General features: G+C 33.4%; 6 protein-coding genes across 9 annotated transcripts; 4 read left to right on the top strand and 2 right to left on the bottom strand.

The window, feature by feature from the left end:
* Window positions 1–10,877: 10,877 nt before the first annotated feature.
* Window positions 10,878–16,581, top strand: LOC109179122 (CCR4-NOT transcription complex subunit 11-like). The gene is made up of 12 exons (XM_019328695.1): window positions 10,878–11,218; window positions 11,918–12,025; window positions 12,861–12,938; window positions 13,330–13,383; window positions 13,526–13,671; window positions 13,958–14,108; window positions 14,216–14,353; window positions 14,596–14,667; window positions 14,735–14,808; window positions 14,998–15,139; window positions 15,573–15,651; window positions 16,230–16,581. Exons 1-12 carry the CDS (start codon window positions 11,063–11,065, stop codon window positions 16,346–16,348), a joined length of 1,317 nt encoding a protein of 438 aa, XP_019184240.1. The 5' UTR covers window positions 10,878–11,062; the 3' UTR covers window positions 16,349–16,581.
* A 1,858-nt stretch (window positions 16,582–18,439) lies between these two features.
* On the top strand, window positions 18,440–21,310 carry LOC109179047 (protein FAR1-RELATED SEQUENCE 5-like). Its single transcript, XM_019328617.1, has 6 exons — window positions 18,440–18,449; window positions 18,547–18,561; window positions 19,007–19,217; window positions 19,368–19,541; window positions 19,739–19,825; window positions 19,978–21,310. The coding sequence occupies exons 1-6, from the start codon at window positions 18,440–18,442 to the stop codon at window positions 21,308–21,310; spliced, it is 1,830 nt and encodes a 609-aa protein (XP_019184162.1).
* Window positions 21,311–28,019: 6,709 nt separating this feature from the next.
* LOC109179045 (protein FAR1-RELATED SEQUENCE 5-like) lies at window positions 28,020–28,985 on the bottom strand. The gene has a single exon (XM_019328616.1). It carries the CDS (start codon window positions 28,983–28,985, stop codon window positions 28,020–28,022), a length of 966 nt encoding a protein of 321 aa, XP_019184161.1.
* A 15-nt stretch (window positions 28,986–29,000) lies between these two features.
* Window positions 29,001–30,677, bottom strand: LOC109179044 (protein FAR1-RELATED SEQUENCE 5-like). Its single transcript, XM_019328615.1, has 5 exons — window positions 30,654–30,677; window positions 30,536–30,563; window positions 29,701–30,350; window positions 29,507–29,514; window positions 29,001–29,352 (listed from the first exon to the last, which is right to left on the bottom strand). Exons 1-5 carry the CDS (start codon window positions 30,675–30,677, stop codon window positions 29,001–29,003), a joined length of 1,062 nt encoding a protein of 353 aa, XP_019184160.1.
* A 2,943-nt stretch (window positions 30,678–33,620) lies between these two features.
* On the top strand, window positions 33,621–34,634 carry LOC109179043 (protein BPS1, chloroplastic-like). Its single transcript, XM_019328614.1, has one exon. It carries the CDS (start codon window positions 33,621–33,623, stop codon window positions 34,632–34,634), a length of 1,014 nt encoding a protein of 337 aa, XP_019184159.1.
* An 11,832-nt stretch (window positions 34,635–46,466) lies between these two features.
* LOC109179027 lies at window positions 46,467–49,204 on the top strand. Of its 4 annotated transcripts, XM_019328596.1 has the most exons (5): window positions 46,467–46,640; window positions 47,299–47,784; window positions 47,865–48,096; window positions 48,216–48,308; window positions 48,449–49,204. In XM_019328596.1, exons 2-5 carry the CDS (start codon window positions 47,314–47,316, stop codon window positions 48,502–48,504), a joined length of 852 nt encoding a protein of 283 aa, XP_019184141.1. In that variant the 5' UTR covers window positions 46,467–46,640; window positions 47,299–47,313; the 3' UTR covers window positions 48,505–49,204. The 4 variants fall into 4 exon arrangements, with proteins under 4 accessions (XP_019184141.1, XP_019184139.1, XP_019184140.1 ...); XM_019328594.1 differs by having other exon boundaries at window positions 46,467–46,639; window positions 47,286–47,784; window positions 48,216–49,204; XM_019328595.1 differs by having other exon boundaries at window positions 47,312–47,784; window positions 48,216–49,204.
* The last annotated feature ends 22,885 nt before the right edge of the window (window positions 49,205–72,089 follow it).

The following is a 72,089-nucleotide window of genomic DNA, read 5'->3' as shown; positions in this document are numbered from 1 at the left end:
CCCTCAGCTAACAGGGACACACTCACTATTTGGTACTCAAACACTTGCAATACACCAATTCGTTACTCTTATAATATTATTATCTCCGATAACATATTTACCGTCAATAGGTTTTTTGGACATCTATTTACTATTTATGATAACAAACAAAAGTTTAAAATATCACTAAAGTAGATTCTGAAACAAAACTCGGATATTAATTTTGGAAAAAAGGATTATATGATATTTATCTATATCTAATTATCTATATAATAACATAATTATTATCAATGTCTCTTTTTATCCATTTATGTAGACATACATTATATTTATTGTATTTTATACAATATGATAATATATACACTTTTTTTTTATATAAAATTGTGATTACTGGTATAATTATACACGTTAATTACTACCGTGATTACTCATTAAGAAAATTTATTTTAAATTTGTCTAAACTCATAATATTAATTAAAAATTCAAAAATATTTAGAAATATGTCTAAATATGTAATATAGTTAGGGACTACATTAATCCATACAAATTAAAACATTAAATTATTTTAATTTGTAAATGCAATTTCTTTAATTATAATTAATAAAATATAAAATATAATTAAGGAAATGAAATTATAAAATTAAAAAAATGTGTGTTCATAAATATTTATAATTTCATTCAAAAAAAATATTTATAATTTTTTTAAATACATGCATACATATATTGATGCACTATATTAATCATACAAAATTAAAATGCTAATTGTTTTCTAAATTTCTAAATGTAATTATTTTAATTATAAATATATCAATATAAATTATAAGTATGGAAATTATATTATAGAATTTGCATATATACATATTAGTAAATTTATTTGTATATACAATGATATAAGAAAATGCGTCCAACTGGAGTTTAAATTTACTCATACAAAATTTTAATTTTAATTTTGTATGCTATGAAAATATATACTTGACCAAATATATCAAAGTTCAACTATATTATTATATTGTATATTTTAATATAATTTCATGTTTTTTCTAACTTTTTTTATTTTTGAAAGTTACTGGCTCTATTACATTGTAATATCTGTTCATATACTTTCTCAACCTACTGGCTCTAACTTTTTTTTATTTAATTTCATAATAACAAAAAAAAAATGCATCACACAGGTAAAACACTAGTAAATTTAAAGAATAGAAAATTCACCAAAAAAAAAAAAAAAGAAGAAGAAGAAGAAGAAAAGGAAAATACAGAAATGGGAGCTATTAAGTTAAGTGGGGAAACATAATAATTCTATTGGCAAAATCCCCTAGCTTTATTAGCATAAGAGATTTTATTATTATTATTATTATTATTATTATTATTATTATTATTATTATTATTATTATTATTATTGTTGTTGTTGTTGTTGTTGTTATTGTTGTTATTATTGTTATTATTATTATTATTATTATTATTATTATTATTATTATTATTATTATTATTATTATTATTATTATTATATAAGGGTTAGTTAACAAGGGCAAAGTTAAAATATTTTAAGATAATCTTAGATTACATAAGAAAATTGAGGTAATTAGATTACCTTGAAAAATTACTGCCACGACAACACACCAGCTTTGTGGTAATATAACATTATTAGGTAATTTCATAACTTGAATCAAACAAGGTAAGATAACATTGTTATACTCACATTACCTATGTAATGTTATATTCCTTCAACCAAACGCCCCCCATATGGTTCATTTTTTAAACTTTATGGTTTAGTTTTTTGACTTTTTCTATTTGGTTAAAAGGTTTACTGTTTACTCGTTAGGAGTTTAAATTTTATGGTTTAGGTTTGGATTTAGTTTTTTGGATTTATCAACAAATGCACTTTGCAGTTTTATTTACTTACACTTTATATTGTTAAAAGTTATACTCTATACTCTATAGTAGGGGTGTGCAAACCCGACCCAACCCGACATACCCGACCAACTCGACGCCCGAAAACACCCCTTCCGACCCGTCCGTGGTCCGATTAGCTTAATCCGAACCGAAGGCAAAACGACGTCGGATAAAGCAGGTCGGATAGGATTTGGTTTTTTTCCATCCGACCCGTCCGACTACCCGATCTAACCTAGGGTTAGGTTTTTGTGTATGCTAGACGACGTCGTATGAGGTAAGTATATATGTATGTTGAAGCCTTTGTGTAGCCAGATGCGCAGCCCTACTCTTCTGATTCTTCTCTCAGTTCTCTCAATCTCTCATCTCTGAGACTCTCTCACTCTCAGAGGCTCAGAGCTCTTCTCTCGTTCTCTGCTCTCTACTCCTCTCAATCTCATCCTCTCAATCTCTCATTCCTTTGAGTCTCTCACAGTCGTCTCACCTCTCTGAGACTGAGAGTCTGACTGTATGAGACTCTGAGTCTCTGTGGACTGTCCGATTGTCCAGTGTGCGGTGGTCGACTGGTGGAAGCCCTTCTTGAGTTGGTGGTGGAACGTGGACTGGTGATTAGAGGCCCTTGTTCTCCGGGGAATAATAAGGGGAAACCAAGTAAATCAGAAACCCTAGTTTTAGTTTTTGTGATATGTTGATTCTTTCCTCTTTGTATGTTCATATGCTCGTATATTTGTGTTAGATTATGCTATGTTGTGTTCTATTCTCTGATCTAGTATGGTGGAAGCAGAAACCCTAGTTTTTGTTTGTCTGATCTGTTGATTCTTTCCTCTCTGTATGTTCATATGCTCGTATATTTGTGTTAGATTATGCTATGTTGCTATGTTGTGTTCTATTCTCTGATCTAGTATGGTGGAAGCAGAAAGTCAGAAACCCTAGTTTTTGTTTGTCTGATCTGTTGATTCTTTCCTCTCTGTATGTTCATATGCTCGTATATAAGTATATTTGTCTTAGATTATGCTATGTTGTGTTCTATTCTCTGATCTAGTATGGTGGAAGCAGAAACCCTAGTTTTTGTTTGTCTGATCTGTTGATTCTTTCCTCTCTGTATGTTCATATGCTCATATATTTGTGTTAGATTATACTATGTTGCTATGTTGTGTTCTATTCTCTGATCTAGTATGGTGGAAGCAGAAACCCTAGTTATTGTTAGATTATGCTATGTTGTGTTCTATTCTTTAAAGGTGGAAGCAGAAACCCTAGTTTTGTACCTGTGAATCTGTGATTTGTGTGGACTATGATATTGTAATCTGTTAAAGGCTTGAATGTGAAATTATCAAGTTTCAAACTTGAAATTTCCATTTATTGGTGGAAGCCATTAACATGAAATCCAGATAATGATGAATTGGATACAATTCCTGAATCTGGATTTCTTTCATTATTTGAGTATGTTTATGGATGTATTACCCTTAATTGAATATTTGAATGTAAATATGTAAATATGTAAATATGAAATTGTGAAATCTTGATACATGATGACACAAAAAAGTGTCTGAATCCAGATTTCTTTGTATGTTTATGTGAATCAGTGAATGTGATTGTTGGCTTGTTGCCTTTGCTGAGTAATTGATGCCCATCATTTTAGATGGAAAGCATCAATGTTCCTGACTCTGGACCTCAACCCTCAACTCAAGAGGGACATGGAGGACAAGCCCAAGGCACTGAGAATCCTGCTCAGCAGCCTCAGGTTGCTCCTGCTGTTCCTGCAAAAAAGAGGAGGGTGGTAGAGTCTAGGTCTCCAGTCTGGGATCACTTTGAAAAGATAAAGAACTCTGAAAATATAGTGGTTCAAGGCAAGTGCATTTACTGCCTGAAAGTGTTTTTCTGTGAGTCAAAGAAACATGGCACATCATCACTGAAAAATCATATGATGGCATGCCTAAAAAATCCTGTCTCAAAGGATATGAGGCAGTCCCTTCTCACATTCAATACTGTTGCAACTTCTGCAACAGAGGCTCCTGTGGGGGTTTTGGGGACTTGGGTCTTTAATCAAGAAGCCATTAGAAGGGCATTATGTGAGATGATCATAATAGATGAACTCCCTTTTAGGTTTGTTGAGGGTCAGGGGTTCAAGAAGTTTATTCTTGTAGCTTGTCCAAGGTTTCAGATTCCTTCTAGGTGGACTATTTCTAGGGATATCTACCAAATCTTCCTAGATGAGAGGTTGAGTCTTAAGAAGTTGTTTAGGGTGGGCACCCAAAGGGTCAGTTTAACCACTGATACTTGGACTTCTGTCCAAAGGATTAATTATATGTGCATTACTGCACATTTTATTGATGACCAGTGGAGGCTTCAGAAAAAAATCATTTCCTTTGTCCCTGTTTCTTCTCATAGGGGGGAGTATATTGCTAAAGCCTTAGAGAGTTGTCTGTTGGAGTGGGGGATTAAAAATGTGTTCACTGTGACAGTGGACAATACTTCTTCTAATGATACAGCTATGGGATTCTTTAAAAGCAAGTTGTTGTCTTGGGGGGGGTTCTTCTGTTAGGTTGCAGTATATGCACATGAGGTGTATAGCCCATATTTTAAATTTAGTGGTTCAAGATGGCTTGAGGTTTGCAGATGAGTCAGTTAAAAGGGTGAGGGATGCAGTGAGATGGGTTAGGAACTCACCTGCTAGGTTGAATAAGTTCAGAGAACTTGCTGAACTCATTGGGGTAGAAGCCAAATCAGCTTTGCAGCTTGATGTCCCTACAAGGTGGAACAGCACCTACCTTATGCTCAACACTGCAATTCAATATCAAAGTGTCTTTGACTCATATCATCAAAATGATCCTTCTTTTTCTGCTGACTTGGGTTCTGCACCTTTTTTCCTTGATTGGGAGACTGTTGAAAGCTTAATGAAGCTTTTGAAAACTTTCTATGAAATGACTGTGAGAATATCTGGTTCTCTTTATGTCACTTCTAACACATTCTTCTCTGAGATCTCTGATCTCAGTTGTATGCTGGAAGATATGACTAAAGCTGACAGAACTGAAAAGGTAAAAAACTTGTACAATTTATTTGTGTAATTCTGTATATGAGTATATCTTGTAAGTTGTTTACTTGTTTGTGTTTTTAAATGCTTATGCTTTCTGAGTTTTTGTATTTATTAGGCAATGGGGACAAAAATGAAAGAGAAGTTTGATAAGTACTAGGGAGATCCAGAAAAAATGAACCATATCATTTTCTTTGCCAATATTCTGGACCCTAGAGATAAAGAGGAGTACATGCCTCACCAGTTTGTCCAGTTGTATGGAGAGGCCAAAGGCAAAGAATGTTCTGCCAAGGTCCAAAATTCAATGGTTGCATTGTACAATGACTATGCAGCTACATACTCTGACAGTTCATCATCTAACCAACCTGTCCAGTCTCAGCCTCCTACTTGTACAGTTGGTAGGCCTGTCTCAAGGATGAAGAGTGAACTTAAAAAAAAAAGATTGGAGAGTGGTGGTGGAAGCAGTAAGCAGACAGAGCTACAAATTTACTTGAGTGAAAATCTGGTTGAGGATGATGAATCTGTGAGTTTTGATGTTCTAAAGTGGTGGAAGAATCATAGTGAGAGATTTCCTATTCTCTCCAAAATGGCTAGAGATGTACTTGCAGTTCCTATTTCCACAGTTGCATCTGAGAGTGCATTTAGTACAAGTGGGAGGGTGCTTGATGCATTTAGGAGTTCCTTGACTCCTAAAATTGTGGAAGCTTTACTGTGTACCCAAGATTGATTGAGGTTACATAATCAGCCAATCACAGTTGAGGAAAATTTAGATGAGGTTGAGAGATTGGAGAAAGGTAAATTATATATATATATATATATATATATATATATATATATATATATATTTCTTACATCATTTCTTTTGTACTTTTGTAATTTGTAAGTCTATAACTAACTACTAATTCTTAACTGTTTTGCAGAGTTACCCACTGGAGCTGGAACTACTCTACCATCAATGCTGCCATCCATTCCTGTAATGTTTTCAGTAATTATTTATCTTTATATGTTATGATGTTGTACTGTTGTTTGCTGATGGCCTTCAAAAGATGAAACTGTGAGAATATCTGCAGTCTAAGTGGCTTGGCAACTTTCTATAAGTATATTATAGAAATGTTGCCCCACTTAGAGTTGCCATACTCCCATAACACCCATTACATCCATTCTGGATCTCTGGTATTTCTCTCATCCTCTTAACTGATCTCTGTTCAGTTTTAATGCATTATTATTTATTCTTACTTGTTTTTTTGGCAATGATGATGCTTCCACCACTGTCTGAACAAATGGTATAGTGTTGCTATGTTGCTCATGTGCTATAATAACACATTTGAGCAATTTGCCACTATCCTAGCTTGAAATGGAAAATTGCAATCTGAGCCTATAAGGCTATTAGCCTAATGCCCCTACTTAGTTAGTTGTTGACTACATAGGTTGTCTAATAATCTAATATTCTGTTAAGTTTTCATATTAACAGGAAGAAGTGTAGTCGTGTAGAAATGGTGAATGGTGATTGATGATTTGATGAAAAGGCCTAGACTGGATTACTTGAATGATTGCTGACTTGCTGTTTTGCTGAAGTTCTGTTTAAGTGATTAACTTCAAATTTGTAATGTTTTGGAAGTTAAACACTTAAACTTATATTCTTTATGTATTCGTTTACTTTTTGCACTTTGGTTTGTAAACTTGAATTATTTTGCTCTCCAAACTGTCCATTATTAAGTTGTTGCATCACTTGCATGTTTTAGTTTGTTAATTTATTAGTTATTACTTATTTTGTTAATCATATTATCATTATTATGTTTTTTCAGTTTTTTATTTTCAATTATCAATGAACTTTTCCAAATCCGAATTAGGTCCGACATCCGATCCGAGTAGTCCGAAATCCGACATAGCATATCCGATAGGGTTTTAGTTTCAAAACGGACGGATAGGACTTCAAAATTTCAATCCGCAATCCGATCGGATGAACGGAAAACCAGTCCGATCCGATCCGATCCGTCCGTTGCACAGCCCTACTCTATAGTGCTATTAATTCCACTTTAAAGTTTAATTTATTTATAAAAGTATCACTGTATTTTTCTTTAATTGCTTATGATCCGTTATAAATTTTCATATGGACAATTATGATTTGTTCCTAATTCGCGCATGGGGGGCAATTTTCATAAAAATATGCCCATATATATACACACACATACACACATATACTGATATGCATATTTATTTGTTTACTAGTTTTTTTTTACGCGCATTGCGCGAATGGGATAATGCCTAATAATTATTTTTAAATAAGTACTTCAAAGTATATCAATGCAATATTATATAGGAGATGTTCTTGTATATAAAGTATTTTTAAATAAGTACTTCAAATTGAATGTTGAATTTGTTTAAAGTATATAAATGTAAGATAATATATGAGAGAATGATTATAATTGTCACTAAAATAAATGTTTGCAACTTTGTAATAACGCTAGTCTAAATACTTAGTCTAAAAGCGATAGTCTAAATAAATACTACTTTTGGTTTAAATTTCTCTAAGTCTTCTTAATTCTCTTTTGCGTAGCATTGTCATTGTCTTCATCCTCAGTACATGTCATGTCTTTTTTTTTTTTTTTTTTTTTTTTTTTTTTTTTTTTTTTATTGATAGTATGTTATGTGTAATTGGGTTACTCGTGGTAGCATAGAGGGCATCATCATACAAATAGATTATGGTGTTGGAAGTTTTAGATTTTCCTTGTTGTGTATATGACTGAGATCTTTGATGTACTATGAACTCTTTATCTTACAAGTGCATATTGATATTTGGTAGTGATTGTTTTTTCATACATATGTTTCATGTGTTGTGAGATGTGTGTCATAGATTATCATGTAAAAGTATTGAACAAAATATTAATATTTATTATATTTCTATAAAATACTTAGTAAATAAATATATAACATATTTGTTATTATAACTTTGATATTTAATTATAAGATAATGTAAAAAAGAAGACAATGTGCAATGTAGTGAATATAATTAATTAATGAATTTAAATTGAAGGTAATGAATCTTTGAATTGTAGAAAATAAATATTTTTTTTGAAGGTTGTAGAAAATAAATATAATATAACTAATGAAATTATATCTTTTTTAAAATTTTTATAATATATATATATATATATATATATATATATATATATGTATGTATGTATGTATGTATGTATGTATGTATGTATGTATGTATGTATGTATGTATGTATGTATGTATGTATGTATGTATGTATATATTTGAATAATGACATTATAGACATCTAATTCTAAACTAATTAAATGCATATGTATTATTTTTTGTTATAGCTACCAATTTATTTAATTTAATAAGAGTAATAAAGTGGTGTAAATGTTTTTCATCAACAACATTAAAGTCATTGATTTTTTAATTTACATTCGTTATTGAGACAAATTATTTTGGAAGTTTGTCAATGAAAATTGCTACATTTACTGTCAATAGATGATGATAATAAATAATTCAAAATATATTGTTACAATAGATATTGTTATAATGATATAATAAAAATTAACTTACAAATTTTTTTAGAAACTTTCATACATTGATAAAATTCTAAGAATGATGTGTACCACTTCTCGATTTGTGCGTGTCATCCTTGCACAGGGGCCATGCTAAGAATGATGTGTAAACTTGTTCAATTTGAGCCAGTGGGATGTAACATTGTCAATTCTTTGGAAAATTATCCTATCGTTTTAGAGTCCATGTGTAATTGTATTTCTGATCAAACAACTTTGTAATTAGGTCGTGCATGTCTGACAATGATGTAAGAACAATTTTGTCTGATAAAAAAATAATAGTATAATATTTGTAAAGTAATGTACAATTGTACCATTATAAAAAGACATACAAAAAAATATTAAAACCATAATGACCTAAATCATTCCAATAATGCAAAAAAGCATAATTGAAATATTGAGTTTTGTTCTAAATAATCAAAAGAAGATTAATTAAACGAAAAAAAAACCTAAACCTAAATTTGTTTTTTTTTTTTTTAATGCAAGAAAATGATTTTCAAAGTTCATGATTTATAATCTTTGATGCTCAACTTTGAATGTTTTGTATTTAGTCGGGCTAATTATTTGACCAAAGTTTATGTTAAATTTTATATTGTATTTATTTTTTTAACACTCCGTATATTTTAATATCTTCGTAGTATATATTTAACAATTATGTCAACTTTGATTGGGATGAGGTTCGAACCTTTAACAATTATGCCAACTTTGATTGAGATGAGGTTCGGACCTAAGACCTTTCTTATAGAAACTAATGAGTAAGTTAAGAATAATAAATAGTTAACGGAATATTCCGTTACCAAAGTTTATACTGACGGAATCCAGGGTTATTTAAGGGAAGGAAATAATATTATAGAGGGTAAATAAGGAAAATCATAAAAATACTAAAATTAAAATAATATTAACCATTCATTTCAAGAAACAATTATACCTGATAGATACCCCAAAATAGCCGCTTGGACGGGAAGGTCTGTCAAGGCAGCTGGGTCCGGGTCAAGGCATGGCTCTAGGGGTGACCACGGTTCTGGTTCCAGTTCGGTTCCGGTTCCGGTTCCGTGGATGGCGAAACCGGAACCGGAACCTTATAGTAAGGTTCCGGTTCCGGTTCAGAACCGGTGGTTCCGGTTGGAACCGCCGGTTCTAACCGGAATTATTAAAAAAAAAAACACTATAATATTTAATTTTTTTCGGTTTGGAACCGGAACCGCCGGTTCCGGTTCCGGTTCCAAGATTTTACAAAACCTTAACCGGAACCTTATAGGTTCCGGTTAAGAACCGGAACTGAAACCGTACGGACGGTTTCGGTTTGCACAGTCACGGTTCCGGTTCGAGCCTACGGTTCAAACCGAACCATGTTCATCTCTACATGGCTCGATTCTTAGCAGGTGGGGAATCTCCAGGGCCCCTCCCAGCCATCGTACAAGGTGTTTTGCGACGACAGTTGTTCATCCTTTAGCAACCAACCTCAGCAGCCGGTGCGTCCCCGAATGGGCTCTCGGATGAGACTTGGCTGGGCAACCAGACTCGGTGGGCGGTGTGTCTCCGGCTGAATGCTCTTCGGGATTCAGATGGATGACCAGGCTACGCGGGCGGTGTGTCCCCGACCGTGCGCTGCTCCGAACCCGACTGCGCGACTAGGTTTCGCAGGCGGAGTGTCCTCGCCTGGATACGTTGGCCCCAGTAGATACTCCCATGACGGCCGGGGCATTCCTGACCGGGTGCGTATCCAGAAACGGATATCAGAGGATTTTACGGAAGCAATCTCTGCTAATTTAAGAAGCTTCCTTAATTAGTCTATACGATTTATGGTAGTAAGTAGGCGGCTGCATCGGCCCTACGTCAGCTCTATCTCCTCTTTAGGCTTGGCCTTACGTCAACCCTACTTACCTTGTACGAACCCCATACTCATGTATAAATATCCCCACGGGATCATCATGTATCAGATCGGCACTTTTGAGGGCAAAAACCCTAGAGAAATAATACCACATTATTCTCTCTCTTTAATACTTTATCTCTTGTTTTCATAATCTCCCAAGCACATCTTTTCGATGGTGTTGGCCTGCCGAACGACCATCGAAGTTGTGAAAACCAACAATACTGACATTTTTTTTGTTCCAGTTAAGGACCTAACATTATTGACTCTTGGTAGATTAGTAGATTTATTATTTTGAATATGGATACTTTGATTTTTTGACTATATAATTCATTTTTATTTATTAACCAACTAAAAATACAACTAATATAACTCCATAATCCAACTAAAGAATGTAATAGTGTCTATATTATATATTATATTCTTTCTTTATTTTATTTGTTTAGAAATCTTATTTTTATACTTATTTTTTCTTTTTATTTTCGTAAACCAAACGCCACATAGGTGGTGGAGACGTGTCAGGGAGCCATTGGGTAACTACTGTACAGACGCAATCACAGGAGTGCCCCCTTTCATTCCTCTCCGGTATCCTGCACACGGCAAGTGCACTCGCACTCGCAGCTCCCTCACTGCATTTTCACCCCTTCTGCTTTCTGCTCTTCTTTCACTTTCCAAAAAAAAAAAAAAAGAAAAAAAGAAATTGAAGAAGCCTCTGAGTAGACTCCGAGAGACCGGAGATGATCGGAAGAGAAGAATCGAGCACGCTGTTAATGTTGCTCAAATCCGGAGAAGATCAAGGCAGACTGTTGGAAGATATTGTTGGAGAGTTCAAATCGAAGTTCCCTCCACCTCGCTATTTCAATGCCTGTGTGTCTCTCGCTTTAATCCTCGAGGTAGAAACCCAGTTTTCTTTGTTCCTCTATACGAGCAATGTTCTTCAGTACCTCTCTCTCTTTCTATGGTTATACATAGACATAAGCGCTTGTGTATTTGCTTGTATATGTTATGCTCCAAAAGGTAGGGTTTTCACTTCTACTTTGTGGACCTTATCTGACGTTTATTGTCTGGAAGCATGCCTATGCGAATTGTCCTCTCAGTTCAAGTCCCAGGGCTCTGTTTCAATTCGGGAATAAGAATTGAAGTTGAGAAGGAAATATTTGTATTAAATTTAGTGGCTTTATTTAATTTATTTTTCCATTTCCTTTTTATTATTATTATTTTATTTAATTTCTGTCTGTTTTCTTTGCTCAACCTTATTCTTCTTCAAAAGAAAAATGAGACAAGAATCATATTTCATTAATAAAGGTGACCTCAGATGTTCCAAAATCACCAACATATTTAACAATGTGCCTGTAACATTGGTTTAGTTTTAAATATTTCAAAAGATGGCTTTGGTCCAGAAATGGCTAATTAAAATCAAATACAATGTCTAGCTTAAGTTGAGTTTTGAGTTTTTGGGGCTTTAAATGTAGTTTTAATCACTGCAAATCATTAAAGATCTGTCTAAAGGTACTGACAATCGGCTAGGTTTTTTGAATACAAGTTAACGACTATATGATGCTTTCAGTAGATAACACAAATTTTCTTTGTAGGGTAAATTTCTTAAACCCTCTCAGCGGTTGGTTGCATTTGCAATTCTTCATCAAGTGTATTCTTCCCAAGAGCCTTCTTCAAATCCCTTCAGCTCTTTGCTTGTAAATGTAAGTTTTCCATCAGAATGCAATTATTGTGCTGCCAAAGGTGTGTGATGAGTAATTGCTTTTGTGTGCTACTATGCTTCACTATTTCACTATCTACACAGACACTGTTGTTGTTCTAGATAGTATGGGAATATCCTTGGCACCCAGTACTTGATCTCCAACAAATGATCTAAAGAATTATAGCCTTAACAGTATTAAACAATTTAACAACTACACTAGTTTTTTTTGGTAATATAGAAATGTGGATAAAGTGGTGTTCAGTCTTAATTCTTATCAATATATACTTTTAGGAAGGTTTCAAATAGCTTTGCATTCTTTGGTGATCTCTCCCAAACTCTAGGGTTTTGTTCAGTTTAATCTCCAAAAGAGCGGGGTGGGGGATAGTGAGCCTGAGATTGTAGGGAGTAAAGGATGTGTTTAGGCCTAAAAGTCTCATGCTTGATTTGGTGATTGAGAGTTGATTAAGAGTTTTTGGAGGATTAAGGACAAGATATTTCAAATCTGATGAATTGTCCTTGCCATGTGTGCGGGGAATAAAGGATGGCAAGTTTGCTTCAATGGTTGATTTCCTCTAACATGCTTGTCCTTAATGACTGAAATGAGTTTACATTTGACTATTTGAGAATGAAATCCTTTTTTTGCAACCTTGGCTCTATCTTATGATCTTATCCCTTCCGAGTCATTTGCTCAGCCCAGTGCAAGGAAAGGATAGTGTTTATCTGCAATGGTGGACATTTGAATTTATTTTTCTATTTTCTGCATCCACCTTTGTGTGTGTGTTGCAGTATTGTATATTTTAAATTCTTTGGTGCACTGTGTTTATTTGCATTTGCAGGCAGCATGTGATGAAGAAGCTGAGAAATATGAAAGGGCATTTATTCTTCAGTTGCTGGGCTCTGCAAATAAAAAAGAGGTTTCACATTTGTTTTCCTTCCATTATTTATTTTCTCAACTGCAATGGTATTGCTGTTGCCAAAGTGGAAAGTGAAGGTAGATAAAAGAGAGGGAGAATAAAGGAGGGGTGGGGTGTATTGATCTTCTTCAGTACTTGTTCAAAATTTTTACACAAGTACTTGATTAAATGCGGATGTGGATGAAGCTGAATGTAAATGTTGCCATTGGATGTAACCAAGCATCTAAATGAAACTGGTGATACTTAAGTTATCCTTAATGATGATAAATCTGGTTATTGTTTGAGTCAAGTGAATATATTCATTCTTGTTTGTACTGCCATATTCCATGCTATGTACATAATTCCTGATCATATTCAAACAGTATCAGAGAGAAGTTTCTCATACCTGCAGGTTTTAAAGCAGTCTGCTTCAGATTACATGAAAAGTTCTGATCCTTCTCAATATGTGAGTATTGACATTGCCTAAATATTTGTATGAGCTCTCCAAAAGTTTCTGACTCCAGTTGCACTTATAATCAGTAAAAACAATAAAATTATATCAATAAGCACTATCACTCATCTTATCTGATCCATTGTTAAAATGCTAGCCTTTTCCACAAAGTGAACAGTTGCAACAACAGTTTGGTGTTAAAGCTTTACCAGAACCATTTAACTGCTTGTTCAAGAGCAACTCAGTCAACAATGTCATTTCAGACCCTGATGTGCCTCGTGGATGTGATATCAATTCAGCAGAGTATGACTGTTCTTTTTTTTTTTTTTTTTTTTTTTTTTTTTTTTAAATAATTTTGTAAAATTATATATACATATATATAGTGAGTTTGTAAAATCCAGTTTGTTTCTGTTACCTATAAAGCAAATATAGGAGCAAAATGGGGAGGTGATAAGTTTGTAATTGACATAGTAGAGCCCCTTCCCTTGTATTGATCTTTTTCTCTCCTGCGCCTTGATACTTGAATTCAAAAACAGGTATGTTCCCATCAGTTCATTGTTTTCATCTACATACCATTAATCAATTTCAGGTATGATTTGCAACCTGGATATAAACCTAAGATTGGATCTGGGGATGTTGATGAAACAATAACTGGACTATTATCAAATCTGTCTCTGGAAGGTTTACAACCTCAATGGATAAGGCCATGCCCTCCTATGCTTCCAGTACTGGATGGCGAGGTAAGTGCACCCTGATTATCAGATTCCTTTAAGTGAAGTGATAAATTTCTGAATAAATATCTAGTGAAATAAAATTTCTGAGTTAATATGACATTTATGTTTTGCAGCTAGTGTGGTTAAACCCTGATAATAGTTATGACCTTTTGTGGGATCATGGAATGTGTGCTGATACTAGCAGAGGAGTAGCAGTCAGGGAATTGATTGCAAAAGCTCTGAAGGGTCCTCTTGCTCCTACTCAACAAGAGGTTTAATGCTCCTCCCTTTTCCTCACATTCTTCAACAGTATAATGGCCATTTACAGTCTTTTAGGTTGCTTTCTATTTGTCTTATTTTACAAGGTTCAATTTTCAGCATTCACATTGTCCTATTCATTTATTGTAGACACTGTTTTCAAGTGGTTAGTGGTGCATTCTTTTCTAATCTATTCTAGCTCATTGTTTTATCTCTTTAGCATCCTATGATATGTTGCCTGAACTTTTATATGCAGAAAGTTTTGTTCGAGTTGGCAAATGACCCAAAACGTGTTTATCATTGTGGACTGACACCAAGAAAGCTGCCAGTAAGTATTCTAGAAACCTAGAGTTTGGAATGAGTGAGATTCAAAGATCATGTGACCTGCTTTTCAGGAGCTTGTTGAGAACAATCCTGTTATTGCAGTGGAAGCTCTTGTAAAGTTGGTGAATTCCCCTGAGATTGCTGAGTATGCCATTTTCCCTTTGTTTTGATTAGTTATCCTACTTGATTTAGCATGCACCCAAAAGAATCCTATTTGAATTCCTTTAATGTTTTGTGTACTCAATTAATTACATACTTTGTAGTCTAACTTTTATGTATTTCGGAATTTATTTGATGCACATTCCGATGTCATGAATTCCATTTGTGGTTGCAGCTACTTTACAGTTCTTGTTAATATGGAAATGAGTCTGCATTCAATGGAAGTAGTTAACAGACTCACACAAGCAGTTGAACTACCAACTGAATTCATACATATGTATATCACCAATTGTATATCATCCTGTGAGAACATCAAGGTCACCTACCCTATTGTGCTTTCTTCTTCAGTATCTTGTTTTTTAATTTTTCTTTTATTGTGGTTTATGCTAAGATGTTACTATGATGATTCATTCTATATAATTGATGCGAGGACTTGTTGCAAGTGAAGCCAATTCAAATGGGTGGTTTTCTTTATCTGGATTTTTCAACCAGTGTTTACTTGATAAATTTGAAGCATGCATTGTTTTTTTTGGGGGTTTACAAGCAGGGTGTATGGTGTATCACTCATTTTCTATAAATTGAAGTGTATTATCTTGGTTAATTTTCTTTCGCTTTTCAGTTAATATAATCAAAATTTTATCCTGCCAACTTATATGCTCTTTGAACTGGAAAGAATCTCCAGCTGATTCAGTTTCCATTTCTCTCTCTCTCTCCCACCTTTTTCTTGCTTTTTTTCCCCCCAATTTTCAGGATAGGTACATGCAGAATAGACTTGTAAGGCTTGTCTGTGTCTTCCTTCAGAGCTTGATCCGGAATAAGATAATTGATGGTAAGTACTTTTTCTATGTGGAACTCACTTCCAGTAAACCAATTCTTAAGTGTAGTTTATTTTATTCTTAAGTGTTTCTCAAGAGTTGAGAACAGCCCCAACATGTTGGCCAAACTAACCCACCGAAGTGCGTCCCAGGCTGGGAAGTTCACGTAATTAACAGTTTAGTGATTTAGTACTAGAATCAAGGTGGATTGGCATCAAACTAGCCAATTCAAGAACCCAGTCTCACTGAGCATATGCTTGAAAGACCAAAAAGTGCTAGTCCTCATCAATGTTAGGACTACTTTAATATCTGTGGTATTGTTGAAATAGTAACCAATATACCTAATGCTATGATCTAGGACTACCTTACTAGACAAGCCTCAACCTGGTCAAAGAATATGCAGGTGGTAGTTCTGTCTTTTGGTTTCCATATTGCTGTTTTGGGCTTCAGTGCTGGATTTTAGTGTTGTTTGAAGCTATGTGATACTGAAAGCAACTGTTGTTTGTTTTTTTTTTTTTTAAATATTTTTTTACATGTCTATTAAACGATGGATCATTGGTTCACATATCTTGATATTTAATTTGTTTTGCAGTTCAAGATCTGTTTATTGAAGTCCAAGCATTTTGCATTGAGTTCTCAAGGATTAGGGAAGCAGCTGGGCTATTCAGGCTGCTTAAAACCTTAGAAAACAACAATAATGCCTCTCCATAGATTTTCAGTTTTGTAGCATACGTTTTTTGTAATGCCTTTTACCCGATTCTGGGGTGAAATACTGAAATATTTATGTTGTATTCGGATGATATTGCTACGGAGTATTTTTTTAGTATAAAATTTAGGTAGGAAACTAGAAGTTACATTTCATTGTCTTCCCTTTGAGCTCAACAAAGCGTTTAGAAGGATTTCAAGTGGGGTTGTGTCAATAATACAAAATTGATTTTTTTTTTTATTATTTTTTTCATTCTACTTATGGTCCATGAGAACAATAGCGTTTTTTTTTGGTTATATTTAGTGCACATGCACAATTTTAAACATCCGTCACTTTTAGTGATTCTAGCCAAATGCCAATGTTCCCATATTAAGCAACCAACAATTTTATTTTATTTTTTATTTTTATTTTTTATTTTTTATTTTTATTTTTATTTTAGAGGGGTGCAAATTATATCATGGATTCATGCACTATGGTTGATTATTATAATATTGTAAGTTTATTATAAAGTATTATTGACTATGATTCATTATTGTAATACAATGCTTATTATAACAATATTGTATGTTAATTAAAATGATATTAAGTGAAAATGACACTTTTTTTTCCGAGTTATATGCTTATAGTATTTTTTTTTCCTGAGTTATTCATGTATTCATATTTGTCCCCTCAGTTATATTAATAGTGGTGATTTTTTCTCCTTTTATGTTAGATGAACAATTTTACTTTTAAAATAAGTATTTCATTTATTTTTCTTCCCCAACAAATTATTGTTTGTATGTATGGATGACCTTGGTTTGGTTCGAACCTAACTGGACATTGTAGCAATTGAATCGAAACAATAGGGACGGTTCTGATTACGATTCAGAACCGGAAAAAGATAAAATAAAATAAAATAAAATAATTGTTGAATTTTGACTATTTTAAAAATAAGAAATAGAATTTACAAAAATAAATTTTGAATGAGCGGTTCAAACCGAAACTGAAACATTCCGAAACTACAATTCTGTAGTGAGTGCGCTGCAATTCTTTACAAGTTTGCAATTCGCAAGTTAATGTTGGTTCTCACCTGATTATATATATATATATATATATAGAGTTGCACTCGGGTGCGAATGGCTTGCCTAGGCGCGAAATAGGAATGGATTCTGTTCGTCCACGTGTCCAGATCTAATGGATGAGAAACACTGATTTTTTTAAAAAAACGCGGTGGCATTTTCGTAAATAATTGAACATCGAAGTGCAAGTAAAATGTATTACAAGTGCATGTAAAATGTATTATAGGTGCAAGTAAAAATTTACACTGAGCATCAATACTTAGTTGCACTTATAGTTCTAAGTAGTTGCACCTATAGTTCTAAGTAGTTGCACACATAGGTATAAGTAGTTGCATCTAGGTGTATTAATGTTTGCGAGTGGTTTTCAGGAGTATTACTACCCGCTGAACTCAGATCAATGAATGTTAACAAGACAAAATTACATGCACTTATAGGTGAAAGTAGGTGCACATATAGTTATAAGTAGTTGCACCTATAGTTATAAATAGTTGCACATATAGTTATAAGCACACCCAGGTGCATGAATGGTTGCGGAAAGTGAATGCTAACAAGGCAAAATTACATGCACTTATAGGTGAAAATAGGTGCACATTCGATGTTCAATTATTTACGAAAATGCCACCGCGTTTTTTTTTAAGTTATTAGATCTGGACACGTGTCACGCGCTGATTCGTTCGCATTTCCTTCCTGGGCACTTATTCGCACCTGAGTGCGTCCCTATATATATATATATATATATATATATATATATATATATATATATATATATATATATATATATATATATATATATATAGACTTGCACTCTGGTGCGAATGGCTCGCCCAACGAGCATCATTCGTATTAACTTTCTCGCGTTTTGCCGTTTGTAAGGACATTCTTGTTTTTATAGGCGTTTGTTTCCAAATTTGTATTATATCCTTGTTTATTAGTCGTCGTCTTCATTATTCGAAATCAACAGCTCGATCTGGTGATCGCATAGGCGTTGCAGTTCTTCTTCTGCGGAGGCATTCATCATCTGTTTATCATACGATCGCAATGGAGCCAGGTATTGGTCTGTTTATATTGATCGCTTAAGATGAATTGGTGGTATCTTGGTTACTCGTTTTAGTTGAATTTGTAATTCAGTCATCGTGTTTCTGTAGGTAACTGCATTGAAGGTTTAATTTACATTTAACTAAGTCTAGAAATATTGCACACATAATTGTCGTTCCATCTGTAACGCATGCAATTTGTTTGTTACTTAATTGCATCGAATATATTATTTTACTTGCACACTATGGGTTATGTACTTGCAATACTGATATTTATAATCATTGTCTAAGATGAATTATTGTTATCTGGCTCACACGTTTAGTTGAATTTGTAATTCATCCATCGTGTTTCTATAGGTATTTGCATTGAAGTTTGAATTTGCATTTAGATAATGCTAGAATAATTGCACACACAGTTGTTGTTCCATCCGCATTCCAGGCATTTTTTTTGGTTATTTTATTGCGTTGTATTTATTATTTACTTGCACACTACGGTTTATGTACTTGCAATAATTTTTATTTATATATAGTTTATGGTAGATTACCAGTAGTTGTACATTTGTCCACACAGGTGAAGTGGATTCGTATCGTTTGGATACTTCTCCTGGTTTGACAAAATATTACGTCCCTTTGTGTGAAGATTCAGTTAAACCGTCCGTTGGGAAGGTTTTTCCTGATTTGGATACTGGGGTTGCATTTTATACTAAATATGCATCGATTGTTGGGTTTGATGTTCGACTAAGTCACTTGTCAAAATCTGATGATGGGACCATTGTTTGGAGGTATGTTTCTTTGTAATCGAGAGGGTCATAAGCACGTTGTTTGTAGGGATAAATCGTCAGTAGCAGAATTGGATGGTGATGCGGAGTCTTCGTTAAAAAGAGGAGGAGATTTTCAAATAGGGTTGGGTGTGGGACATGTGCTATTTTTAGATATGGAGGTGATGACACATATGTTATTCACAGGTTTGAAGAGCGTCATAACCATTCATTGACATCAGTAATGTCAAGACGGTTTCTGAAGATGAATAGAAAGGTTGGACCTGGTCATATGAAGTTCGTTGCTGATTGTGGAAAAGTGAACATTGGGCCAGTGCAGAGTTTTCGGTTGTTTGGTGAGATGTTTGGTGGGTTGGCAAATGTTGGTGCAACAAGTTTGGAATTTCAGAATATTAAAAGGGATGTGGACTCATTTTCTGCTGGGGTTGATGCTTAGATGATTGTGACTAATTTCTTTAAAAAAAAGAAGTATGCCCAGCTCTGTTTTTTGCATTTGATGTTGATGAGTATGACCACTTATCCAGATATTTTTGGGCTGATGCGGTTTCTAGGAAGAATTTGGCCCTTTTTGGTGACGTTGTGTCATTTAATGCTACATATCAGACAAACAGGTTAGTTTTGGTAGTGTAGGGCATAAGTTTTATATTCTGTTGTGTTATTGGTCATATTTGTTGTCATAGTGCAAGTATATATGTTTATAGGTGCAACTAGTTTACACTAAATGCGCATGTACTCTCTGACAAACTTTACATTGTTTTTCCAGGTATGATATGGTGTTTACACCATTTACTGGTGTTAATAATCATAAAAAGTCTATTACTTTTGGGGCTGGGTTGTTGACAAAAGAGGATATTGAGTCATATGTGTGGTTGTTTGAGAAATTCAAGGAAGCGATGGGTAGTGAGCCAGTATTGGTTGTTACTGATCAAGATCCAGCAATGAGGGTTGCATTTCCACGTGTGTTCAAGGAAGCTAAGCATAGGTTTTGCATGTGGCACATTATGTCTAAGGTAGGAGATAAAGTTGGCCCTTCATTGAGTAAAAATGAGACTTTTAGGTCAAAGTTGAATTCTGTTGTATGGAGTCATTATTTGGAACCAGCTGAATTTGATTATCAATGGAATGTTGTCATGGAGGAGTTTGGGTTGTTGGAGCATAGTTGGTTTGTCAAGATGTATGATCTTCGTCATCTTTGGATTCCTGCATATTTTAGTGATGTTAGTATGAATGGTTTAATTAGGACTACTTCCCGGTCGGAGAGTGAGAATAGTTTGTTTGGTTCTTTTACTACTCCTCAGTCCAACTTGGTTGAATTTTTTATGCATTTTGATCGTGCGATTGATAGTCAACGCTATTCTATTAATAAACTCAACAGTGACTCGGAGGCATGTTTTCTAGATTTGAAGACACCATTGTCTATGGAGAAACATGCTGCATATGTGTATACTCTTACAGTGGTTTATTTGGTGCAAGCTGAGATTTGTGCAGCATGTTTTAGCTGTCGAGTTCTAAATGTTCGGGATGACCAAGGGGTTTTGTATTATGATATTAAAGACGAAAATGACAGAGTGTTTAGGGTGGTGCATAATGTTGCTGAAGTCAAAGCTTCATGTGGATGTAAAATGTTTGAAAGGGTAGGGTTGCTTTGTAGGCATATTTTTGTAGTTTTCAAAGATTTGAACTTGGATTCAATTCCATTGGTCTATGTAGTTAACCGGTGGACCAAGAGTGCATCATTGGGTCAAACTTTTGATATTGATGGTGTTGTTGTTGATCAATGTGGAGGTGTTGATGAGAAGTTGGTGATATTGAAAAATGTGTGGTTAAATATTCAATGCTGTGTTAGTATGGTTCAGTCTGACATTGATCGTTTGAAAGTGTTTTCCCAGATCATTAAGGGCCACAAGGATATGCTTTTGGATGATAAGGGTGACTGTTATTCTGCTGTTGATAAGAGGTCAGTCATCGAGTCAATATGTGGTTCTTCAGTCCCTTCTGAAGTTTCCATTCTTCCACCAAACAAAGCAAAGAACAAGGGTAGTGGTAGACGCATTAAAGGTTGCAAGGAGATTGCCATTGAACAAAGTAAGAAGTAGAGGACTTGCAAGACTTGCAACAAACCTAATCATGATAGTAGGAATTGTGGGTTGAGGAAAACGAAGGATAAGGTGTGCAGTTTATAGATACTCTAGATACAATTGTATTTACATTTTTTTTTTGGTCAAAATATGACTATGAGGGGTTCTTTATAATGTTGGTTTAGTAGTTATGGAAGTAGTTCTTAGCTTAGATGGAATAATCCAGTGCTGATATCTCGTGTTAGGATGTTGTGTATTGTTGTTGCAGTAATATAGAAGATTACATGCAGTTTTATTGCAGATTACATCACTATTTGTTGCATGATTACTTGTGAAGATTAAATGAAAGTTGATTACAAGTATAATTGTTATAATATAAACTATTAAATGCATTTAATAAGAAAAACAGTTGCAGAATTTATTTGTGCACTTTCATATAAAAATATGATTATTAATAGTGTAGTATATTGTATGCAATTAAAAGCATATTTAATTGCACTTGTAGGAAAAATTAACTGCTTTAACAAGTAAGATGTGTTGTACATGTGGCTTAGTAGAGAAATGGAAGTAGTTTTAGCATATATGGAAAATATAGCAGATCTAATTGCGTTAATATAAACAATTAGATGCATTTATACCAAAAAGTGATTGCATTGATCTGACAGTAAATGTTAGGTGCACCAGTATATCAACTATATGCGCTTACAAGTATAACTGGGTGCATTCCTTCTACAACTAGGTTACTAGATCTGCCTTACAGTAGAGTACAAACACTTATGCTACTAGTACTTGCACACAAGTATGACTTCATATAGTCAACATTCCAAAAGTAGTTACTAAATTCAAAGGCAACTCAAAAATTGGTTTGTTTAAAGATTTAGTTGCCTGCACTAAAACACATTCACAAAAAAAAAAAAAAAAAAAAAAAACAATTAGGTGTCCGTCACTTCTTTGACTTTGAGGCCTTTTGGAAATCTCTGGCAAGCTTCATGCATTCCTCTCGCTGTTCATTGATTGGGTCGTTCACGATCTCTGCAAGGTACTTCACCCGCAGGTTGTTTAGCTGTTCTCGATTTCCTTTTTCAATCCCACAGTCCCAACCCCTCACACCTTTCCCCATATATGTCTCCATGTGTCGCATAGCAAACACACCACAGTCAACTTTGTTCTCATCATCTCTCCAGCTCATTTCAAGTCTTGATGGTTTTAGTCCCCGTACAAGTTTGCTTTTTGCATCATCATTTTTGGATTGGAAGTACTCTGCCAGCATATTTGTATGTATTACATGTAATTGTTAGTATACAAACTATTAATATTAAAAGCATTAAAATTTATGAAATTTGTTGAGTAACATTACCAGTGATTTTGGGATATCTCCATACTTTGGGCCTTCAACTGATGAATTGTCCAAGATGTCAAATCTTTTATTTTTGAAATTTATGCTGAGGACATAGTAGTGCTCAACATGTACAATGGGGAACATAAACTGTTTGAAAGCATAGAATTAGTAGTTTAGTTGCACAAATAGATATAGTTTAATGCAATATTGGTATAAGTTAGTTGCACCATTGCGTATATAGTGTGTAGCTTACCAACTCAATATTTTCAAGGCTTAATCCTTCTGTCACTCCAATTTCACCATCCAATCTCTCTGAAAATCTTCTAAACCTCAATGCATGGTCACTGTAGGGGGCTACAATCGTGAAAAGCTGCAATAAATGTAGATGTTAGGGTGCATTTTACAATTTTTTTTATATGTAAGGTTGTTATAGTTGTTGTAAAATTTACGCATACGAATGTTGTTGCAAAAAATCTGCAAGGTGAGGTATTGCTACGGGCCCTTTCTTTATAGTTTAGAATTGTAGACCAGGCATCTACGACTCCAACCTTAATCTCCGTATTAATGACAATAGATAACATGTCATCCCATATGAATGTCTTTTCACCATATTTGAAAATCTCTTTTGTCCTGTTTGTAAAAAATAATAATAATAATAATAATAATAATAATAATAATAATAATAATAATAATAATAATAATCAACAAAGACAGTAGAGACTTTAACATATTGATGGACCAAAACTGTTAGTTATATAGTCTTACGGTTCAACATTGGGATTCTGTAGAACCCATTTGGCAATCATTTTTTCATTGTTATTCCATGCTCGGTGAACATCAACTGTTCTTGTCAAGTACGGGGACTTCAATGGATTGGTGATTTTCACTTGTCGCTTCTCAACCCTTGGTTGCAGTCCCTAAGGTTGTTTTGATACATTCTTATCAACTGCCACTGCTGGCTCTTCCTGTTGTGGTTGTGGTTGTTCAGGCAGAATCTATAATGATACAGTGCAACTACTTTGATCATAAAGTGCAAGTAGTATATTGTAATAATGCAAGTAAGTTTTTAAAGTTTCATTACCTCATCAACATTCATCTGTGTTTGCTCTTCTGTTTGTTCTTGTCTTGTATCTTGGTCTGGTGTTGCCTCATCAGGTGAAGGGTTAAGAGGTGTTTTAAAGCTTGAATCTGCTGCAGTCCTTGAGACATTTCGAATTGCATTTTCAATTTCTTCTTGAGTCAGCCCCAAGCTGAAACTTGGTCCCTCTACCACTTTGTTCCTGTACTGCTCTCTTCTGGTGATTGCATCATCAATTGCATCAAATGCAGCAATGAACTCTGGGTTGTTCCAGAACTCTTCATTTTGTTGGGTCAATGTAACATCAGGATTTGGAATTCCAAGCAGTTTCTGTGCAGACTCCACCATTTGTTTGAAGTTCTCATCTTCATCCGTATGCTCTGGTGCCTCTTGCGCCATTTCCATTACTTCAAGCATTGTTTTTGCTAGAAGTTTTATCTTTTTGGCAAACCTGTGCATATAACTCTCCTTTTTTTTTCTTTTTTTCTTTTTTTTTTTTCAGTTAGTAAAAGCATGTGTTAATACTCTGAGTGCACAAATTCTAGGGTGTACATGCATATACAAAATAAATTAATTGCACACAATGTATTATTAACATTTTAACATTGTTCAAACATTATATTGATGTGTATGTGTGATTTATGCACACAAGAAGTATTAACCATGTATAGAGATGTATTTAATCAACTAGTTAATCGTTTATTATTTTTTGTTGGTTTCAAAATTCTATGTGCACTAATACATATAACTTCATGCACATATAATTTAATCTAGTTGCATAACATAACATTATTGCTATTTACCTGCTGGTCTTGATCATCATCTTGGGATTCGTTTCTGTCTGTCAGTTGCAGGACTTCTTCCTGTGCCTCATCAATGTAGCCGTAGTCGAAGCCACCCGAACTAATCTCAGCCTTTTCCCTCTGGTTCAATAGACGCGTGTCCTAGCATTCAAAGGATGGGACACGCGTCTACTGAACCAGAGGGAAAAGGCTGAGATTAGTTCGGGTGGCTTCGGCTACGGCTACATTGATGAGGCACAGGAAGAAGTCCTGCAACTGACAGAAACAAACAAATCCCAAGATGAGGATCAAGACCAGCAGGTAAATATCAATAATCTTATGTTATGCAACTATATTAAATTATATGTGCATGAAGTTATATGTATTAGTGCACATAGAATTTTGTAACAAAAGAAAAAGTAATAAACGGTTAACTAGTTGATTAAATACATCCCTATACATGGTTAATACTTCTTGTGTGCATAAATCATACATACCACATCAATATAATGTTTGAACAATATTAAAATGTTAATAATACATTGTGTGCAATTAATTTATTTTGTATATGCATGTACACCTTAGAATTTGTGCACTCAGAGTATTAACACATGCTTTTACTAACTGCAAAAAAAAAAAAAAAAAAAAGAGTTATATGCACAGGTTTGCCAAAAAGATAAAACTTCTAGCAAAACCAATGCTTGAAGTAATGGAAATGGCGCAAGAGGCACCTGAGCATACAGATGAAGATGAGAACTTCAAGCAAATGGTGGAATCTGCACAGAAACTGCTTGGAATTCCAAACCCTGATGTTACATTGACCCAACAAAATGAAGAGTTCTGGAACAACCCAAAGTTCATTGCTGCATTTGATGCAATTGATGATGCAATCACCAGAAGAGAGCAGTACAGGAACAAGGTAGCAGAGGGACCAAGTTTCAGCTTGGGGCTGACTCAAGAAGAGATTGAAAATGCAATTCGAAATGTCACAAGGACTGCAGCAGATTAAAGCTTTAAAACACCTCTTAACCCTTCACCTGATGAGGCAACACCAGACCAAGATACAAGACAGGAACAAATAGAAGAGCAAACACAGATGACTGTTGATGAGGTAATGAAACTTTAAAAACTTACTTGAATTATTACAATATACTACTTGCACTTTGTGATCAAAGTAGTTGCACTGTATCATTATAGATTCTGCCTGAACAACCACAACCACAACCGGAAGAGCCAGCAATGGCAGTTGATAAGAATGTACCAAAACAACCTCAGGCACTGCAACCAAGGGCTGAGAAGCGGCAAGTGAAAATCACCAATCCATTGAAGTCCCCGTACTTGACAAGAACAGTTGATGTTCACCGAGCATGGAATAACAATGAAAAAATGATTGCCAAATGGGTTCTACAGAATACCAATGTTGAACCGTAAGACTATATAACTAACAGTGTTGGTCCATCAATATATTAAAGTCTCTACTGTCTTTGTTGATTATTATTATTATTATTATTATTATTATTATTATTATTATTATTGTTATTATTATTATTATTATTATTATTTTTTACAAACAGGACAAAAGAGATTTTCAAATATGGTGAAAAGACATTCATATGGGATGACATGTTATCTATTGTCATTAATACGGAGATTAAGGTTGGAGTCGTAGATGCCTGGTCTACAATTCTAAACTATAAAGAAAGGGCCCGTAGCAATACCTCACCTTGCAGATTTTTTGCAACAACATTCGTATGCGTAAGTTTTACAACAACTATAATAACCTTACATATAAAAAAAATTTGTAAAATGCACCCTAACATCTACATTTATTGCAGCTTTTCACGATTGTAGCCCCCTACGGTGACCATGCATTGAGGTTTAGAAGATTTTCAGAGAGATTGGATGGTGAAATTGGAGTGACAGAAGGATTAAGCCTTGAAAATATTGAGTTGGTAAGCTACACACTATATACGCAATGGTACAAATAACTTATATCAATATTGCAATAAACTATATCTATTTGTGCAACTAAACTACTAATTCTATGCTTTCAAACAGTTTATGTTCCCCATTGTACATGCTGAGCACTACTATGTCCTCAGCATAAATTTCAAAAATAAAAGATTTGACATCTTGGACAATTCATCAGTTGAAGGCCCAAAGTATGCAGATATCCCACAACCACTGGTAATGTTACTCAACCAATTTCATAAAATTTAATGCTTTTAACATTGATAGTTTGTATACTAACAATTACAAGTAATACAGACAAATATGCTGGCAGAGTACTTCCAATCCAAAAATGATGATGCAAAAAGCAAACTTGTACGTGGACTAACACTATCAAGACTTGAAATGAGCTGGAGAGATGATGAGAACAAAGTTGACTGTGGTGTGTTCGCTATGCGACACATGGAGACATATATGGGGAAAGGTGTGAGGGGTTGGGACTGTGGGATTGAAAAAGGAAATCGAGAACAGCTAAACAACCTGCGGGTGAAGTACCTTGCAGAGATCGTGAACGGCCCAGTCAATGAACAGCGAGAGGAATGCATGAAACTTGCCAGAAATTTTCAAAAGGCCTCAAAGTCAAAGAAGTGGCGGACACCTAATTGTTTTTTTTTTTTTCTTTGTGAACGTCTGTGAATGTGTTTTTGGTGCAGGCAACTAAATCTTTAAACAAACCAATTTTTGAGTTGCCTTTGAATTTAGCAACTACTTTTGGAATGTTGACTATATGAAGTCATACTTGTGTGCAAGTACTAGTAGCATAAGTGCTTGTACTCTACTATAAGGCATATCTAGTAACCTAGTTGTGGAAGGAATGCACCCAGTTATACTTGTAAGCGCATATAGTTGATATACTGGTGCACCTAACATTTACTGTCAGATCAATGCAATCACTTTTTGGTATAAATGCATCTAATTGTTTATATTAACGCAATTAGATCTGCTATATTTTCCATATATGCTAAAACTACTTCCATTTCTCTACTAAGCCACATGTACAACACATCTTACTTGTTAAAGCAGTTAATTTTTCCTACAAGTGCAATTAAATATGCTTTTAATTGCATACAATATACTACACTATTAATAATCATATTTTTATATGAAAGTGCACAAATAAATTCTGCAACTGTTTTTCTTATTAAATGCATTTAATAGTTTATATTATAACAATTATACTTGTAATCAACTTTCATGTAATCTTCACAAGTAATCATGCAACAAATAGTGATGTAATCTGCAATAAAACTGCATGTAATCTTCTATATTACTGCAACAACAATACACAACATCCTAACACGAGATATCAGCACTGGATTATTCCATCTAAGCTAAGAACTACTTCCATAACTACTAAACCAACATTATAAAGAATCCCTCGTAGTCATATTTTGACAACAAAAAATGTAAATACAATTGTATCTAGAGTATCTATAAACTGCACACCTTATCCTTCGTTTTCCTCAACACACAATTCCTACTATCATGATTAGGTTTGTTGCAAGTCTTGCAAGTCCTCTACTTCTTACATTGTTCAATGGCAATCTCCTTGCAACCTTTAATGCGCCTACCACTACCCTTGTTCTTTGCTTTGTTTGGTGGAAGAATGGAAACTTCGGAAGAGACTGAAGAACCACATATTGACTCGATGAGTGACCTCTTATCAACAGCAGAAGAACAGCCACCCTTATCAGCCAAAAGCATATCCTTGTGGTCCTTAATGATCTGGGAAAACACTTTCAAACGATCAATATCAGACTGAACCATACTAACACAGCATTGAATATCTAACCACACATTTTTCAATATCACCAACTTCTCATCAACACCTCTACATTGATCAACAACAACACCATCAATATCAAAAGTTTGACCCAATGATGCACTCTTGGTCCACCGGTTAACTACATAGACCAATGGAATTGAATCCAAGTTCAAATCTTTGAAAACTACAAAAATATGCCTACAAAGCAACCCTACCCTTTCAAACAGTTTACATCCACATGAAGCTTTTACTTCAGCAACATTATGCACCACCCTAAACACTCGGTCATTTTCGTCTTTAATATCATAATACAAGACCCCTTGGTCATCCCGAACATTTAGAACTCGACAGCTAAAACATGTTGCACAAATCTCAGCATGCACCAAATAAAAAACTGTAAGAGTATACACATATGCAGCATGTTTCTCCATAGACAGTGGTGTATTCAAATCTGGAAAGCATGCCTCCGAGTCACTGTTGAGTTTATTAATAGAATAACGTTGACTATCAATCGCACGATCAAAATGCATAAAAAATTCAACCAGGTTGGACTGGGGAGTAGTAAAAGAACCAAACAAACTATTCTCACTCTCCGACCGGGAAGTAGTCGTAATTAAACCATTCATACTAACATCACTAAAGTATGCAGGAATCCAAAGATGACGAAGATCATACATCTTGACAAACCAACTATGCTCCAACAACCCAAACTCCTCCATGACAACATTCCATTGTTAATCAAATTCAGCTGGTTCCAAATAATGACTCCATACAACAGAATTCAACTTTGATCTAAAAGTCTCATTTTTACTCAATGAAGGGCCAACCTTATCTCCTACCTTAGACATAATGTGCCACATGAAAAACCTATGCTTAGCTTCCTTGAACACACGTGGAAATGCAACCCTCATTGCTGGATCTTGATCAGTAACAACCAATACTGGCTCACTACCCATCGCTTCCTTAAATTTCTCAAACAACCACACATATGACTCAATATCCTCTTTTTTCAACAACCCAGCCCCAAAAGTAATAGACTTTTTATGGTTATTAACACCAGTAAATGGTGTAAACACCATATCATACCTGGAAAAAAAAAATATAAAGTTTGTCAGAGAGTACATGCGCATTTAGTGTAGACTAGTTGCACCTATAAATATATATACTTGCATTATGACCAAAAATATGACCAATAACACAACAGAATATAAAACTTATGCCCTACACTACCAAATCTAACCTGTTTGTCTGATATGTAGCATCAAATGACACAACGTCACCAAAAGTTTAAAATTCTTCCTAGAAACCGCATCAGCCCAAAAAAATCTGGATAAGTGGTCATACTCATCAACATCAAATGCAAAAAAAAAAAAAAAAAAAAAAAAAAAAAAAAAGCTGGACATACTTCTTTTTTTTTTTAAAGAAATTAGTCACAATCATCTGAGCATCAACCCCAGCAGAAAATGCGTCCACATCCCTTTTAATATTCTGAAATTCCAAACTTGTTGCACCAACATTTGCCAACCCACCAAACATCTCACCAAACAACCGAAAACTCTGCACTGGCCCAATGTTCACTATTCCACAATCAGCAACGAACCTCATATGACCAGGTCCAACCTTTCTATTCATCTTCCGAAACTGTCTTGACATTACTGATGTCAATGAATGGTTATGACGCTCTTCAAACCTGTGAATAACATAAGTGCCATCACCTCCATATCTAAAAATAGCACAAGCCCCACACCCAACCCTATTTGAAAATCTCCTCCTCTTTTTAACCGAAGACTCCACATCACCATCCAATTCTGCTACTGACGATTTATCCCTACAAACAGCATGCTTATGGCCCTCTCGATTACAAAGAACATACCTCCAAACAATGGTCCCATCAGCACATTTTGACAAGTGACTTAGTCGAACATCAAACCTAACAATCGATGCATATTTAGTATAAAATGCAACCCCAGTATCCAAATCAGGAAAAACCTTCCCAACAGACGGTTTAACTGAATCTTCACACAAAGGGACATAATATTTTGTCAAACCAGGAGAAGTATCCAAACGATACGAATCCACTTCACCTGTGTGGACAAATGTATAACTACTGGTAATCTACCATAAACTATATATAATTAAACATTATTGCAAGTACATAAACCGTAGTGTGCAAGTAAATAATAAATACAACGCAATAAAATAACAAAAAAAAAGCCTGGAATGCGGATGGAACAACAACTGTGTGTGCAATTATTCTAGCATTATATACATGCAAATTCAAACTTCAATGCAAATACCTACATAAACACGATGAATGATTTACAAATTCAACTAAACATGTGAGCCAGATAACAATAATTCATCTTAGACAATGAATATAAATATACCAGTATTGCAAGTACATAACCCATAGTGTGCAAGTAAAATAATATATACGATGCAACTAAGTAACAAAAAAATTGCATCCATTACAGATGGACTGACAATTATGTGTGCAATATTTCTAGAATTAGCTAAATGTAAATTAAACCTTTAATGCAGTTACCTACGGAAACACGATGACTGAATTACAAATTCAACTAAAACCAGTAACCAAGATACCAGCAATTCATCTTAAGCGGTCAATATAAGCAGACCAATACCTGGCTCCATTGCGATCGTATGATACACAGATGATGAATGCCTCCGCAGAAGAAGAATTGCAACGCCTTTGCGATCACCAGATCGAGCTTTTGATTTCGAATAATGAAGACGACGACTAATAAACAAGGATAGAATACAAGTTTGGAAACAAACGCCTAAAAAGACAAGAATGTCCTTACAAACGGCAAAACGCGAGAAAGTTAATATGAATGATGCTCGTTGGATAAACGCCGATCAACGGTTGTAATTAATTCATATTTCGTGCCTGGGCGAGCCGTTCGCACCCGAGTGCAAGTCTATATATATATATATGGACGCACTTAGGTGCGAATAAGTGCCCAGGAAGGAAATGTGAACGAATCAGCGCGTGACACGTGTCCAGATCTAATAACTTAAAAAAAAACGCGGTGGCATTTTCGTAAATAATTGAACATCGAAGTACAAGTAAAATCTCTTATAAGTGCACCTATTTTCACCTATAAGTGCATGTAATTTTGCCTTGTTAGCATTCACTTTCCGCAACCATTCATGCACCTGGGTGTGCTTATAACTATATGTGCAACTATTTATAACTATAGGTGCAACTACTTATAACTATATGTGCACCTACTTTCACCTATAAGTGCATGTAATTTTGTCTTGTTAACATTCATTGATCTGAGTTCAGCGGGTAGTAATACTCCTGAAAACCACTCGCAAACATTCATACACCTAGATGCAACTACTTATACCTATGTATGCAACTACTTAGAACTATAGGTGCAACTACTTAGAACTATAAGTGCAACTAAGTATTGATGCTCAGTGTTTACTTGCACCTATAATACATTTTACATGCACTTGTAATACGTTTTACTTGCACTTCGATGTTCAATTATTTACAAAAATGTCACCGCGTTTTTTAAAAAATCAGTGTTTCTCATCCATTAGATCTGGACACGTGGACGAACAGAATCCATTCCTATTTCGCGCCTGGACGAGCCGTTCGTACCCGAGTGCAACTATATATATATATATATATATATATATATATATATATATATATATTGGTTAGTTGTAGCAGAAACAGCAAATCTAATTGAAGATTGATATTATGAGAGACTCATAATTGAATGAAACTCGAGAAGCTAAGGTAGAAACGTGGCAAACCTCGAGGCGAAATAAGCAGATTCAGTGTACATCTGCTAGCCATGTGTAAGGCTGCGGCTTTGCCACACCGTACCATATATCTTGCACCACCCTGCACACAACAAATATTTAAATGATCCAAAACCTGTAATTATTGAGTTTTGATTCTCTCACTTAAAAAACAAGAAATCCCTTAATATATTATTAATCTCTTCCGATCCTCACACTATTTTGCTTTTCATTAATTCTCAATGGCATGCATCTGCCAATTTCATTTAATTATTACTTCTTCTATCCAAACGTTCCATTTGGATGGCTGGGTTGCATGGAGGGTCGCTTTATTTTGCTAACAGTCTCCACGTATACTATTTTATTTCTATTACAAAAATTAAAAGTCACATGAAGACAGCAGCAGAAGGACAATTACCCTTAGCTTTTTTACTATACAATTATAATTTTTATGAAACCCATAAAGAAAAGGTTGAGTAGGAATACGTGTGAGTCTATGAACACACCACGCCAACCGTTACAGCTCAAACTGTTTACTCATAATTAGGCCAACCCTATAAATAATATCTAATATACCTACCAACTTTTTGATTGGTCCTCATGAGATAAATTGATAGCACATCCTTACATATTGGGTCCCATATAAATATAAATTTAAGTCACACAATTGCGAGATTTCGTGTCATGAATCAAATTTATAATAGTTGTTTTTTTTTTTTTTTTTTTTTTTTTTTTTTTTTAAGGATAGAAATTATAATATTTATTATACAAAATTTAATATCAGTTTGAAAAAAAATATTGTTACTTATAATATATATTGTAATATTTATATGTGTAATTGTGATACTATTTAAGATAAAATAATTATTAAATATTGTAATATTTATAATTGATTGAAATTGTGATATTTACAAAGTGTAATTGTAATTCTAATGTAAATATTGTAATATTTATATGAAATGTTACTTATGAAAGGAATTGTAATACTCGGAGAAAATTTAATATCAATTTGAAATAAAAATAAATCGTTACTGATGATAGGTATTGTAATACGTATATATATGAAATTGTAATACTATTTAGGATAAAATTAATTGTTACTGTACTAATGATAAATATGGTAATACTTATAACTAAACTTATGATATTTATACATCAATTGTCTACCATCCGACAACAAATTATTGTGTGGACCATGATCACACAATGTTGTATGAACCATAACAAAATATACATTTTTAATATACTAAATGTACATTATTTTTGTACTGGATATACATTATATAATATAATATAATATACACTCAGTATACAAAAAAATGTACCTCCCCTAAATACAATGTACATTATTTTACAATATACAAAATACGTCCACACAATAATGATTTCCATCCGACACGTCTCACTGTCCCACAAGCAAGTTTTTGCCTAAATTTAATACATGATTTTTTTTTCCCAAGGACTTTTGCCAATAATTGGCTACAGTTGGGATATTTATAAACGAGGTTTGATGCGACAGGGAGCTTAAAGAAAGAATTGAAGCTAAGCAGCGGAGGCCAGAAGCGAAGGTAACCATGAAGTCGTCAAAGATGTTGGCAAATCTCTCGTTGAGGCTATCGAGCTCCTCTTCCATGGTGGTTCCATTTCCAATCCAAACCTTATTCAATCAGCACCTCACTTCCAACCTTAAAACCTTATTATCATCATCAACATCACGACCATCTTCTAATGATTGCGTCATGACCGTGTCCTTTCTAGCTCATGCACTCGATGCTTTAGTGGCCACCCAAAAGCTCGCCCACGAATCTCTACCCAGCTTCGGCGAGCCGTCGGATCGCGAAGCCATGGAGCGTTATCTGGAGGAGAACAGCATTGATCTGTTGGATGCCTGCAATGGGTTGGGGGACAAACTGGACAACGTTTGCGAGTACGTTAAATCTTTGAGGTTGGCTCTTCACTGCCTCGAAGGTCGAAGCAGAATGTTCCCTCCTACTTCAATGGCGGTTGCGCGTGCCAAGAAACTGTTGCAGTCGTGCCAGGCCATGGGAATAGAAAGCACAAAGTCGTCTACTTCCTCTCTTATTCCAAGTTTGAAGAAAATTGTTGAACATCAGCGTATGAACTCGAGAGAAACCAAAAACAAATACGACCTAAGATCCGAGTTAGAAGAGATTTTGGATGGATCGTCAGTGGTTACTTCAACGATATTTGAAATTCTCGACAGTACACTGTTAAAACATGGGAATGGGCACAACACGACAGTAGTAAAGATGAGTGGATCGGCAACCTCGTACCAGTCGTGGCTATCTTTGTTGCAAGAGTTAAGAAACAATTACCTCAAGAAAGAGACTAAAAAGAGTTTGCAGGTCCGGGAACTACAAAACACAGTGTGGTTAGCTCAAGAATTACGCCAAGAATTGAGATCTCAAGACTGTAGTAAGCTTAGGGTGAGAGTAGAAGAATTGAAGAGGAGTTGCGATGAATTGGAAAATGGGGTTAAATTCTTAGAGGGAAAAGTGAAGGAGGTGTATAGATATTTGATGTGTGTTAGAATGGGGTTGCTGGGGAAGCTCTCTTCCATGGCCTAATTGGTATGGCTAGCTAATTAACTGCAGTACATACGGTACGTGTTGATCGAGCAGATTAGGGAACCGGCCGTATTTTAATTTGTACATATATAGCTTTGTGAAAAATCTGACCACAATTATACTATTACCATTCTATATGAATTCATTTGAGCAAATTAATTAAAGACCACATATATGTATCCATCTATGACTACTACTATTATATGTTGGTCAATTAATAAGAGGTAATAAGATATATTTCAAATTTAATTTGTGGGCTGCCAAAGGAGAATCTTTCCTGGTGGGGCCATAAAAAATTAAAAGAATAGGGGCATAAATAAGTTCTCGGACACCATAAATAAGGGTCTTTTCCATTTAGACATCGTTACCTTCACCTCAGAACATGAGTCTTCGGTTCAAATGTCTTCCTCACTTGTCTAAGATGGGTACTATGCATGCCGGCTATCCAATTAGGCTTAGATTTGAGCTTGATTGTTGCACTCTAAGAACTCAGGGCCCTGTGAATATTATACCATGATTTCCCCGTGCGTGTTAACCAATTTATGGTGGGTCAAATTCATAAAAAAACATCATTCGCACGGTTTGTGGGGAATGCTACAAAAAGTACGTGTTTCTAAAATTTACTCAATCTCAAACACATTTTCTCAACTCAATAATAAACGTATTAATTGCATATCCGAATTTATTTTTACTGCCAATGATGGTAATTAGCGAAACTTAATGCCATCTATTCTAGGAGAGTGTTTTTAAATTAAAAATAATTTTGGGTCTCTGTGTGAACCCTTAAGCTACAAAACTCGCTTTATCACACCACTTCATTATTTTTATTTCTCTTCGTACAAACATCCATTTGTAACCTATATGGTTAACATTCAATGGTGTATGTGTTATATAGAGAGAATTCATTTCTTTTTAGAGAGTTGAGCCATGCCTTAATAATTGCTCCTTTATATATTAAATAATGAGGATACTTCTGGCGCCTAGCTCTAGATCAAGATTATAATATGAAAAAAAGTTAATTCCCAAAATGGTCCTCCGACTATGGTCTTTTCTCAAATTGGTTCCTTGACTTTTAATTGCACCCAAAGTGGTCCTCCGGCTATTGAATTTTAAGCCAAAATGATCTTCCGTTAGTTTTGGTGTTAAGTGTGTGTTAAAATAAGGGGTAAAATTGGTAATTTAGGGTTTTCACTATAGTCAAAGGACTATTTTGGTGCAATTAAAAGTTAAATGACCAATTTTAACACACACTTAACACCAAATGCGGTCGTGCGGCGGTTTTAAAAGTCAAAGGACCAATGTATTCTGAAAACCACCGCACGACCGCACGGGAGGGTCTCTGTGACACCCTGTAAATCTAAATACTAATTGGGATTAATTGAAGAATTAATCCTAGCCTTCTTTGGTAATCCATTTCTAAAAATCCTGAAATTTAATAGTCGAGGGACTAGAATTTGACTAGTCACTTAAGTCAATCAACTGTACCTCGTGCTTTATGGTTTGTACCTTTACCCCCTTGTCTTTCCAACCTTAGTAAGGGTAAAAGTGACATTTCACCCATGAATTGTTGTTCAAGCTATCCCTAGCAAGACATTCCATTCATTTCTTATTCAAGCCTAAGTCCCAAACACTCCATCATCTCTCTAAAAAGAACCTAGCTTATTCTTCAAGCAAAAAGGAGAACCTTCTAGCTTTGCAAGATCCCACACCAAGATTCTTACTTTCTCCTTCCTAAGCATAGGAAAAGGTAAGATTCTTAGCTATTTAGTGTTTTTAGCCATCTTTTGGGTGTCTTTATCTAAGTTAGAATCTTTCTTGTGTTTTGTTTTGTGTAAGAAGTTGGTGGGGAAGAAGAGCTCTAAGAAGAGGCTTAGGAGAGAGTAAAGGAAGAGGTTGTGGTCTACAAAGGTAACCCATGCTATACAAAACCTATTTTCTTACCTAAATGATGATTCTTAGCTTCTATTTGATGTTCTTGATGTGATTTGTGAGATTTGATGCATGATCTTGTGATGATGCATGTTTAGAGCTTATATTTAGGTTTCTTGAATGCCATTGCTTGGCTATTTCTTGGGTTCAAGTCATATCTTTGTTGTGTGTGAGATTTTGGATGTTTTGGACTTGAACTTGACCTTGATGATGAAAATCCCCGAAGGGAAAATTTGTGTACAGGTATCGTACCCCGCGGGCGGAACGGCGGGCAGTGGCCTACCCACCGCCCCACCCGCGGGGAACAGGCTGGTTGTGGGTGTGTACCCTGCGGGCAGACCCACGGGTGGGGACCTACCCGTGGCCCCACCCGCGGGGAACATATGAGCGGGTAACGGGGATTTGTTCCCCGTGATCCTTTTCTTCTGGATATTGATGTTTTGACCTCCCGTTGTTGGATTATTGAGCTCTTTTTGAGTCTTCTTGATGTTTCGTATGTCTAGAACGATGTGTTAGGAATCCATGTTAGGATTTGGTGTCTTGAATTGTGCTAAGGGTCTAACTTTGGGATTTGTTGGGCTATTATGAGTCTTGAAGGTTCGTTGGAACCATTTTGGTTTACCCGTTTGATGAGCATGCTAGTTTGATGTTGATATGCTAGTATGTATGGTTTGTTCCTTCTTGTTGAGGGTTGGCAACTCGTGTTGCCAATCATTTTGATGTTGGATGGTAGTCCTTTGTTGTTGAGTATTGTCTCATGACCTCGTTGAATTCTCTTGATTGATTCTTATGATGTTATCTTGTACAAATTGGTGTACCCTTCATTGATACTTGATTGGGGTTATTGATGAGCCTTAGTCTTCTTGATAATGATGACTATGTGTGACTATGAATGAGATTGGTGGTTTTGTTACTTGAGCTTTGCTCATTAGATCGGTGGTATGTGACTATGAATTGAACAGTACCCTCGTGTACTTGAGATCGGTGGTATTATGATTGGTGGTGTAGATTGGTGGGGGACGATGGTCCGAGACCAGGAAAAGGTTGGACTTAGAAGTACAGGGTGGCACTCGGAGGTACAGGTTGGAACTGTGATAAGGTCGAGGGTAGCCATAAGGGTGGTACTAAGGTATAAGGTTGGAACATGAATTTGTCATTATGTGATTGTGTATTTTCTTGCTTATATGCATGTCTTTGATGAACTCTACCTTGTGAATGGTAGGTTGCATCTAGAGTTGTGTTGTCCATTGTTGTTGTGGTTTTGGTGGTCTTGTTGAGGTTGATGATCCTCGTTCTTGTTGAGAGTGTGATGAGTCTTTGATGTTGATTTCCTCTCTTGGTTTTAAAATGATATATACTATATTCCTCAGTCTCAAACGTTTTTGATTATAACTATATATATATTGCTATTTAATGCGTATTGATGGGTTACTAGCATTATTCGCTGATCAGGTGTTATCCCAATGTTTTTCAGGTTGTGCTTAGTTCGGAGTGCGCGCTAGATGAGGACTCTAGATAGTGTAGCTCCTGTGGTTAGATGATTTGCTTCTGTTGGCCTGTGTGCCTAGACCTATGTTACGTTTTGATGATTTAGCCTGTGCACCCATAGTTCTATGGGTGTGGCATAACACCTTTCCCCGTTTTAATAGTTTTCGCTTTATGTTGATCGATGTTTAGTTTGCTTATCTTTAAATTTTAAATTTTAAAATGTTGGTGAAAATCGGGGGTGTTACAGTCTCGCCGCACCGGAACTCGACTATATATGATGTTGTGGACTGAAGACATACTCAGCTACTTTGACAATACTCTAAAGAAAAGTATGATATACGATGTTGTGTATGCGTCATTGTTCACATACGACTGCATTGGTTAGTGGACACCACGCTTCGCAAAAGACTTAAACAATGTTAGTGTTGCGGTTATATGTGAACAATGACACATACACAACATCATATATCATGCCTTTCTTTAGAGTCTTGCCGAAGTAGCTGAGTGTCTTCAGCCCACTCCTAGTATTGTTTTTGTTTTGCGTAAGTGAATTCGCCATCAAAGTTTATGTATTTGCCCCACGAGACTTCAACATTGAGTATGCGGCTCCCTAGCGTAGAAAATGTGTCTTTGGAAGGGTTGTGCCGCATTCCTAGCTGCAAGGTCCACCACACCTTGGAGGGTGAAAGATCGTACTCGAGAGACCAGTTGCCTTCACGACGAGCGCTAGCGGTGAATGTTGTACCAGGGATGGGTAAATTGCCAACGTGACCTTGTGGTTGTTCCTGTAAAAACTGACGTTATATGTCCGACGTCGTAAATGATTTTTGTAGTAGTATTTCAAGGATGAAATACTAATGCAAGAGACCAAGTTTGTGTCCATGTGCATAGCCAGTTTGAAAACAAGCAAAATACATGCAACCATCTCTAAAAAGTAGCTTTTTTGTTCATATAAAAAATATGATTGGTCAAACAAAACTAACAAGAAAACCGAACACAACAAATTAAAGCAGAAGTAAAAGGAGTATTCAAGAATCAATATGGAAGCCCCTAAAACTGTTTTTTTTTTCAAGAATTGATGCTCAACAAGCTCCACATCATACATATGCTTCATTACCAACTAATTTTACCTGCTTCACAGTTCCATTCTGTTTTGAAGCAAGATATGACATAAAAATCAATTAATAACCAATTCAAGCAAAAAATATATATATACATTTATAAATAAAAACCCAGAGCCGAACAAGCAACCAGCAATGGCCTCAAATAGGAGCGGACAAGACACCGAATTTGAAAACAAAATCGCCTAACATAATACACAGAAATATTTTCATTACCCTATGACTAACATATAAAGTAAAAGAAAAAAAAAAGCACAGACATTCACGTACAAACGTATCCAAAGAACATATATACCAACAACACTCAAAATATAAAGAAAAACCATACCAAGGATTACACGGTTGCTGAATAGTGTGTTCGAATGAAGATGAGGATGCTTGGCAGTGAAGGAGTCGCGGAACGAGGATGAATAAAAAAATATGAGAAGAGAAAATGCCAAAAAGATTTTAATTGGGAGGGGTAGATGATGTTATTTATTTAAAATAATAAGGATAAAGATGAAAAAAAAAGTTTAAAAGCTATTAGCTTATTTTTGAAATGCTAACTAGGGTAGCGTTTTTCAAAATAAGCTATTATTTTAAGTTACTGATTTATTTTTGGAACATTACCAAACAGAGCTTATAACTTATTAGTAGCTTAAAATAAGCTATAAGCTCATAAATAAGTTTTGCCAAATAGAACCTACGTCGATCGTTCTTAGTATCAAATTGGCACTGAATTGGGGGTAACCCTAGCCAATATAGCTAAGGATACAAACTTGTAATCACAAGGTCACGAGTTCGAATCCCAGCCCTATTGGTTTGAGCTGGTCAACTATGGGTAACTTAGACCGGTTTACCTCTTTGTGATCATTTGTCGACTAGGGTCACAATGCATGGTGTGCATACCATCAGATAATGTTATGAGTTTTCCTAATAAAAAAAATAAAATAAAATAAATGGCACTGAATTGTGTTTTGGGTGAAAAGCTAATCAATTTTCATATTTATCCTTCAATTACTATTGATTTTAATAGATACCTAAGGTGAGACACTAAAATAGTACTAAACGAACAATTCATGGATTAAATGGAGTACTGAATAAAATTAAAGAACTAAGCTTACTATTATAGTATAATTGAAGGACTAAAATAGTTATTTTTCAAAGACCTTGTGGTCAAGCGACATGGGGTGACTCTTTCAAGTGCAAGGTCATGAGTTTGAGTCTCTGTGCAGGCAGTATTGACTCGCTGAGCTTCCGTAGCTTGAGAAAGTATATATGAACCGATACTACATATAACAGTATCAATAGTACTAAAAAAAAGGTGGTGAAATGGTTAGAATGTTGGTTTAATAAGTAGTGTGCTTGGGTTCAATCCTTATTTGCCCGCATGGGTAGCTCAACTGGTTATAGAGGTGAAACTTTGGAATAATGACTAGGGATCGAGTCTCACCAGTGGCAGTGTGAGAGCGACCTCTCAAAGTGAGGGGGGCTCCTTGTTCGGTTGAGTCACCATGATTTACATCTTCCCAAATGCTCTGTCGGGCCGGGGTGTGGGGGGCCCTTAGGGTTGGGGTTCAGCCTTTTGGAATAATAGTACTAAAAAAAAACTATTTTTTCTTAAAAGTACTATTAAATATAAAAAAATTAAAAATAGTAAAAAAAAATAAGAAAAAAAATTATTTTTGACCAATAAATATGACAAAAAGAGTACATGATTAGGATTATATTAACCATATAAAATTTTAATTTTATACATTATAAAAATACACACCTAACCAAATATATGAAAAAATCTACTATATTACTCCGTATTATATTATATTATACATTTTAACATCTTTTCATTTTTTTAAATTCATGATAAAATAATTATGAGTTAATTACTAAGATGGTCCATTGACTATAGCGAAATGGCCAATTTGGTCCTTAACTATTTTTTTGACCAATTAAGTCCCTCAACTTAAATTTTTTTAACCAATTTAGTTATCCATTTGTTTTTCCTTTAGACATTCGTTAACTTGGGATCAAATTGATAATTTTACTAAAGTCAAGTGACTATTTCAGTAATTAACTTTAGGAGTGCGCAATTCAGTTCAATTTATCGGTACCGAACCAAACCGAACTAATTCGGTTCGGTAATATATATACCGTACTAATTCGGTTCGGTAATATATATACCGTACAATCGAACGGTAATGAATTATTGTATATCGAATGGTTCGGTTAAAAAACCAAACCGAATACCATTTGATTTTCTTAATAATAATCTATACTATATATAAAAACAAAATCCTGAAATTTTAACCTTCCGCCCAATTACTAATAAATCTCTCTTCCTAATAAAATCTAATGATTTCTACTTTCCCATTCGTACAATAATTCTGCGTTAAAATTCGATTCTAAATAAAATATATTGATTTCTACTTTCCCATTCGTACAATAATTCTGCGTTAAAATTTTATTCTAATATTATAAAATAGTGTAATACAATCTATACTATATATAAAAACAAAATCCTGATATTTTAACCTCCCGCCCAATTCCTAATAAATCTCTCTTCCTAATAAAATCTAATGATTTCTACTTTCCCATTCGTACAGTAATTCTGCGTTAAAATTCGATTCTAATATTATAAAATAGTCTAATACAATCTATACTATATATAAAAACAAAATCGTGAAATTTTAACTTTCCGCCCAATTCCTAATAAATCTCTCTTCCTAATAAAATATATTGATTTCTACTTTCCCATTCGTACAATAATTCAGCGTTAAAATTCTATTCTAATATTATAAAATACTGTAATACAATATAAAAACAAAATCCTGAAATTTTAACTTCCCGCCCAATTCCTAATAAATCTCTCTTTTCCTAATAAAATATATTGATTTCTACTTTCCCATTCGTATAATAATTCTGCGTTAAAATTCTATTCTAATATTATAAAATAGTGCAATACAATCTATATCTATACTATGTATAAATACAAAATCCTGAAATTTTAACCTCCCGCCCAATTCATAATAAATCTCTCTTCCTAATAAAATCTACTGATTTCTACTTTCCCATTCGTACAATAATTCTTCGCTAAAATTCTATTCTAATATTATAAAATAGTGTAATACAATCTATCTATACTATATATAAAAACAAAATCCTGAAATTTTAACTTCCCGCCCAATTCCTAATAAATCTCTCTTCATAATAAAATAGAGCAAATTACACTTTTGGTCCTGTGACTATTAGGGGTGTGTTAATTTGGGTACGTGACTTTTAAAACTAACAATTTAGTCCTTTAACTATCATTTTTTTAGCAGATTTGGTCCTCCTGGCCAAATTGCCGGTGGAATTTGGCCGGAAAGACATTCGAATTTTTAAATCAAATATTAGTGGGGGTAATTCGGTCTTTTTAATTGTAAAAAAAATAGCGTTTGATTTAAAAATTCGAACGTCTTTCCGGCCAAATTCCACCGGCAATTTGGCCTGGAGGACCAAATCTGCTAAAAAAATGATAGTTAAAGGACTAAATTGTTAGTTTTAAAAGTCACGTACTCAAATTAACACACCCCTAATAGTCACAGGACCAAAAGTGTAATTTGCTCTAATAAAATATATTGATTTCTACTTTCCCATTCGTACAATAATTCTGCGTTAAAATTCTATTCTAATATTATAAAATACTGTAATACAATCTATACTATATATAAAAACAAAATCCTGAAATTTTAACTTCCCGCCCAATTCTTAATAAATCTCTCTTCCTAATAAAATATATTGATTTCTACTTTCCCATTCCTACAATAATTCTGCGTTAAAATGCTATTCTAATATTATAAAATAGTGTAATACAATCTATACTATATATAAAAACAAAATCCTGAAATTTTAACTTTCCGCCCAATTCCTAATAAATCTCTCTTCCTAATAAAATATATTGATTTCTACTTTCCTATTCGTACAATAATTCTGCGTTAAAATTCTATTCTAATATTATAAAATAGTGTAATACAATCTATATCTATACTATGTATAAAAACAAAATCCTAAAATTTTAACCTCCCGCCCAATTCCTAATAAATCTCTCTTCCTAATAAAATCTACTGATTTCTACTTTCCCATTCGTACAATAATTCTGCGTTAAAATTCTATTCTAATATTATAAAATAGTGTAATACAATCTATACTATCTATACTGTATATAAAAACAAAATCCTGAAATTTTAACTTCCCGCCCAATTCCTAATAAATCTCTCTTCCTAATAAAATATATTGATTTCTACTTTCCCATTCGTATAATAATTCTACGTTAAAATTCTATTCTAATATTATAAAATAGTGTAATATAATCTATACTATATATAAAAACGAAATCCTGAAATTTTAACTTCCCGCCCAATTCCTTATAAATCTCTCTTCCTAATAAAATATATTGATTTCTACTTTCCCATTCGTACAATAATTCTGCGTTAAAATTCTATTCTAATCTATATATCTATATATATATAAAAGTAAAATCCTCCTATTTCATTTTCCCGCCCAAACTTTTGTAGTAAAACTTATTTGGTAACTAAATGTAAAATAAAAATTAATTAAAATTTATTAATTTGTAATATTGTTTCCATATTCACGTATTAACCTAATTGGTAAATATATTAATTGGTAATATTTTTTCCTTATATTCATTTATTCATTTATTTATATTGAGTAATTATATATAGAGATATAGATATGCATACTTAACATACAACTGTTACGGCTCCAAATCCTCCAATGTTTATCCTTGCCCAGGATATTTCTCCATTGAAGACTTGCAGAGCTATTAGATTGCAATTGGTGTGCAGGCACCTATATGAAGTCCCATAGAGAAAGGGGAGTGATTCCATAAAATCTAGAGAGTGCATGTTTCACGATCAAGAGGTATTTTTTTTTCAATTTTGTTTTTTTTCTACGACTCCTATGTTTATCTTTGCCCAGGATATTTCTCCATTGAAGACTTTCAGAGCTATTAGATGGTGATTGGTGTGCACACCTATATGAAGTCTCATAGAGAAAGGGGAGTGATTTCATAAAATCTAGAGAGTGCATATTTCACTATCAAATGGTATTTTTATTTTTATTTTTTTTTTGCTTTTTTCTAGAACTCGTGTTGTATATGAAATTGGGAAAAAGATGCATTACATAGCTACTTCCTATACTGTAAAAATAAATTGTAAAATAACACTTTTCTTTTTACTCAATTGTAGGAAACTTCATGCTCATATACCAAGGGAGCAGTAACTACTGTTAACTTTTCAAAGAATGAAAAGTTTATACCATTAAAAATTTTATGGTGATAAGTAATTTCTATATTTACAAAAGATCCACTCATTATTTTATGTGGTAATTCAACTATGCTACTTTGGTTAAAGAATAAAAAAAATGACAACTTTTCTAGACAAATTTATTTATTGAAATCATTTTCATCTTTGAAGTTTGTAGATGATAAATAGTTCATTGGTAAGTTCCATTTACAATTTAAATCTACATCTGATTTTTTTAAAACATGTTTGACGTTATTGGTAGGGTCGTTGAGATATACTCCTCATTGGATAAGATCATTGCAGGGAAGCCTTCTTAACTTATTGATTTTCTAATTGTACGTGTATACAAAGTAAATTATATAATTTTGTTATTTTTTATTGTATTTTGCATATGTATTTTTTATTAAATAGTTTATTTGTTTATAGGGACAATCAATTGAAGGATACAGTGTGAGATCAACATATACCAAGAGTTGAAACCTTTTTTTTTTTTAATTATGGCCTTGCAAATCCTTTGGTTGTTCTTATGCAATTGTGTAGAGTTAAGAATGATATGAAGAGTGAATCTGAACACAAGTGTTTTAATTTTTCTTTATATATGAAAGTGTTTGAATAAGGACAAGTAGTGAATGTTCTTTTTTTATTAGCCGGTTATGTCAAGATATGTAACTCTTGATACACAACTCCTTTTCAATCAGGATTTTCAGAGTTTTGTGATTTTCTAGAAAGGTAAATTTATTATGTCTTAATCATTATCATAATGTTTTTATCATTTAATTTTGTACATATTTCGTTTATGATTGTCATTTTTTTATTTTCAGTTTATGTGTTGATTAGACCCCTCTAAGAAACATTATTGATATTTATGAGATGATTGAGGTAAAACGTAGCAATATATATTATTGACTAAAAATATAAAAGAATAATTTGCTGAAAATAAATTTGATATTACTAATTGACTTAAAATATAAAATGGTCGATGATTAACTAATACTCTACCAATATATATTTTCACCCGAGCATGATGGACGGAAGGTGTTAGCTCTATACGATGAAGGACAGGATTACGTTGCTACTACCAATGTCGTCTACAAAGAGATTTCAATAATGTATAAATACAATCGTTGATATTATGATTTTTTTTTTAAATGACAAAATTGCTATATTATATCTAGACAAAAAAAATATATATTCCATACAAAAGAACTAAGATAGCAATTCATTCTTATAACTGAGTTGCTAGAGAACGAACACATTTGCCTAATTTATATAAATAAAAATACTAAATAATGATAAATAAAATCTTCAAAGTTACATCACTGCATGCTTACATCTACACATTAGCTATTAATTTGAGCAATTATTTGCTCAAATTCAAACAATGATAACATCAAAACACATAAATAATCCAAACCATATTTTCAATTGCACTATATAATATTTGATGTTCTAATTTAAATAATTATATATCAATCCAAATATTTTTAATATATTATAACAAATTCATCCCGTGCATCGCACGGGCGAAAATACTAGTAATAATAATAATAATAATAATAATAATAATAATAATAATAATAATAATAATAAGAGGTAATTACCATAATAATAATAATAATAATAATAATAATAATATTATTATTATTATTATATATTAAAAAAATATCAAACGGTATTCAGTTTGATTCTGTATATTATAGAACTAAACTAGCTTGGTTTGATTCCGGAAAAACTAAATTGAATTGTTCATCCCTAAAGTTAATTATTGAAATGATTATTTGACTATAACGAAATTATTAATTTGGTCTAAAGTTAACGGATCTCTAACAACAAAACAAACGGAGGACCAAATTGAGTAAGATTTTTAAAGTTGAGAAATTTAATTAGTCAAAAGAATAGTCAAAAATCAAATTGATAATTTCACTATTGTCAAGAGATCATTTAGGTAATTAACTCAATAATTATTTATGTGAGCAAAACACTAGTAGTTTATTAGTACTTTAGTTAAAAGATACACTAAGCGGGAGGGCACAGGTACTGTTCAACTCAACGAATTTTGTTTTTTTTTTTCTTCGAGTACAGAACCGACGGAGCGCGGCTCCGGATTCCGGCCTATTCTCGTTAAACCTCTCCTCTAACACTAAACCGCTTTCTCACTCACCTCTCCGCCTCACCATCAATTCCAGGTATAAAATCCCCCCTTTTTCTCTATGTTTTCCCTTGTCAATGTGTAAATTGTTTCTTGAAATCGACCATTTTGCGTTCCTATTTTTCTTCTTTTTCGCTGTAATTAATGGTATATTTCTATAGTTAATGGCATTCGATAGTCATATGCTACTTTCACACTGCTGTTGTTAGAAGAAGTATAGTCTAATTCGGGGCAACCCAACCAAGTTGTTGCCTTGGTAACCAGTTCTCTATGCTACTGCTTGAAGTTGAAAGAGCTTTTAAATTTCTTTTTTTTTTTTCCTTTATTTTGTGCAGTTATTATTTCGTGTTATTGTTAGAAGGTACTTGGTTTAGTATCCTGAAGTTGACTGTGAGGTGTAGAGTGCTCTGTGATTCTGTCCCACACAATTAGTACAAAATGCTTCTAATTTTTTTTTTTTTTTTTTTTAAATGGTGATATTTACTCCTGGACTGTATGTACTTTCAATTTGTTTTTATCAAATACTCCTAATGGGGGGTTAGCTGAGTTTTGACGAAATCAATTACTGATTGTAACTTTGATCAAGTGGATCCTGTGGAATTCTGAAGGATTATTTTATGATTCTATTGATAATATAGGATAGTCTAAAAGAGTATATTTATATTACATTCGGTTTTCTGACGTCAACTTGCTTGATATTTCTGCTAGGCATGGATGATGTTGACATAGAATTGGACGAAATGGAATTAGTTGCAGCGGCTGCTGGTTACTACTACTACAATTGTATAAGTAAACAGCCTTCTCGGGGCGTGCAATCTAAAGGGTCTGGGTTTATGTCTGAATTACTCAATGGCCCTGAGGATGTATGTCGAGATATGCTTAGAATGGATAAGCATGTCTTTCAGAAGCTATGTGATGTTCTTCGACAACGTGGCTTGCTGCGCGATACATCTGGTGTTAGTATAGAGGAACAGTTGGCAATTTTCTTGAGTATTGTTGGGCATAGCGAACGGAATAGAGTAATTCAAGAGCGTTTCCAGCATTCGGGTGAAACAATAAGCAGGCATTTCAATAACGTACTAAAGGCAATTAAGTCATTGGCACGGGAGTTCCTTCAGCCTCCACCACTCACTACTCCTCCTGAGATCCTGAAAAGCAACAGACTTTACCCGTATTTCAAGGTAAGTTGATCAGACTTGCCTTCTCTTCCATTTTCTATGGATATAAATCAAATTTTGAGCTAAATAGATTCTTTCTTCAGAATTGCATTGGTGTAATAGATGGTTTGCATATTCCTGCTCATGTACCAGCGAAGGACCAAGCCCGTTTTCGTAACAAAAAAGGTTACTTGTCACAAAATGTGTTGGCTGCTTGCACATTTGACCTCCAATTCATATTTGTCTATCCTGGTTGGGAAGGCTCAGCTGTGGATTCACGCGTATTAAGAGCAGTTCTTGATGATCCAGACCAGAACTTTCCTCCAATTCCTGAAGGTGATTTTCATTCAAATGGCCTCACGTATTTCCTTATTTTCTGTTTGCATAATATTTTTTCTTGTTTGCTCCTAGAAATGCTTGTCCATTATGTACTTAAAAATGTATTTATCATGTAGGAAAATATTATCTTGTTGATATGGGTTATTTCAATTCTGAGGGCTTCGTTGCACCATTCGAAGGAGCTCGGTATCGCCTCCAAGAATATAAGGGTGCTAATCAATTACCAAGAAACGCAAAAGAATTATTTAATAACCGTCATGCATCATTAGGAAATGCCATTCAAAAGTCATTTCATGTGTTGAAAACAAGATTCCCCATCCTCACAATCGCTACTCAATATGCTTTTCAGACACAAAGGGATATTGTCATAGCAGCATGTGTGATTCACAATTTCATTCGACGTGAGGAAAGAAACGATTGGTTGTTTAATGATGTTGAAGGAAAAATTGTCGAAGAATTGCCCGATGAAGATGACCAACTTGATCCCTTATTATCTCTGCCCAATCAAGAACCAATGGGATACGACTGGCGTGACATAATTGCTGCTGAGATGTGGAATGACTTCATCAATGTCTGGGATCAGTGGTGATATTTTGGTTGACATTGAAGGCAAATATTTGACTGAGAAATCCTTTTCTCTTGCAAGGTATTGTTCAGAAGATTCAAGTGAGGTTCTTTTCACTTGATTTCCATAAGTCCAAGTATGATATCTACGGCAATGCAATGCAATGCAGGATTCTAACATTATTGCAAATTACCAGAGCAGTGCCTTTAATAGAGGTTGTTGGCAACATTCCTGGGTATTCTTCTGTTATGAACTTATATTAACAATCACTGCTATATTGCAGTAGGCAGGTACCATGGCTATCTCTGTAGTTGATAAGTAAGTAAATTATGTAGTTGAATATGGTGAAATCCGTCTGTTGAGTTTCATACAGTTGCATGTATTTGGAGAGTTACATGCCCCAATTTCTTTTCCCCTTCTATACCTTTTACTATGATTTATTTGTTAGCAAAAATATTTGGGGACTTCCCAACTTATTATACCTTGAAACAGAAAACTATGGCAAATATTTTTCCAGTGCTTTAGATTTCTAATTTTGTACTTCCTAATGTTCTTCTGCTAACTATGGGTGCTAAGTAGGTGTCAATCTAGGCCATGCTTATAAGGTGGACCATGGTCCATTGTGTAGACCAGACCAAGTCTATGCATAGGGTATATTATTTTTATACGTAATGTTCATTATTTGAATGTGTACAAAATAGTATGAAAATAGCTTAAAGTTTTACTCCGTATTATTTATATGCATAAGGTTCATTATTCGTGTGCATAGCGTTCATTATTTGAACATGTACAAACTGATTGAAGGTTGAGTACTTAGGTATGTATATTCTAAGCTCATTTTTGTTGTATATGAGGTTTATTATTGTCAAGCATAATTGGACTTATTCGACACATCCTATCTCCCTTAGAATTTGATATTCAGTAAATTTTACTATTTGTATGCATAAAGTTTACTATTTGTATGAATATATTTTGATTCAGGGACCATAGTAAAATTTGCCCAATGTAGGTTTATGGGCGGCTTGTGGGTCAGATTTGGTTTGTCCCTAACGGTCCAACATATTTTGTTGTGGACCATAGTTTACATAGCTGTGTGAACCATGCATTAAAATTACAAAATAGTGAACTTTATGCATACAAATAATGAACCTTATGCGTACAAATTAGTAGTAAATACGCATCATGTGCGATTGTATAATGCCCAATAAACAACAAAAAGTGATTGTAAATTTTAGTAGTTTTTGCAATTATATGAATTATGTAAGTAGTACAGTGTATAAAAGTATGGGTCGATCACGCGATGAACTACTCATAACTTAATAGTATGGGTCGGTCAATCGAGAAATTACTCATAACTTAATAAAATAAACAGACAATCAAAATATGATTTATGATAATTAAAGAAGTAAATCTAATCACTTAACTACTTAAAAGGAATTGAATTAAAAAATCAACCATACAAGTAGAAGAACGCAGACAAGCAATTTACTGATTTAGCAATGAGAAAAAAAAATTACTATGATTATAAATTCATTATGAAAATTAATCTTATGTAGTTTATCAACTCACGACAACTCTTATTACGAGTTTGTTTTAACTATTTCTATTATCATATCACTCACCCTTTTAAATTATAGAACATGAAATTAAATGGCATGATAGCTACCCAGAGAACTAATTATTATGGCAACTTCATCATATTCATATACTAGTGACTTCTCATCGTAATTCCGATTGAAAATAATATTGTAAAATATTTAAAGAATACTTGACAAACAAGTGATAAGGACGTAAAGTAGATAAAAAGAATTGAAGATATGAAGAATTGCTCAAAATCTTTTCTTAACTAGTTATATCGCTTGAGAAGGCTAAATCAATTTTTATGGTTTTCCTCGCTCTGCTATTGCCTCCGCTATGAATGGAGGAGAAGAGGCCTATACCCCCTTTCATGCTACAAATTGATGCATATTTATATCATTCTTGGCCCCAATAACCATCTATACTCTTTGAAATCTTTTCTAAGACGGATTAAATAACTTCTAAATTGATGAATTTCTCTTCCAAAACTCGGAGAAAACTAATTTGATTGATCCATCCACATAATCTATTTCCCCATTCCACTACAAAAAGGACCAAGGGAAAATAAGAATAAACATTGGTTTAGTAAAATTGTCCAAAATAATTTTGGGCTCAAATAAGATTAATTAAAATTCCTTAATTATTATTCTCAAACAACAACAACAACAACAATAATAATAATAACCTTATGCATACAAATAAAGAACATTATACACTTTATGCATACAAATAATGAATCTTATACGTACAAATAGTAAACTTGAATTTACTGAATATTATATTTCTAAGTAAATGAAGGGTGGGTGTGCCGAATAAGTTCAAGTATGCTTTACAAAGAAATAAGATGTTCAACAAATAATGAACCTCATGTATAATAGAAAGGGGTCTAGAACTTCAATCAGTTTGTACATGTTCAAATAGTGAATCATATGCACACAAATAATGAACCTTATGCATATAAATAATGAACTTTCAAGTTTTTTTTTTTTTTCATACTATTTTACACACATTCAAACAATGAACATTACGTCTAAAAATAATGTACCTTATGCATATAAATAATATACCCTTATGCATAGAAATAATGTATCCTATGTATGGTTGACATAATTGTGTGAACCATGATCCACCTAATAAGCATTGTAACTCCCCCAGATGGGTTGGTGGGGATCACATGCTAGTTTTAAAAAATAAAATTTTAAAATTTTTAAATTGATAAATAAAAAATTTATATGTACTATATTTTAATGGTAATGACTTTGTATTCATAATCACATCTGGTATTCATTTTTTTTTTATATGGTAGTATATTAATTTTTACTATATACAATGAATAACAAATTAGTAATACATAATATGATTTAAAAAGTATGAGTGTTTTTGAAGTATATAAACTTATTATGAAGTCAAGAATGTGCTTACAACATTCAATTGTTATACCATGGACGATCGACCAGGGTTCAACTTGCAATGTGAACCTTGGTTCAAAACGACATTCAGATTATATGCATGCAATTAATTAACATAATACATTTAGTTAATAAATTATATGCATACTACAATTAACAAATTATGTATATGTACAATTAACACATTATGTACAGTTAATATATTATATGCTTGTACTTAATAAATTATATACATGCAGTTAACATATTATGTACCTTCAATTTATTTATAGGTACATAACTGTTAACTACAGACATATAATGAGGGTGTTTGACAAATAACTATTAACTTATTGAGTTAGCTTGTAGCTAATAATTGGTTGAATTAGGTTGTACTTAATTGTAGCCGATAATTGATTGAGTTAGCTTGTAGTTATTAAATGATTGAGTTAGCTTGTAGCTATTAGATGATTAGATTAGCTGATTTAACTAGCTGATAGTATTATCTTGTTGTAAAAGATATTTGGTAAAATTAGCGCTCAAATTTGAACCCACGACCTTTATGATGCAACACGAATCCCAATTGACCAAGTTGCTTCAATTTTATATGGTTTTTAGATCATCAACTTTCTATCATGTCCTCATGGGTCATAAATCATTTTAAGAATAAAATGTGCACAAATGTTTGGGCCAACAAAATTTTACAACCCACAAAATTAGAATATATTTCTTTATTTATTTATTTTTTCATCCTCTTTGATCACAACCAATTCCTCACCCAAAGCAAACCAGCTATACAATCACCTTTCAACTCCAATCTCACCCATACTTCATCACTTTTGATCATATTGCACAGATAAATGAAATAATGACATTCACTGACCCAAGAACGGATTGAGAGACTTCTTTTGTATGAGCTAAGGTTCTTTGAGACTGGCTAATGAAGAAAAATGTATTATTCATTTTAAAGCTCAAAATGGTTCACTAGGGGAAAAATAACATATATAAGGATGAGGTTATTTTTAAGAGTATAAGGCGAAATCCTAATGCCTTAATCATTCTCGTTTCATCATATAACATGTAGCTCTGAAATGGTATGAAGCAAGTTCTAGAAGTAACACAATCAAAGAGGGCAAATAAACACTCAAAAGGAAAATAAGTTGCAGTGGGCAACCTCTAAGCTCAAAAGCTCACGGTGTGACAGAATTTGACTACCAACTCTATACAAGCATACATATAGCCAAACACATTCACTAATATTATGCACTCCCAAAACACTAGAACTTATCTCCCAGTCAAAATAGTCATTGGATGTCATTTTTGTAACTTCTGAGAAATTGCAGAAAAATGAAGAAAATGATGCTGAAAATCCAAGAAAATGCAGAAAAGAGCTGAAAATATTGCAGAAAAATATAGAAAAGAATGCAGAAAATGCAGAAGAAAAAAAATTATTTTAGATATTTTGTCTTATTTGCATAGAACTTACAGAAAACACCCCCTAAACTTTCACTCCCCACACTCAAACTCAACATTGTCCTGAATGTTACATATAAAAGCAGGTACGAAAAAAATGAAATAAACAGGGAACTCCCCTGTTAGTTGCCAATTTCTTCGGGGTTGAGAGTGATCATGTCAAAATAGGATACAATTTCCCCTTCTTTGTAATGCATGAGTCGTTGTGCATTGACTATGAACGGTGTCTTCTCATCTCATTCAATCTCTACAGCCCCATAAGAATGAACTTTAGTGACCACAAAAGGACTTGACCATCAACACTTCAATTTCCCTGGAAAAAGTTTAAATTGTGAGTTAAATAATAAAACTTTTTCCCCAACTTCAAACTCTTTTCTCAAGATTCTTTTATCATGCCGAGCCTTGGTCCTTTCCACATGGTTAATTGCGCACTACCCCAACAAACATATACATACCTATTTATAAATCTATATTTAACTCATTCTGGGAAATGAACAATCTGGCAACACGCGCGCGCGCACACACACACACACACATATGAGAGCGTTCAGGTGCGAATGACTTTGCCCAAGAAAGAAATAAGAATGCATGTCATCAGTACACGTGTCCAGATCTAATGGATGAGAAACACTGATTTTTAAAAATATGCGGTGGCATTTTCGTAAATAATTGTACATCGAAGTGCAAGTAATTAAAATGTATTGCAAGTGCAAGTAGCAGTTTCATATAGTGCACCTAAGTGCAAGTAAAATGTATTACAAGTGCATGTAAAATGTATTATAGGTGCAAGTAAAATTTACACTGAACATCAATACTAAGTGCACCTGACGTTATAACTAGGTGCATCTATAGTTATAAGTAGTTGCACGAATGTTAATAGGTAAAATTACTTGCACTTGTAAGTGAAAATAGGTTCACTTGTAAGTGATTTTACTTGCACTTTTTAGTTGCAAAGATGCACCAGCTACTTGCACTTATAACACATTTACTTGCAGCAAAGTTTGAGTTATTTACAAAAATATCACCGCGTCGTTTGTTTGTTTGTTTTTTTTTTTTTTAAATTACATCTGATTCGTTGATCTAGACACGTGGATGGTTGGCATGCATTCTTATTTCTCTCCTGGGCGGCTATTCTCACCTTCATATTATATATATACATACATAAATACATACATACATATATATATATATATACATATATATATATATATATATATATATATATATATATATATATGAAGGTATAAAAGTATAATTGCACAATATTAGTAAAATTACCTAATAATTATTATAGTAATTAAAAGATTAATTGCACAAATATTAGTATACTTTGATTAATAATTATTATGTTAATCTATACTATTAATAGAAACAAAATCCTTCATTTTAACTTTCCGCACAAAATGGTCCTATACTATTAAAGTTTGCTTAATATTGTAAAATAGTGTAATATAATTCGAATAAAATATATTGTTTCCTACTTTCATATTCGTACTACAATTCTACATTAAAATTTCTATGCGTAATACAATATAACAATATTAAAATTCATATTCATATTCAATAATATTATTACATCACTACTCCAATCAATCAATCAATACTTACTATTATGAAAAAAAAAAAGAAAAGAAATTCCTTTTTAACTTCTCGCCCAAACACTTAATAATAATAATAAGGTTAGCAGTAAAAATGAAAAATAGAAAAGAATCCGTCGAGAAGTCATAATGTTCTAACATTATTTTTACGTGTTATTTTATTATTAATCTAATGAATATGAATATAATTAAGATTTTCCAACAAAAAAAAAAAAGAGGAAAAATTCGGTTATTTATAATTTATAATTTAGATTAAAATTACAAATTGTTATTTTAATATTAATCTAATAAATATAACGAATATTTTGCAAATATTTTTTTGAATATTATTTGTTATTAATAATATATATCTATACTATTTCTTAAACCAAAACTATCATTTTTAACTTCCCCCCAAACACTTAATAATTATAAGGTTAGGAGTAAAAAAAGAAGAATGGAAAAGAATTCGTAATTCGAGAAGGCATAATGTTCTAAAATTATTTCTACATGTTATTTTACTAATAATCTAATAAATATTAATAAAAGGAAGATTTTGTAAAAAAAAAAAAAAAAAAAAAAAAGAATCCGTTATTAATAATTTATATTAAAATTAAATGGCGTTATTTTACTATTAATCTAATCTATCAATCAATGCTATTATTAAAATCAAAATCCTCAATTTTAACTTCCTGCCCAAACATTTAATAATTACACGGTTAGAAGTTAAAAAAGGAAAATGGAAAAGAATCAGTAATTCGAGAAGTCATAATGTTCTAAAATTATTTCTACACGTTATTTTACTATTAATTAATCTAATGAATATGAATATAAGGAAGATGTTTTTTTAAAAAAAGGAAAATTCAGTTATTTATAATTTAGATTAAAATTGCAGGACGTTATTTTACTATTAATCTAACTAGTTTTTGCCCCGTGCGATGCACGACATAAAATTTAAGTAACTTTATTATTGATAATATTTTAAAAACAATAAAATAAAATATTAATCATGAAATTAAAACTTATTCTGAAATGTATTTTTCTTTAACAATACTAAATTGGTTGTTATATCGAACATCACATACTATAAGCATATATTATAAAGAATTGTGTTATAACATACCACATGAGATTTAAGAAGTATACATTAAAATAATTATATATATATATATATATATATATATATATATATATATATATATATATATAGACACACACACGCGCACACACACACACATTTTTATTAAAAAAAATTTAAAAATTAGGAAATCAAACAATATACAATAAAAAATTATGAAATTAAATTTTCTTATATATAAAAATATTTATTAATATGATTTGCAATTAAAGCCTATAGTATATATACTTGACAATATATAAATAAAAAATACAGTATCATCATCATACATTGAAACTAACTACGAAAATCTTTTCTTAAACATTGCTTAATAATAATAATAAATTATATACGTACAACATATATAAATCTAAACTAAATATGAAATATTTCATAACTGGGTTATAAGAAAAAATAAAACCTGCAATGCTAAGCCCAATAAACATTTAATTATCTATCCATATAACCCAGTTACGTTGCATTTCAGCCCAATACCCGAGCCCATTAACCCAATTATAAAACCTGATTACCAAACCCTAATCCATATTTTTTGACGATTGCGCTTCCGTCTACTCTGTTGCGTTCGTCATTCTCTCTAAAATGTTCACTGACTTACGCGAAACTTCTCTGTTTCCGGCGTCTTGACACACTCGATTTTAAATCATCGCACGTCCAAGTAATCCACTGCTAAAAAACTTTTCAGATAATCTGACCGTAGCTTTTGGCCGTTGTGGAATTGCTTTCTTCCCCAAATGCCGATCTGAATAATCGGGTGACCGGAGCAGATTTAAAACAAACTAATAAATACAGTATCATCTTCAGGTAAAACTTATTGTTTAAAACGAAATTAAGAAATACATCATATTTTCTAATTACTTAATATCAGTTCAATAATTATTTGTTTAAACTTATTCGTCTCTCCAATATTATTGTTCATGCAACTGATTTAAATTTTAAAAAACTTTTTTTTCAATTTAGTAACTGATTTAGTAACTTTTAAAAAAAAAAAAAAAATTCCATCTCAAAACTATATTAGAACGAACAATTAAATTGTTGTCGATCAACAAAATTGTAAGAATAAAAAAACAGGTTAATCTTATTTTTTAAAATCGGATACTCTAATTTTTTTTCAGTAAACAATAAATTAATTTATATAATAAAATGTTAACTTAAAAATACTTGAATGTATTACCTGCTTCATCATTAAATAACAATAATTGTAGATTAACATGTATTGAAAATAGATAAGTATGCTGCATTATATACCTTAAAATGATGCAATTTCATTTAATTGGTATTTAATACCTTAAAATGATGCAATATCATTTAGGCGGGAAATTGATTGGCAAAAAACATTTTGCTATTATATAGAGTAAGATAAGATAAGATAAGATAAGATAAGGAATATTTTGCAAAAAAAAAAATAAAATAAAATAAAAAAATAAAAAAATAAAAAATTGGTTAATAATAATCTATACTATTATTAAAGATAAAATCATCTATTTTAAATTCTCGCTCAAACACTTAATAATAATAAGGTTAGTAGATGAAACTCCATGGCCAGGAGGTCCCTTCGTCTCCATGGCTAGAGATGAAGGAACCTTCGTCTACGACCATGGAGACGAACCGCCGGTAGTTTAGGTTTATTATTATTATTATTATTATTTAAAATTTTAATTTTAATTTTAATTAATTAATTATTTTAAATTATTTTTAAAATTGGTAACCGTTCTTTCAGGTAAACATGTCATTTTGGACCTAATTGCATGATTTTGTGTTGTTCAGGAACTCAATTGCATTATTTTTTAGTTCGATGGTCTAATTGTAGTTTGGTTTGCAATTGAGTGACCTATTTGACCCTTATTCCTAAAAAAAAATATACATATGCATTACTAAAAAAGTTAAGAGGTACCCCAATATGCCCGCAAATTATTCCGTGGACTTGGATCCACCTTGCAAGGTGAATCCATGCCCAAATTTTCACAATTTACATACTAAATATTCACAATTTAATTTTTAAAAATATACAATTTCTATACTATGAAGCATGAACACACAATGTTAATATATATGTAATTGATTACATTGTTTTGTATTCACAAGTTCCTTTCAAATAATGCAGTCACACAATATTAACAAATTAGGATTTGATGATAATCATCTATTGTATTCACAAATTCTCTTCTACAGCTGTTATGTTTTTGACTTAAAAACACAATTTATATTCTAGAAGTTCACAATTCCAATACTAAAATTACACAATTTATATGTCGTTTAGAATAAGGGTCCACATTACAAGGTGGACCCTAGTCCATGGTATAACAACCCCAATATGCTCATGCCCCTGTGAGTAGCCACATTAGGAGGCAAATATTAAGAAGGAAATGTAACTTTATATCATTTGAAGGGATTCAAGATTTTATAGGATCCTATGCCCAACATTGTATCTCATCTTCCAAATAATACAAAACGCAAACAACCCATGCCATTGTAATGGAATAAAAGGAATGCATGCAAAATCTATAAAAATCTTTTTTGATGCCCAAAAGGCCAAAACCCATCATTAACTAACCAGTAACCAAGCTTGAAAAAATTTCAACAAAGACGGCCGTTGATGGCAAGCGTGATCAGATCACCATGTAATACCCAATCTTTGTTACGGTTTTAATTAGAAGCAAGGATTTCAAGCTAAGACTAATGGCACATGAACCTTTGGCCTTTTATTTGTTGAATACATAATTGCAAGGGGTGGTAATTAAATAAGAGAAAGACTAATCCCAAAGTTTAGCTTTGTCTATTCCCTCCCTTTTAAGCAACATCTAAGTTGACATTAGGAGCCCCTAATCTGTTTATTAATTATTGTTGTCTACACTTAGGCTTTGCTTTTTATTATTATTATTATTATTATTATTATTATTATTATTATTATTATTATTATTATTATTATTATTATTATTATTATTATTATTATTCTCCCGGCGCATTTTCTGCTGTTTTTTTTTTAACTCAATACTGATGATGGGCTAATGAGCTAATTAATTAGGGATAAGTATTGATTAGTGATGATAATCATTGTTAGACAATATATAGAATACATCATAAAATATTGGCAGTCCATTTGGTTAGTGAAAGACAGCAAATCGAACAAGTGCACGCTTTGGTACCACTTTGTCTAAACCCATGTCAGTCCAGTATGTATATATATTTGTACAGCCGAAAGGCAAAAAAATTGATTTTCTTTAGAAGTGATTTGACGACCAGTTGGCCGGGTTGAAATTAAAGTCTCGCGGCAGCGTAACATGCAAAAGCATTATCACTATTCCTACACACACAACAAGTTTTACCACGTTTGATCTTTCACATTGACGGGGTATTTAGAAAGGGCACTGGGCTCGACTCAACACTTTTAGTTTAATCCGTCAGAGTAGTAAAGGCAGTCAAATAAGTAACCGTCAGAGTCAAAGGAGGTGAAACAATACACTTAAGTAGAGCCCATGCATCTATTAAAAGTACCGCCTCATCAAATAGCAGGAGTTATGGAGAGTCACCGTACTTAGGTTATATGAATCAATTTATTATAATATTCACAATCAAAATTTGATTTCAATGCAAACTATAGTGTATAATTAAATCGAAGAATAGAAGAGGATGAATTAATTGTTGGAATTTTTAGCTTAAAATGGTATTTAAGAGGCTATTTTATGGTACAAATGTATGTGTGGTCTACTTTCGATTTGGGTCGGATCGGGTCAGAGTGAATCCGCACACTTTGTAGTGAGACGAGGAAACTAATATATTGTACGCTCAAAACGAATAATGGGTGAATGAGAAATTGATTCTCAAAGTAAATCCATTTGAAATGAAAATGAATGTGGAAAGACTTTGAAAAAACACTTGCCCACATTGGTTTGGTAAGTGGGTTTGCACCACTATATATACAATAGCTTTTTAGAAAGAGGTTGAAATGTTGCCTGGAAATTGGCCTTGTTGTTCTCGTAACCATTAAGTCTCCTAACCCTTTTTCCGTTTTATACTTGTGATAAGCTTCAAAAGATGCTAGTTTGTCGAAGGTGTTTTGCGCATGAGTTAGCCTTAAGGATGCGTGCTTTACATAGATTTAACCCAAGACTCCGGTCATTCCCGTGACGAAGACGTGAAGACGCCAAGAACCTCATCACGCCGCAGCCACGCACGTGAGGGCGGCGTAACCAAGCAGCTGGGAAGGAGCGCGTGCGGAGGGCATTATTTCCCATTTACGCCCGCGTCACGCCGTGAGCGCGGCGTCAATGGGGTGCCGAATGGAGAGCTTTTCGAAGGTGTTTTGCGCATGAGTTAGGCAAGGTGTTTGTAGAAATACCCCGTAGAGGATGTGAGAACTCGGGTGTCATGTCTACCTATGGGAGGCGTATAGACCGAAATGGCTATGCACTAGCCCGCCATTCCTCTTAACCTGTGACGCAACCGTTAATCACCACTACCACCCATATTGTGGGGTTAGCTAATCACACAATGCAATTGGCACACGATCCTAATCCACTTTTCCCTTATAGTTTCAATATTTTTCAAGCATCATTTTCCTGTTCCTCTCTTGTAACCCCTCAACTTAACCATACACTATCTTGACCAAGAATTTCAAAGTCCGATCGACTTCACTGTGACCCTTTCTCAACGCTTTCAAGTTATCATTCCTTGAGTACGACAACCCTGCCGGAATCTTTATTCTCACTCTTCTTTCCATCATGCCCCCAGGAATGCTAAAACAGACATGTCAACTTGAGAGGCTGACGCTATAATAATGCTCCTAGCACCCTTGGGAGGTAACGATCATAATCCGTTTTATACATGGAAGTCTGACGCTACAATAATGCTCCTAGCACCCTTGGGAGGTAACAAATTGATTTTAATTAAAGTATGTGTTACACATGACTCGAATTTTTTCTGATTCTTCTTGTTCCTGGTTGGGTTTATTCTAAATATTATAAAATCCTTATTTTTGTATTTATTTATTTTGAATAAATAAATTTATTGGTTTCGTACCAAACTTAATTGGTTGGAGTTAATTTTAAAAAAAAAAAAATAAATTCCCATTTTTTGTTAGTATATATATATATATATATATATATATATATATATATATAGGTTAATCGACTTATTTACCACCTATATTAATAATATAATAAGTGTATATATTTACCAACAAAAATATCAATATTCAAAATGATTAACTTGGTTGGAATGACTTACATATTAAAGGAATAGTCAAAATGTTATTCTTGAGAATAAGAAATCAAACTATATAATAAAATAAATATATTATGAGAAATATTATTTCATTCATGGCTTATTTCCTGAATTTAACTTGGTGATAGAGATCATACCTGCCTAAATAGTGCACATGTACATTTTCAATTGATAAGAGATCAGACTACGTTGGCCTGCCCTTATAATTCACAATTTTTGCAATAATGTCGATATCTTTTTTTCTATAACTTGTAAAAATTATATATATGGTGACGGTAAACTCCTTAGCAATTTTCAAATTTAATTATATATTAATACTAAATTAAATATTATAAAAGTTGAATTATAAATAACTTGAATTAAGTTTCATAAATTGAATTAGATGCATAAAATGAGATAGGCGGAAAATTGTATATTATGCTCAACCAGCAATTCTCTTATTGTCATGCAATTTTAGCGCCACCCAAGCTTCAATGCACATAATAGTCTCCTTTGACAGATATGATAATAGTCTCCAAACAATATAGTGCTGTATTTCCAAGAACGTAAAAATGGAGAATATTATTTATTTATTTTTGTTTGGCATTTCTAAGGGCAAAAGGAGTTCGAATTTTGGACTTCTTTTGGATCTCATATTAATGTTATTAATTATTAAATCTTCATTAGTTTGTAGAACTACGAAAATTAACAAAGCTTAAACTGTGCTATATAATACTTTGATTGATAGAAATTGTTTAATGTAAATGCATGTCATAATAGTAGATTGAGAAATTAACCCTCCATACATACATCATAACAGTGTTAATATTTTTATGTTTTTTTTTTTAGTAGCAATGGTTAAATAATGACTTTAGTATCTAATTAGTTATTAAAAATTAGTACATATAGTTTTTTTAATGTTTAATTATGTTACATTTTTGGTCCTCTTATTTACAAAAACTATTTATTTTCTCTTTTGTGACGTCAGTGTGAAGAATATTAATGCCGCATATATCTACTATCTACTATACTAATAAGAGCCCAAGAGAGTTAGGCCTATAATGGGTAGAAAAAATGGCGGTCACAGATTTTAATCAAATGAATGGCTCAGATTGATTAAAAGATTGATCAGATTTAAATTTTACACTAAAATTTCTTAAAATACCCACACACCGTTACTAATTCCGTTAAAATTTTAAGAATAGCCGTTAGTTCACCATTAACTTACTCATTGATTTCAATAAAAAAAAAAAAGTCTTAGGTTCGAACCTCATCCCAATCAAAGTTGGCATAATTAGTACTCTATTTTACTCTTATTAAATTATATAAATAATAATTTAGTAGTTACAACAAAAAATAATACATATGCATTTCTTTAATTTAAATTTATGTGTCTTCAATGCCTTTATTCAAAAAAAATTTATTCATTATCAATAAATTAAATAAGAGAAATAATTTTATTAGTTATATTGTCTTTATTTTTCTTCAATATAAAAATTCTTTATATTCAAATTTATTAATTGATTATATTCGCTACATTGTCCTTACAATGTCTTTATTCAGTGAAAAAAAAATTATTAATTATCAATAAATTAATTAAAAGAAATATTTTCATTAGTTATATTGTCTTTATTTTTCTCAAATGTACAAATTTTTACATTCAAATTCATCAATTGATTATATTCACTACATTATCTATTATCTTTTTTGTGCACTATTTTTCTAATTAAATATCAAAGTTATAATACAAAATAATGCTATATATTTATTTACCAAGTATTTTATTAATACCATGAAAAAATTAAAAAAATATAATTAATAAAGCCAACCATATTAATTACTTGAGAGATTTTGTGACAAAGAGAGTATTCAAATCACACAACAAATTGAAGTGAGAACTACCTCGCAATGTCCTTGTTTGACAATCAGCAGTTAGCAGTTAGCGTTAGCGGATTATACTAGCGGATTTGACCAGCGAATTTATTTAATTATTAACATTGGGTAGAAAAAATGACCGCCAAATTATTAAATCAAATGAATGGGTCATATTGTTCAGGTTTTAATTTTTTTTCTTTTAAGATTTTCTAATTTATCATTAATTATATGATTATCCATTTAACTTTTCCGTTAATTCACCGTTAGTCTAATTCTAATATTAAAGTCTAATATAGAATTATAACTACACCATTAATCTAATTCTAATATTAAAGTCTTAATAGAACTTAACCACAAATCCTAATGTTGGAATCTCCTCAAACAATATTGGTATATATTTAATATTTTATGCCCTAATTTTTATTTGTTCTCCCTTATGTCCCGTATTTGGTTTCAACTATACCTATACAATTATTTTATTGACAATTATAATCAATCTTGACTATATCTACTATATCTACTATACTAATAAGAGCCTAAGAGAGTTAGGCCTATAATAGGTAGAAAAAATGGCGGTCAAATTTTTTAATCAAATGAATGGCTCATATTAATCAGATTTTAATTTTTCCTTGAGATTTCCTAATTTATCCTTAATGAATATGATTATCCATTAACTTTTCCGTTAAATATTATCTTTTCCGTTAGTTTCTGTTAGTTCACCGTTAACTTACTCATTGATTTTAATAAGAAAGGTCTCAGGTTCGAACCCCATCCCAATCAAATTAAAGTTGGCATAATTAGTACTCTATTTTACTCTTATTAAACTAATAATAATTAATAATTTAGTAGCTACAACAAAAAATAATACATATGCATTTCTTTAATTTAAAATTATTTGTGTACAATGTTTCAATAAATTAAATAAGAGAAATAATTTCATTAGTTATATTGTCTTTAATTTATTTTTCTCCAAAGTAAAACTTCTTTACATTCAAATTAATCAATTAATTATATTCACTACATTGTCTATTATCTTTTTTGTGCACTATTTTTTAATTAAATATCAAAGTTATAATACAAAATAATGCTATATATTTATTTACCAAGTATTTTACTAAATACCATGAAAAAATATATAAAAAAAAAAACATAATTAATAAAGCCAACCATATTAACTACTTGAGGGATTTGTTGACAAAGAGAGTATTCAAATCACACAACAAATTGAAGTGAGAACTATATCGCAATGTCCTTGTTTGATAATCAGCAGTTAGCGGTTAGCGTTAGCGGATTTGACCAGCGAATTATATCAACAGTTGGTAAAAAGATATTTGAAGAAATTAGCCCCCGTTTAGATTAACATGTAAAATGACCTAAGGGTATACATATATTTCATAATAATAATAATAATAATAATAATAATAATAATAATAATAATAATAATAATAATAATAATAATAATAATAATAATAATAATAATAATTGTTATAAAAAAAATTAAAAAAAAAAGTATAATTAAGCCAATCATATTAACTACTTGGGAGATTTATTGACAAAAAGAGTATTCAAATCACACAACAAATTAAAGTGAGAAACTATCTCGCAATGTCCTTGTTTGGCAATCAGCAGTTAGCTCTTCAATATTAGTATATATTTAATATTTTATGCCCTAATTTTTATTTGCCCCCCCTTATTTTTCGTATTTGGTTTCAACCATACCCATACAATTATTTTATTGACAATTATAATCAATCTTGACTATATTATCTTGCATTTATAAACTTAGAATTACCTATTTAAATACGCAAATTCAACATTCAATTATCTATGCATGAACAATTCTAATATAATTTTGCATTGATATATTTTATAGTACTTATTTTTTTAAAAAAAAAAAAAATATTGGGCATTATCTCAATCGCGCAATGCGCGTAAAAAAACTAATATTCAGATCAGAGGTGAGAGGTCAAAATGATAATATCACAACCCTATACCTTAGGACTATCATTAAGATCATGAAAATCAAAGACAAATTTAAAGACTAAAATTTACTTAATCTAATAATGCTATGAGAAATTTGTTGACTATGATTCATTCTAACAACAACTTGACCCTGTGACCTTTTGTGATGAACTCGACTAAGACTTTCTATTACTAGAATCATGTTTTACTAATTCAATAATTTATTTCTAAACTATTTATTCTCTCTTTTTTAATAATATACTTGAAGATCAAAAGTGTAATGTGCATGCTAAAAGACATGTGAACTAGATATCCTCATATGCACAAATCAATTAGATACTAAAATTGTTATTTAGTACTTCAATTCCTATGTCCCATTTTATTACATATCATGTTTACTATCCATTGGTCAAATCAAATTTTTCTTCTTTGCTTACTTTAGCATTTTTAATCATTTTTAATTATCTGTAAATTTAAATTTTTTTGTGTGTGTTTAATAGTATTTTTAATTTAGTTTATATATATATATATATATATATATATATATATATATATATATTATATAATCATACTAAACTTAACATTATGAAAAATTAAATTAAAAATAATTTTAGTCAACTCTTGTTAACTCGATAAGACACATAAAATGTACCGAATGTAGTAATAATTTAGAGACTCAAATTGCAATATGATTACAAACTTATGTGTTTGTCCCGTGCAAAGCTAAAAGTCTAGAAACGAGGGGTGGGGTGGGGTGGGGAGGGGAGGGGGGCTGAATAAACTTTTGAACATTTTTAAAAATAGCTTTAAGTGAGCTTGGTATTTGAAATCAAAGTAAGGAAAATAAATTTTCATATATGCAGCGAAAGTTTTTTGAGCTTTTCAAATAAAATTGTAGCTAATTTAAGTTTGATGATATTAAAGTGTGAGTGTGTGTATGGATCAGAGTAGGGGTGTGCAAACTTCGGATAATTTTCGGTTAACCGACCGAACCGACAAAGTTCGGTTAATCGTTTTCGAACCAAACTTTTTCGGTTCGGTTAATGGTTAAAGGAATTTTAAAACTTCGGTTAACGGTTAATTCGGTTCGAAAGGTCGGTTAACCGAAGTTTTTAATATATATATATATAAATAATAATATAAATATAAATACTAATTTGAAGTTATGGATGTTTGGATTTTATAATTCATGTTTTTTATATTTTGTTATGAATTTATTATGATATGTATTTTATTTTAATTGGATTTATTAGTTTAGGTGTTATTTTTAGAATTTTAAATTTTAGCTTTAAAAAGTTCGGTTAATCGGTTAACCGACCGATTAACCGAAAAAAATTTCGGTTCGGTGAATTCGGTAGAGCAAACTTCAGTTCGGTTAACGGTTAAAGAGAAAAAAAATTCGGTTAATTCGGTTCGGTTAACCGATTGAACACCCCTAGATCAGAGTATGGGGTTAATTTCTAAGAATAAGCGATATAAATGGAACGTAAAGTGCAATAGAGATTTATAGTGGTTCGGAATAAACTTCCTATTCCATTGATTGTAGTGCAATATAGTGGATTGCGGAACAAACAAAAATAAATTTGTTTAAGATCGTCCTCAGGAATTGGGGGTTGAAGTAAACAAATAAATCGCTAGGCACAAGAATGAAGTATTTGATGGAAACTAATCAAATAGATAGACAATATATAGTAGGATAATGGTGAAAATAGTGACATAAAAGTAGGGATTGGAATGGATATATATTGGTTTTATGCTAGAACAAAGGACTGAGGGTCATGAAGCTTCACTTCGGGTTCAAAGACTGCCAACACCAATTCGGTATACTAACACGCCACTCTCGTGATTTAATGTTAGGCCGAATCGGAACATAAGGATTGTCCACTTTCGTGATGCTACCAATCTCCCTCATTAAGCTCAAGCAGTCTTGACCTTCAACATTCCCTACTCCTTAATAAGTGAACCCGAATTGAAGGTCGTGAGATGTGTGGCCTAAGAGAAATTGGTGGTTGAGAGACAAGACTAGGGATATGCTAACCCGTTTGACTCCTTGCTCAAACGGTTGCCAAATCTCATACTAGACAAGTATTGACAAGGTTTTGCACAAATCCATCCACACAAGAATATAATACAAAACATCTCACAAGAGCTTACAACCCTAGGTTGGGTTTCAAACCCTTTTATGCAATATGCATCAAATAGGCATCAAACACAATATACACCATTATCCAACCCCCACACTAAACTACTCACTCATAATAATTAAATATGAGAACACAAGAACATTCATAATAAACATCATCCAACAATATAAAAAGAAATAGATAAAGAAATAATTCTTCAACAAAGTAAAAATTCACGCGATAAAAGCAATATTTATGGACTTCTTACTGCTCTATAATTATGACTTTTTATTTACGGACTACTATTTTATAAGAATATAATAACCTCACTGGGATGTGTGTGTGTGTATATATATATATATATATATATATATATATATATATATATATATATAATTTCACGTTATCGCTGATTATAATATTGTGTTTTAAAAATAGTATTTTACGAGAAGTATAAAGTATAAGTTTACAAAATATTTCATTTGTCCCACTTTATATAGCTGGATCGATTAAAGTTATTTTTAATTTAATTTTTCATAATACTAAATTTTTTTTATATATATTTGGAAAGGGAAGACCCAAAAAGTACAAGCACTTCAGACAGAGGGAACAAGGCGCCAAGCTGGTACGCCATCTAAGTCATCAAGCAAAATATTAATCACTTCATCTGGGGGGTTTTCTAAAACATACAAGCCTTTGGGGAAGTGTTTGGCCATCGCAGCAAGTGCATCCGCTAGGCAATTCTGTTCACGAGGTACCGAGATGATCTCCCATTGATCGCAGCGACAAAGCTCCAATCTGCATGCTGTAATCAAGTTATGGATACCTTGCTAGGCTTAGAGGAGTCCTTGAAGCATGCCACCAGCTCACTGGAATCACACTCGAGGATTAGACGTTTGAAACATTTGTGAGTCGCCAGCTGGATACCCTTGAAGAGTCCCCAAGCTTCTGCTTCCATGGTTGAGCAAATACCAATATTATGGACATAACCACCCCTCCAGCGGCCATTGTCATCTCTGATTAAGCCACCACATGTGGCACGGTAGGAATTCTGATCAACTGCACCATCCGTATTAACTTTAACCCAACCATCTTGCGTTTAGACCAACTAAGCCTTTCCCAGGTCCTGTTCTCACCTGGGTTTACCTTGAGCAGGGCTCTATCAAATGATTTGTTTATGGTTTCTACTTGAGACATTATCCAACTATATTTTACAGTGAGTGGCCTAACACTATTGTTGAAAATGGCATCATTACGCCATTTCCAAATCCACCACAGCGTAACGGCAAACAGAGAACTATCATTACAAGGATAGTTACGACGGCTTCTTCCGATAATACCATTGTCAAGCCATGCAGAAAAAGATGCATTGATAGTTTGGTCCCTATGCCTTGGATGAACTAACCTCCAGACCATGTCTGCAATGGGGCATTTTCTTAGAACATGCTCTGTATCTTCGATGACAGCTTTACATAATTCACATCTGTCGCTGTTCGTTAATCCACATTTGCACCTGTACGAGTTTGTCATAATCCTATTATGCTTGGCTAGCCAGACAAAGAACCGGATACGGTTTGGTACCTTCAATTTCCAGATATTGTTCCACCTAGTTGCACTGACTGGGTTGATAAAACATACTGCATAATCGTAGGCTGAACTGGCCGAGAAAATGCCCGAGATCTCACCTCTCCACCCGAAGGTGTCTTTCTCTTCAGAGGTGCTACATACCACAATGGCAGCCAGTTTGTCCAAAAAGAACCTTGGCAGGACCTGTTCAAGTTCGTTCCATTTCCAGCCTTCCGGTTCATTCCAGTAGTCAGCTACAGACTTATACAATTCAGGAAGAGAAATAGGATCAGAAAGTACCTCCTTGAGAGGAAAGTCAGCCAGCCAAGTGTCAAGCCAAAATAGCTTTCCTTTCCCATTTCTTATTAATTTTCTGATTCCTTTTTGGAGGATGTATTTTGATCTAAGGATGCCTTTCCAAGCAGCTAACATATTTCTCTTTGGCTGCCACATCTCAACATTTTCAGAGGAGGCTGAGTACTTAGCCTTGAAAAGCTGAACCCACAAACTATTATCATTTTGAAGAATTCTCCAACCTAGCTTAGCCATGAAAGCATGGTTCATAGGCTCAAGTTTGCGTAGGCCCAGCCCTCCATTGTCTTTACTCAATGTCACTGTATCCCAGCTGATAAGCTGGATTTTCCTTGGTCCAAGGGAGCCCCCTCCCCCCCCCCCCCCCCCCCTAAAAAGTTACGGGTTAAGCGTTCCAACATATTCAAGACACCTGCTGGTAGAGGTACAACTTGCATAGAAAAATATGGTATTGCTGAAAGTACAGATTGGGCCAGAGCATGTCTTCCTGCGATAGAGAGTGTTTTTGTCTTCCACCCCGTAAGCCTAGACTGAACCCTTTCGATGATTCCCGCAAATGAGTCATTCTTCAACCTCCCGTGGATGGAAGGGAAGCCAAGGTATCTACCCATGTCCTCTACTTTTGGAATCCCGACACTGTCAGCAATGGATGATTGGAGATCTTGGGGGATGTTCTTTGAAAAAAAATTGAAGACTTTTGGTAGTTGACTCTCTGTCCCGAAGCATTACAGAAGCCATCCAAACATCTTTTCATTGTAGTGGCCTGCTCGAGGGTTGCCTCGCTAAACAAAATCAAATCGTCTGCAAAAAAGAGGTGAGTAATGTTAGGACTCTCATTCGAGATTCTAATACCTGTCCATTCGCCCAAGTTAACAGCATGATCGATAATATGGCTGAGTCTTTCTATACAAAGTACAAACAAAAGAGGAGAGATCGGGTCTCCCTGTCTAATTCCACGAGTTGGGTGAAACCAATCCGTTCATTCCCCATTCCAGTTGATTGCCATCTGGGGAGTTGTCACACAAGCTAGGATATTGCGAATCCAATGATGGCTAAAACCTATAGTCTGCAAGGTGTCTGTGATATAACTCCATGCTAGCCTATTGTAGGCCTTTTCTAAGTCAACTTTGAAAATCATCCATCCTGAGGCCCATTTCTTGTGGTGCATGGAGTTTAGGATTTCCTGAAATACAAGCACATTGTCTATTATTTGTCGACCTGGAACAAAACTGGTCTGGTGAGGACCAACCAAGATTTTGGAAATATTCTTGAGTCGGTTAGTCATGGTTTTAGTGAGCAGCTTGTATGAAATGTTGCATAAACCTATTCGCCGGAACTACTTAATAGATTCCGGATTGGCCACCTTGGGGATAAGGGAAATGAACGTATCGTTGTACCCTTGAGGCAAAATACCATCTGCAAAAAACTTCAAAGCAAACTCAGTTAGTGAATCTCCTACTATATTCCATGAATTCTGAAAAAAAAACATGCACTGAAACCATCTGGGTCGGGAGCCTTAGTAGGGGCATGTCGAACATTGCTTGCTTAATTTCTTCTCTTGTAAAAGGCTTATTAACCTCTTCCCAAGATGCATGAGGCAATGAGGGGAAGCCATCCAACTGAGGGTGCTGTATAGACAGGGAATTTTCCTTTGTAAAAAGTTGAGAGAAGTAACCCATGATATGGGTCCTAATTTGGGACGGATCAGTCAACAGAGAGCCCGCATCATCTCTTAATGACAGAATCCTGTGAGAGCTATTCTTGATAGACGTTGCCATGTGATAGAAGTGGGTATTCCGGTCTCCCGAAACTATCCAATCTTCCCTAGAACGCTGAAACCAAAGTAATTCCTCCTGATAGAGGACTTCCTCGAGCACTTGTCTCAATTTCTTCTCCAGTTTCAACATGTCTGATCTAACTTGTAATGAAAAACTGCTCTGTATACCGCTAAGTCTAGCTAAAATTCTATTTTTGTGAACCTGCACATTCCAAATATATTCCTGTTCCAAAGGGATAGAGTTTCTGCTAACTTGTTTGTATTAGAAATCAAGTCAATGCCTTTATCCCAAGAGCGCTTAACAACATCCTGAAACTTACGGTGAGTAGACCAAGCTAAATTGAATCTAAAAGACTTCATTCACCCTGCCAAAGGCGTTGGGCTGGTGTTGATGAAGAGGGGCGAATGGTCTGACTCCACCATAGGAAAGTGCTCAACCATGACTGCTGCGAACCTTAATTTCCAGGTGATATTGCTCATAGCTCTATCTAACCTTGCACCTTTAAAGGACGAAGAGCTAACACCCCTCGTCCAAGTAAAGCTGGGACCAACGAACCCTAGATCAACAAGGCTCTCTCGAAATATCCAATCATTAAAGTCAGAACACCTCGACTGAGAGAAACCTTCTTGATTGCTAACCTCGTCCTTGCAGGTTACAGAGTTGAAATCCCCAGCAATAAGCCAGCTGGGAGTGTGATCATCAACAAACCGATGCGAAAGTTCTGCAAAAAGATCCCTTCTCAAATGGTGATTAGGACTGCCATAAACTGCAGTGAACAACCAAGGTTCAGAAAGGTTGTCAAACACCTGCATAGAAATAAATTGTGGATGAGTGGTGATGATATTAATCTTAACCATATCTCTCCAAAACACCCACATTCCCCCCGAAAAACTATATGCCTCTACTCTAATCCAGTCATTAAATCATAAACTAACACATATTTTATTCGCATGATCCCCAGAAACTTTGGGTTCGAAAAGGCAAAGAATAGATGGATTATGCATCCGAATAAATTGCTTGAGGGCACGGCGAAATGTCCTTGACGCCGCCCCTTGGCAATTCCTAACCATTATCAACATATCGACAGGAGGAAAAGAAAGTGGGCAGCAAAACGCTCAAGCGCGCAAGCTGTCCTCCCCACCCATGCCATCCAGGCCACCAGACTCACTATCCAATGCCATATGGTCACCAGGAGGTTCGCCATTGGAAAAAGGAACCTCCTTATAAGGAGGTTCGAAGTTTAAGAAGGGTACTTCCTTGTCCGACGGGTTATTTTTGAAAGCATCCCCAAGATCATCCAATGAGGAAGGGCCCGGCTGATCCCTGAAATGGTGAACCACCATTGTTGAAATAGAGCGTCCTTGATTGGTCCCTCGGACCACCGTATGCTCAGATTGTGCTGCTGCGCGGTTAGGACCCCACCCTCTTCCACGACCTCTGAAGCTTCCACGACCAG

This window comes from Ipomoea nil, unplaced genomic scaffold (genome assembly GCF_001879475.1).
Source record: "Ipomoea nil cultivar Tokyo-kokei standard unplaced genomic scaffold, Asagao_1.1 scaffold0876, whole genome shotgun sequence".
Taxonomy (NCBI): Eukaryota; Viridiplantae; Streptophyta; class Magnoliopsida; order Solanales; family Convolvulaceae; genus Ipomoea; species Ipomoea nil.
The sequence above is the reverse complement of the archived record's forward strand: the minus strand, read 5'-3'. Positions and strand labels throughout refer to the sequence as shown.

Coding starts and splice junctions, on each gene's coding strand:
- LOC109179045 (XM_019328616.1), bottom strand. CDS start 28,985: ATGGAGGAGTTTGGGTTGTTGGAGCATAGTTGGTTTGTCAAGATGTAT.
- LOC109179122 (XM_019328695.1), top strand. CDS start 11,063: ATGATCGGAAGAGAAGAATCGAGCACGCTGTTAATGTTGCTCAAATCC. Junction 14,668..14,734: donor TGACACCAAGAAAGCTGCCA/GTAAGTATTCTA, acceptor CCTGCTTTTCAG/GAGCTTGTTGAGAACAATCC. Junction 15,140..15,572: donor CATCCTGTGAGAACATCAAG/GTCACCTACCCT, acceptor CCCAATTTTCAG/GATAGGTACATGCAGAATAG.
- LOC109179043 (XM_019328614.1), top strand. CDS start 33,621: ATGAAGTCGTCAAAGATGTTGGCAAATCTCTCGTTGAGGCTATCGAGC.
- LOC109179047 (XM_019328617.1), top strand. Junction 19,542..19,738: donor GGGCCAGTGCAGAGTTTTCG/GTTGTTTGGTGA, acceptor CCACTTATCCAG/ATATTTTTGGGCTGATGCGG. Junction 19,826..19,977: donor GCTACATATCAGACAAACAG/GTTAGTTTTGGT, acceptor TTGTTTTTCCAG/GTATGATATGGTGTTTACAC.
- LOC109179044 (XM_019328615.1), bottom strand. CDS start 30,677: ATGGGTTATGTACTTGCAATACTG. Junction 30,564..30,653: donor GTTATGTACTTGCAATACTG/GTATATTTATAT, acceptor GTGTTTATGTAG/GTATTTGCATTGAAGTTTGA. Junction 30,351..30,535: donor ATTGAAGTTTGAATTTGCAT/GTATATAATGCT, acceptor TTGTCCACACAG/GTGAAGTGGATTCGTATCGT.
- LOC109179027 (XM_019328594.1), top strand. CDS start 47,314: ATGGATGATGTTGACATAGAATTGGACGAAATGGAATTAGTTGCAGCG. Junction 47,785..47,864: donor GACTTTACCCGTATTTCAAG/GTAAGTTGATCA, acceptor TTCTTTCTTCAG/AATTGCATTGGTGTAATAGA. Junction 48,097..48,215: donor CTTTCCTCCAATTCCTGAAG/GTGATTTTCATT, acceptor TTTATCATGTAG/GAAAATATTATCTTGTTGAT.